This window comes from Crotalus tigris, unplaced genomic scaffold (assembly GCF_016545835.1).
Source record: "Crotalus tigris isolate CLP2741 ecotype Arizona unplaced genomic scaffold, ASM1654583v1 scf7180000017666.379230911805:20528666, whole genome shotgun sequence".
In the NCBI taxonomy this organism is placed as follows: Eukaryota; Metazoa; Chordata; class Lepidosauria; order Squamata; family Viperidae; genus Crotalus; species Crotalus tigris.
The window spans coordinates 11,546,691-11,618,779 of record NW_024096552.1 but is presented as its reverse complement, the minus strand read 5'-3'; the positions used below and the strand labels follow the sequence as shown (position 1 = coordinate 11,618,779).

At 40.2% G+C, this 72,089-nt stretch overlaps 1 protein-coding gene across 2 annotated transcripts; it reads right to left on the bottom strand.

The window, feature by feature from the left end:
• Window positions 1–13,941: 13,941 nt before the first annotated feature.
• Window positions 13,942–18,376, bottom strand: LOC120305238 (potassium voltage-gated channel subfamily KQT member 2-like). 2 transcript variants are annotated; one of them, XR_005555976.1, is made up of 3 exons: window positions 17,336–18,376; window positions 15,977–16,093; window positions 13,942–14,207 (listed from the first exon to the last, which is right to left on the bottom strand). XR_005555976.1 is itself a non-coding variant. In XM_039336709.1 (2 exons), the coding sequence occupies exons 1-2, from the start codon at window positions 16,192–16,194 to the stop codon at window positions 14,177–14,179; spliced, it is 249 nt and encodes an 82-aa protein (XP_039192643.1). In that variant the 5' UTR covers window positions 16,195–17,305; the 3' UTR covers window positions 13,942–14,176. The 2 variants fall into 2 exon arrangements, 1 of the variants encoding a protein (XP_039192643.1); XM_039336709.1 differs by lacking the exon at window positions 17,336–18,376 and having other exon boundaries at window positions 15,977–17,305.
• Window positions 18,377–72,089: the final 53,713 nt, after the last annotated feature.

Sequence of the window (72,089 nt, the reverse complement as noted above, 5' to 3'; positions counted from 1 at the left end):
TTTAAAATAAACAAGAAAGAAGAAACATTTCTTCAAAATTTATGGCCAAAGCATTCTTCAGAGGGTTGTCTATAACTTATGCTTTTAAAAAGAATAAACAAAAGAAACGATTACAGTTAAAGCTGAGAGGAGAACTTAAAAAATTGGAACTAGAGTTTCAAACAGATCCACAAAAGAAAGTCCTTAAGAAACAAATGGACATAATAAAGCATAAATTAAACCTGGCTGAGACAGAAGAAATGGCTCACACAGATTAAATGGACTAAACAGAATTTCTTTGAAAATGCTAACAAGCCAGGGAGATGGCTAGCATATAGACTAAAGAAAGAAAAAAAAAGAATGATAAATAAGCTACAAGATTCAAAAGGAGAATTACAGTTCCAAAATGATGCAATGAAAATAATTATTAAAGACCACTATGAGACACTTTACAAGGCAGAGGAAGTTCCTAAAGAAAAAATACAGTTGTACTTTAAAAAAGCAGACTTGCCAAAAATCCTGGAGGATATTCAAAATAAATGGAAAAATATCAATGATGGAGATTACAGAAGTGATAAAAAGACAAAAAAAAAAAAAGATAAGACTCCAGATGGACTTCCCGCAGAATTCTATATAGCATTACAAGATATATTAAGCCCGACTTTGAAAGAACTGTGTAATAAAATACTTTTGGAGACTAAAATACCAAAGTCGTGAACTGAAGCTAATATTACCTTAATACCTTACACAAATAAAAAACTATAGACCAATATCATTATTAAATGTGGATTATAAAATTTTTGCTTCAATAAAGCAAATAATTAAGAAATTCTTGACTGAATTTATACACACAGATCAAAATGGCTTTCTACTAAAAGACAGATTAAAAAAATAAACTTAAGAATGATTTTGGATGTTTTAGAATACTATGAAAACCACCCAGAGAAACATGGCATTAATATTTCTTGATGTGCAAAAAGCTTTTGACAATCTAAACTGGCAATTTATATGGTAGAAATGGACTTTGGGAAAAATTTTATAAATGCAATTCAAACAATTTATCATAAACAAACGGCTAGAATAATTTTAAATGGAGATTATATAGAAAACTTTGATATTGAAAAAGGTACAAGACAGGGTTGTCCGTTATCTCCATTGTTATTTATACTAACATTGGAAGTATTGATTAGAAATATTAGACAAGATATAGAAATTAAAGGATTGGAGATAAAAGATCAAAAATATAAATTACAAGCCTTTGCAGATGACCTGGTTTTTATCGTGGAGGAGCCACTTGAAACAACTACCGAATTGTTGGAAAAAATAGAAAAGTTTGGAGAAGTGGCAGGCTTGAAAATAGAGAAAAGACTAAAGAACTAACAAAGAACTTAACAGACAAACAGAAAAGTCAACTTATAAAAAAGACAAACTTGCAAATAGTTAAAAAAAGTTACCTAGGAATCTATTTAACAGCAAGAAGTATAACATTAAAAGAAGACAATTATGAAAGATTGTTAAAACAAATAAAATTGGAAAAGTGTCATTGTTAGGAGGAATAGCTACAGTGAAAGTGAATATTTTACCGAAAATACTCTTCTTATTCCAAACAATTCCTGTAAAATTGGGAAAGGCCTTTTTTAGTGACCTAAATACAACAATACTGAGATTTATTTGGCAAGGGAAGAAAGCATGAATTAAAGTGAAAATGCTACAAGAAGCTAAAGATAGTGGAGGATTTGGACTACTGGATTAGATAATGTATTATCAAGCAGCTATCCTACCATGGCTTAAACCAGTGGTTCTCAACCTGTGGGTTGGGACCCCATTTGGGGTCGAACGACCATTTCACAGGGTCGCCAAACAACACAGTCTGCCATTTTTTCCCCCTTTTCCTTAGCTGTGCTACTCCCTTTTATTCTATTGCAGTGGTTCTCAACCTGTGAGTTGGGACCCCATTTGGGGTCGAACGACCATTTCACGGGGGTCACCAAACAATGCAGTCCGCCATTTTTTCCCCCTTTTCCTTAGCTGTGCTACTCCCTTTTATTCTATTGGCTTTTGAAAGCCAATAGAATAGACTCTCTTGAATAGAGTCTAATTCTATTGGCTTTCAAAAGCCAATAGGAATTGTCCAGGCTGTCTCTGCCCTGCTGAGCCCACCAAAAGTCCCATTCTGCAAACGGTGCTGCACCAGTTGAGTAGTCCTCAACTTATGACCGGTTGGAGTCGCGGCATTAAAGAAGTTGAGAACCACTGCTTTAGAACATGGGATAATTTTTACCAATGCTTAGGAAAACAAACTAGTGAGAAATGAATGTGATATGTTACTTTGAATATATATTAGTAAGAAGAATGATATGTATTGACCAACTGATACTGTTTATGATTATAGTTGATCACATTTATCACAGCTATTTACCATTATATCAATTATTGTTAACTGAACAATAGTCTGTTTGCTAAAGATTGAAAATGTTATTGGGGGGGGGTAACCCCAATGTTGATCTAAACCCTGTCCTAATCCCAATCCTAATTCTAACCCTACCCTAAACCTTAATCCCCATCCTGATACTATTTTGTCCCCAACCCTATATAAAACAATAAAATCTTTATTAAAAAAAAAAGAATTTAGAAGCCCTGAAGAACCTAAGAAAACTGTCCCCCAAGCAGGACCAATGGGCTCAAAATTTCAATTGATTTAGCTTCACTCTTCAGTACCTGCCTGGGGGGGGGGGATTTCTCAGCAGATGCACTATCACACCTAACACAATACAAAAGCTCCAGGGAGGAAATAGTTAATGCGATCGTTCCCTTGGGGCAATTAGCAGCACAAGGCTTTAGAGGCCAGTTCTGCCAGCTTCTCCTCAGCTAACTGACAATGATGTCACCCAAAACCTGAAAGAAACCCTGGAGGGGGATGAATGTTTTAGAACCCATAAAGGTGACATGATGATGAAAGAGGGTCTGGCTTGGAAGGGTTTCAAACTGTACATGCCACTCAACCCAAGAACCCAAATTTTGCAAAGATGTCAAGACATGAAGCCAGTTATTTTGGGTTTTTGAAGACCCTCCATTTGCCAGGAGGCAATTCTGGGCTCCAAAATGAACAAAGACATAGAGAATTATGTTGCTGGGTGCCCAACATGCACTTCAATGAAGACTGCCAGGAAAACTTCTTGGATTGTTGCAGCTGGTGGCTAACCCCCGCAGTTCATTGGAGGAAGTAGCCATGGACATCCTTGCGGAACTGCCTGAGAATTCTGGGAAAACTATAATCTGGACTGTGATTGACTTGTTTTCAAAGCAAACACATTTTGTGGCATGCCCAAACATCACATCAGCTCGGACCTTAGCCAAACTGTTTGTGCAGCCTATATATAAGCTGCATGGAGTCCCAAAGCGCATCATCTCTGATAAGGAGGGATGCAGTTTACCACAAAGTTTTGGCAGGAATGTATCAAATTGATAGGTTCCTCACAAGACTTAGCTCTGGATTTTATCCAAGTACCAATGGGGGGGGGGCAGAGAAACTAACGCAATGATAGAGCAATACTTGCACTGCTATGTGAACTACCAGCAGTCCAAATGGGCAGAACTTCTGCCTTTTGCAGAAATGGCCTACAATAACTCTGTACATAGCAGCACTGGATTCACCCCATTTAAGGTAGTGACAGGAGTAGATTTTGTATGTATGCCAGAACTACCAGAGGGGACCCCTTCCTCATTGTCCTTAGTTGATTGGATGGATAGTTTGAAAAGTACATGGGGGGAGTGCAGAAGGCATTAAATAAGGCCAAGGAACTGTATAAGAAGCAGGCTTATCAGAAGAGGGCACCCCAAGAGAGTTTTAGGATTGGGGACTGGGTGTATCTGTCTACTAAGTATTTTAAGCTAAGAGAGCCTTGTAAGAAATTGAGTACTAAGTACCTAGAACCTTTCCCAATTGTGAAAGTCATAAATCCAATAACTGTGGAGTTACAGTTACCAAAAGAATTGAAGCAAGTGTTTCATTGCAGGTTATTGAAACCATTCAAAAACTCCAGCTTAAGACCAGAAGCAGAGGAACCCCCTCCTCCTATACTGATGGAGGGGGAGAAGCATTATGAAATTAAGAAAATACTAGACTCAAGGATTTCTAGGGGGAAGTTACAGTACTTAGTCTGGTCAAGAGGCAAATGCTGAATGGGTAAAAGCCCAGGATGTTAAAGCTGATCAATTGATATGGAAGTTTCATGAGAAATACCCGCAACATACAAGGTGATTATGTCTGAATGTTTGAATTCATGTACTTATTGTTTCCTTATTCTATTTTTTTTCAGAGGGTTGCCAAGTTGAATTACTGAGATGTTTGCTAACCTCTATAGCTGCACAACTTGCTGTAGAAACAGGGGGGAGGGGAGTATGGGAAAGAAAGGGGAGTTTCAGGAAGCCATCCATGGACTGTGAGAACCAAGGTCATCCAAAGCAGGTGATCTGGCTAGAGAAGTGGGCCATTCACATAACAAACAGAAAGAATGTGATTGGCAATGTGAACACATGGTGGGTGGGGGTTATGAAAAGCTATTGGTAACTAACCAGAACTTCACACAAGAAACTTAGAGTTAGTATTATTTCTTCAGTGCCAGGATGTGTATTCAATAAAAAATTAACTCTTATGGCACCTCAAGATGGTAGAGTTTCTTTAATGTTGAATTCGCCAGTTGGAGGATTGACGTTCAACTACTTGCATTTTTTACAAAAGTATTTATATTAAAATAAATAAATTTGGAGAGAAAGTATTTGCTATTTGATTGCAACAGATAACAGTTGCAATACTCAGATTTTTTTAGACAATTAATTTGATTTAGGAACAAGGAAATTATGGTATTTTTTTAATCTTGAAACCTGATGAACAAAATTATTCAGAAAAGATCTTTCCAATATTTATTTATATATTTTCATTTCATACATCTATTTATTTATAAATGTATAAAGCTTCCCAATTCTAAATAACTAATTTTATTTACCATTGTGTGACCCATGCCAGCTTAATGAAAATAGAGTATGTTGTGGATGATGCTATTTAGAAAAAAGAAAACTGAGGAAATGGAATAATATAGTTTAAAATATGAAGAAAAAGAATGGGTGCCCTAACACAGTCCTATGAAAAACAGAACAGTCTATAACAGTTATTCACAAATCTCATTTGTATATAGCACTGGATACACTGTACCTCCTATAGCCAATGTTCATACTTATAAACTGTGAACTATGGCTTAAAGACTGTAAATGCAAAAGTCATAAAAAGGTCACATCTAGTTTGCAGAAATTTTACAAGCTTTTAAAAATTGCAGATATTTTTATATTTCTTGCATAGGAGTGTGCTTTAAGAAATATAGAGGTGTGGGGCTGTTTTGACATTGATGAAAGGAAATATGGGGTTATCCAGTGCTTCCTACTCTCTTTTCTATCTGAATCCTATATGAACTTCATCAAAATAAACTTCCTGTTGTCTTTTCTCTGCTCAAGTCCTTTTTTGTTCAGGGCAGAGTAAGCATAGCCCAAATTGCCTGCTCTTTTATTAGAGCAATTCATTCCAGAACTCTTCAGGAATATTTGATTGGAGGCATAAACAATTGATTTTCATGTTATATTTTGTTGTACCTAATAGCTCTGCTTTTAGCTTTTCACAAATCTAGAGAGCACCAGATTGCCTTTGAGAAAACTGTTCTAAATCAAAATAGTTTTGCTTTGAATAATCTTGTTAGATATGTATGACATTTTAGAAGGGAACATTAACAATATGAGGGAAACCATATGATAGGTGTTTTATAGATATGCTATGTGAAAATTGTTTTGAGGTATTGACTCATTATAATCACTGCATTTGATTGGTTGAAGTTTTACTGTCTGTCTTTGATTAGTTGACGAATTTTCATTTGGATTTGGATTATGTGAGACTGCATAGTCATGCATGGTGTAATCTATCTTGGAAACATTCTCTTGATTTAAATAGCTTATAAGCATCCTTAAATAAAACAAAATAAATACGTATGGAAAGATATTAACTCCTGAACAAACAAAATCTCTGGATTCCCAATTTCCCAAGTGGAAAAAAGTCCACCACAAAGCTACCTTGTTAATAAATAATAATAATAATAATAATAATAATAATAATAATAATAATAATAATAATAATAAAGTTGGAAGGGACCTTGGAGGTCATCGAGTCCAACCCCCTGCTCAGGCAGGAAACCCTATACCATTTCAGACAAATGGCTGTCCAGTCTCTTCTTAAAAACTTCCAGTGTTGGAGCATTCACCACTTCTGGAGGCAAGTTGTTCCACTGGTTAATTGTTTTAACTGTCAGGAAGTTTCTCCTTAGTTCTAGGTTGCTTCTCTCCTTGATCAGTTTCCATCCATTGCTTCTTGTCCTGCCTTCAGGTGCCTTGGAGAATAGCTTGACTCCCTCTTCTTTGTGGCAGCGCCTGAGATATTGAAAGGCTGCTATCATGTCCCCCCCTCGTCCTTCTCTTCGTTAAACTAGACATACCCAATTCCAGCAACCATTCCTTATATATTTTAGCCTCCAGTCCCCTAATCATCTTTGTTGCTCTTCAAATAACTGGAAATAACTCTAAGCTCTTGAAATGAACAACTTTACAGCTGCTCTGTTGAAAATGGAGAACTGGCTCTAGTTGTCATGCTCTGAAAAAACAAAACACACAAACATTAAGTGACAGTGAGGTCCTTTTGTCAAAGCTCCTGGCTGCTTTGATTGTGCAAGAGGGTCAAACTAAGTATCAGTTCTTAGATTTCCAGTGCAAATTCCTGCAAAAAAAAAGCCTGTTCCACAGAGAATTCACAATCCACAATATTTAAGCCATCTGGTTCATCTGATAAAATAAAGGAAAAAATGTTATCCATAAGAGTTGTGGAGTGCAGCTGAAGCATTCACACGTTTACATTTTAAATACACATATGTGGAAAATTCTGTGCTGTTTTCATTGGAAAGGCTAATCTGACTCTTCCAATTTAGGCAATAAGCTTAAGACAAGCTGCAGAAAAGTAATAAATAAGCAAAGAGATTTACATATTCACATGTATAAATCAGACTGCTGTTACATTTTCCAGGAATTTGACTTTTGGAAAACATAAAACCCTCTGCTGTCAACAAGATTGCTTCAATTTGTCTTAAAACTTTGGAGTTCATAGGAGATAAAAATTTGGGATGGTTTCATTCCAAGAAAAAAAAAAACATAACTGAGAGAATTACTTCTATTTTAAGTATAAAGTTCACATTTACTTATTGCTGCAGGTAGCCATGACCTAATTGTCACTAAAATGATAAATCTTTATTGGCTATATACCACTTCGGAAAACTTCTCCCATATTAAAAAGAACTCTAATGCCTATCTAATCTATTACAGTGCTAGTATGAGGTTATGCTTCTCAGGAACATAACACATCCTCTTGTATAGTATGTAGCTAGGTAAGTGTTAAGATTTGCCTATCCTTGCAATGTATTTGTTATAAATAAATTTTCTTTCTTTTAAAACCTGTTTCACATCATTTCCACTTTCAGGATACTCCTACACAAAGAATAGTTCAACCTCCAAGAGTAGAGATTTTACAATTTAAAATTAGTCACATTTCCAGATTGTTGGCAGCCTTTCTGAATCTTGACCTTTTTCAGATCTTAGCCTTCATCTCATCACAACACTAAGTGGCTAATTGATCTCAGGCTCTAGTTTGAATATTTGACAGTCTGGTCTAATGGGCTTCTCTAAGTAAGATCAGGAAAGGAAGACCTAACAAAAAATACCAGTGCTTTTTAACCAAGTTAATAATACATTGAATTAAAAACTGAGCTGCAGTGGCAAAGAGAGCAGCTGAAAAAGAAAAAAAAATGATTTGGTGAAAACTTTGGGTTAAGTGTTTTTTCTAGCAATCTAAATTTAGAAGCAGAAGATCTGTACTATAATAGCAATGCAGACTTGCTTTCAACGTGCTTTGCATGTGTGTGTGTGGGTACATATGTGTGTGTGTGTGTGTGTGTGTGTGTGTGTGTGTGTATTTGTGTGCATGATGTGAATTAGTGTCAAGGTAGCAGTTGCAATTAAATGAATATGTACTCTTTTTGCATATATGTTGGCACTAATAATATCTGCAAGGATGGCCTGATCAAGTGATGGCGATGGTTTGATCAAAAACCTGACTTGTTTTATTCACTCTGAGCAGATACTACTGCCCAGACAGTTTTTTCATGATCCTTTCTAGACAATGTGATATTTTTTTCAATGCTTTGGGCTGTCTTGCTAGAGTTTCAGAGCAGTTGTATAGATGATGATAGTTACTTATAGATAGTCCTTGACTTACAATCAGTTGCTTAGCAACCATTCAAAATTATGATGGCCTGCTGGAGTACTTATAACCAGGATTTGACATTCTGACTGTAGCTCCCGCTGAAATCATGTAACTGCAATCAGGATACAGTTAAGGCCATTTGTAGTGTCTTGCACACACGATCCACATTTTACAATAGTTTTGCTGAAAAACAGCATTTATTTCTGGGTTTTGGCAAAACCACATCCATAGCAGTTCACTTTATGACTATGGCATTTGCTTAAAGACCTGGGATTCGCTTAACAATGCAAATAATGGTTGTACTTTTTTATGACTATCATGAGTTTCAGCCATGATGGATAGGCTCTATTATGGTCATAACTTTGCTTTGCTGAAAACAAAAACACTGAAACAACTCTTTTAATTTGCTCAAAGTTCATTGTTTATCACAAGACTTTTGTTTATTGATGCATTTATATAAACCTCCTTTTGTTTAAATAGCAATGTCTTAGGAGCTCTTGGCAGCCATCATTGCTCTTCCCCTTCCGTTCTCCTTCAAAGTTTTAATTATTATATTTCTTAATGAGTAAATGTGCTGGCAAAGATTTAATTTTATCTTTTTTTTTCAAAATTTTATTTATAATACAATTAAAAAAAACATTGGATGTAACATGACATTCCAGTATATACATTCTTATCAAGTTGTTCCACACTTTACAATCAATTCTTCATCTCTAATTATACATCTAAGTTTTATATACAGTACTTATTCTAAGATAACATATATTTGTATCTTAACATTAACCTTCGTCCTCCTCAAATCCCTCCAGCAGTAAAATTTATCCCAGGTTTTGAAATAAACTGATCCACATTTGTCTTTCAATACCATTGTGAGCCTGTCCATTTCCACACATGCTAATATTTTCTATAGTGACTCTTAATTATCTTAAAATAATTACCCAACATATTAGGCAATAGAACTAATCTCAGCCCAGATCACATTTGTGCCATATTGGACCTCTGCCTGACCTTTTTAAAATACAATAGAGGGGTTAAAAAAGTCCATCTATGTTAGAATTAAACACCCTCCCTCAACAGAGGGTGAGGAATATGATACCACCTATCCCCTGCCTACAACGCAGTCCTTTCAGCAGTTTCATGAAGATTCCATAACTATTTGCACTCTGATTCAAGTGACCCTGAGGGCACATATAAACCGCTCAGAGAGAGTGCTAATGACCAGATGAATGCAAAGAAATACACTCCTTCCATCTTCCCACCATCCTATCAGAACCTATCCTTCAATATGTCCACCATCCAGTCTCAACTGTCAGTATCTATCCTTCCATCCCCCATCACCATCCAGTAATATCTGATAAAGCATCTTAGATGAGAAGTGAAATGTCTTCTTCTTCTTCCTCCTCAAGGGAAAATAATCCAGCTGCCTTTTGAAAAAACACCTTTGAGACAACTATGACCTGGATGGCTGAGAATCTCTATAGAGCTCTACTATTGAATTTTTGAAAAGTATTTGAAGCCACAAGGAAGTAGTTGCAGGCTGAGGAAATCTGTTGTAAACAGGATGAAACAGATACAGAAACAAAATGAATGCTGTATCTCAGTCATTCCTTGAATACAGTAAACTATCTGAAATTTGGCATTAATTTCAAATTTCTATATGTCTGATTTAATAGTGTTTAGAAAACCACTCTGGACTTAATTAGCCTTTAAAACAATCACATTGACTGCCACATTAGATACAGTCTGTTTTAAATTGTTGGCTAAGGCAATATTAAAATTAAAATCTAAAATTAATCTTCAAACAAATTCTATACAAATAACATACAAACCACAAAAATCTAATATCTATCAGACTGAAATATTAAAATTGGTTCCTAATAAATTGTTGTTCTCTCTCCTGAATCCTGTACCATTCAAATTTGCATCTTTGTTGTTAAAAAGTCAGTTCTTTTATTTTCAATTTTAAAGGTTGATTTTTGTTGCAGAAGATATGTATACAGAGTGGCAAGTCCAGAGATTAATTGTGTTTTGTTACTACAAGTAATAATACTCTTTTTAAAACATGGACAGAAGCTAATGTTACTTTGATACCAAAAGGGGACTCAGATCTGACCCAGATCAAAAACTATAGACCAGCGGTTCTCAACCTGTGGATCGCGACCCCTTTGGGGGTCGAATGACCCTTTCACAGGAGTTGCCTAAGACCATTGGAAAACACATATTTCCGATGGTCTTAGGAACCTAGACACTGCTCTGCATCTGTCTCCACATGGCCTCCTCAGCCATTTGCAGAGAGAGAGAGAGAGAGACAGAGAAGCACTTTCGCTTCTCTCTCTTTCTCAGGTGGACTTACCTCCTGCAGGGCTCCTGATTGGCCCTGCATCAGGGTGCTCTACCCCCTGAGAGAAGCGCGGCCAGGACCTCGTGGTCTTGCAGCTGCCCGGGGAAGCCCCAGGATCTCTGCTGGGAGTGGCCTGCTGGAGGCTCTGCGGAGTCCCAGCTGGGGCTGCTGTGGCAGTTTCCTCACCCTCCTACTCTCCTTCTTCCTCCTGGTGCCCCCCAGGTGCCTCGGGCAAGTGCTGGAGCAAGAGAAGTACCTGGGGGGAGCAGCTGGGCTGGTGGAGGGCAGGCGGGCAATGTGGCACCAGCCCCCACGCGGCTCCATCGATGGAGGAGGATGAGGCCGGGCAGTGTGAAGTCCCAGCTGGGGTGACTGTTTCCTCACCCTCCTCCTCTTCTTCCTCCTGCTGCTCCCCAGGCGGCTCAGGTGGGCACTGCCTCCACTACAGCTCCATCGATGGGTGGAGGGTGAGGCCGGGCAGCGTGGAGTCCTGGCGGGGGCAGCGGCTGGGCCAAGGGTGGTGGGGACCTCCGGCGATGCTGCCAAGCCACTGCCTCTAGAGCCGCTGCCTCCCGTCCTGCTCCCCCTCCCCACCCATTTGCCTGAGGATGCAGCGGAGGCCGGGCCGGGGGCAGCGAGGACCCCTGACGATGCTGCCATAAGAGAGAAAGAGAGAGAGAAAAGAGAAAGAGAGAGGAAAGAGAGAGAAAGAGAAAGAGGGAGGAAACAGAGAAAGAGAGAGAGAGAAAGAGAGAGGAAAGAGAGAAAGAGAAAGAGAGAGAGAGGAAAGAGAGAAACAGGAAAAGTGAGAGGAAAGAGAGAGAGAAAGAGAAAGAGGAAAGAGAGAGAGAAGAAAGAGAAAGTGAAAGAGAGGAAAGAGAAAGAGAGAAGAAAGAGAGAGAGGGAGGAAAGAGAGAGAGAAAGAGGGAGAGGAATGGTGCTTCTCCAACCAGGCTGGGCAGAGCCGGCGAAGCGGCCTTCCTGCCCCCCTCCCTGGCCAGCTGGATGGGGGATTGGGGGTCACCAAAACATGAGGAACTGTATTAAAGGGTCGCAGCATTAGGAAGGTTGAGAACCACTGCTATAGACCAATATCACTACTGAATGTGGAGTATAAAATCTTCACTTCAATAATAACTAAGAGGCTGAAAAGATTTTTGACTGAATTTATATACCCAGATCAAAATGGATTTTTGCCAAAGAGACAAATAAAAAATATTTTGAGGGTAATACTAAATATATTGGAATATTATGAACTTCATCCAGGAAACAACTGGCACTAGTATTTTTAGATGCCCAAAAGGCATTTGATAATGTTTCTTGGCAATTTATGATTCAACAACTAAAAACAATGGACTTTGGTCAAAACTTTATAAATACGATTCAGACAATATATCAGAACAGCAAAAGTAATTGTAAATGGGGATTACACACAGAATTTTGATATATGAAAAGGCACAAACAAGGATGTCCATTATCCCCATTGCTATTTATCTTAACTTTGGAAGTTTTAAATAGAAACATTAGGCAAGATCCAGAAATTAAAGGATTGAAAATAAAAGGTGAAACATACAAACTGCAAGCATTTGCAGATGATTTGGTATTCATTCTAGAGGAACCTTTAGAGATGATTCCTAAACTGTTGGAAAAGATAGAACGATTTGGAGAGATAGCAGGATTAACTAGATAGAGAAAAAACTAAAGTGATAGTTAAATTTTTTACAGATAAACAAAAAAAGCAATTATCAGAAAAAATAGAATTGCAAATAGTCAAAAAGATCAAATATTTGGGAATATATTTGACAGCAAGATGGTTCAACAATAAAATAAGATAATTTTATTAAATTGTTAAACCAAATAAAGCTTGATTTGGAAAAATGGAAGAATCTTCAACTGTCGATGTTAGGAAGAATTGCTACGGTGAAAATGAATATATTACCAAAAATATTATTTTTATTTCAAAAGATACCTATAAAACTGGAGAAAAAAATTCTTTGAAGATTTAAACTCTATAATTCAAAAATTTATCTGGCAAGGAAAGAAACCTAAAATTAAACTGAAAATGTTACAAGAAGCCAAGGAAAATGGAGGCTTTGGCTTGCCAGATTGGGTTTTATATTATCAAGCATCAGTGTTAACATGGATAAAAGAATGGATAACTCTTAGAAATAAAAGATTGCTGTATCTGGAGGGACATGACTTGCAACTTGGTTGGCATGCTTTTCTATGGTATGGGAAAAATAAAATACATATATACTTCCAAAACCACTACATTAGAAATGCATTATTATTAACTTGGGGAAAAATAAAATGTAAAATTTATTTGAAAATTCCAAGATGGCTTCAACAATGGAAGCATTCATACAATTAAATCTAGTAAGTCTTGATAAAATATGGACATACAAAGATATTCTAAATTCTGGAGGGAACTTAAAATCTAGCCAAGAGATGGAAAGTCAGGGCATCGATTTAACATGGTGGTCACATTTACAAATGCAAGTCAGATATGATAAAGATATTAAACAGTATGGATTTTACAAAGAGCAGACTGTGTTTGATCAGACATTATTAACTTCTGATGAAAAGTTAATTTTAAAAATGTACAATTTCTTATTAAATTTCAAAATGGAAGATGATGTAAAAGAGACAATGATAGTATGGGCAAAGAATTTAATATAATATTGACTTAGAAAAATGGCAAAGTTTGTTGGGAAAAACTATAAATTGACAATCTCAGCTTTATACATAGAAAACTTATATAAAACATTTTATAGATGGCATTTGCCACCAACAAATTAGCAAAAATGTTTAAAAACATGTCAGAGAAATGTCGGAACTGTAAACCCAAACCAGGTACTTATTATCATATGTGGTGGACATGTGTTAAAGCAAGGAGATATTGGACAATAATCCACACTTGGTTAGAAAAAAATTTAGAGAAACACATAGACTGTAAACCTGAATTTTTTTTACTAGATATAATGCCAGAAAAACTTGATAAGCAAAGTACATATTTGATTCTATATGTGATAACAATGACAAGAATTATATTTGCACAATATTGGAAAAACAGAGAAATACCACCAGAAGACAAAATAATAATAATAAAAAATAGACTGTGTGGAAATGGACAGACTTACTTTAAGGCTGAAAGAAAAAGAAGAAACAGAATATTTTCAAACTTGGGACCTATTTTATCAATGGTTAGAGAAAAAAATTGGGGATTAGGAATTTAATTTGTATTAGTAAATAAGATGCTCAGACAACACGTTTTTGTTGAATAATTATTATTGAACTTTCTTAAAAAAATAAAACTAATAAAACTAAAAAATAAAAAACTTTTTTATTTGTTTAAAAACTTAAAATACAAATTAAAAAAATAACAAACAGCAACAGAAGGCATTCTTGCATTCTGGAGCTTCCTTCCCTCCTTAGGAATTTGGCCATCCTCGCCCCCCCTTGCTGTCTGGCAAACTGCAAGCAACAGCAGGTGCAACTATGGAGTCAAATCAGGTTTGACCTTCTAGAAGAATGATAGTCCTGAAAAATAAAACACAACAGGGCACACAACATTAGACATCACTGTCCACTTCCATGACCTCCCTTACTTGGGCCAACCAGGATGCTCAGCATGAAATCTGCACACTAATCTAGTTGCCTTTACATCCATTGCTGCCACCTGTTCTACATTGACCAAAGGGTAGCCTACTAGATATTGCATTTTCCTTCTGTGGTATCAGGATGTAAGACTCTCCTTAATTTCATAGTGCTCCTTTCCTTTGACCAAAATGGGAAGAGGAGGTGCTTCCACAATAAGTCTTAACCCCAAATTGTGGAAAGCTTTCCGCAAGTTGCAGTGAAATACTGGGTGGACACTCCTAAGGTTTTTTGGCAATTGTAATTCTACAGTAACTGGATTTATGATCCAGATAATTCAGAAAGGTCCTATATACTTGGGGCCCAACTTTTAACAAGGCTACCTCAAGTTGAGAAAGTTTGTAGACAAGTACACTTTATCTCCCCCTTTGAATTCTCCCTGCAGTGCTCTCTTCTTGTCTGCTTGCCTTTTTGTGTCTCTCTAGCCTTTTGTAATGCTCTGTGCATTACCCCCCCCACCACATTTTTTTAAAGTTTCCATCTATTCAGCCAATGATACTGAGGATGGTTGTCCCTGAGGGATTGTTGGCATCGCTGCAAACTCCACTCTGCTGGCTACTCTGAATGGGGTAAATCCCATGCTACTATGCATGGAGTTATTATATGCCACTTCTGCAAAAGGCAGGAGTTTGGCCCAATTATCTGTTGGTAATTTACATAACACCTCAGGTACTGCTCTAATACAGAATTTGTACATTCACAGGTTCTATTGGTACTGGGGTGGTATGTGAAGGCTCTGTGAAGAGCCAATCAGCTTAAGGAATTCCTGCCAAAATTTTGTGGTGAACTGCATGCCTCAATGCACTTTGGGACTCCATGCAATTGGTAGATATATTATATGAATAGCCTTGCTAGGGATAAAGTGGAGGGAATATTTAGGCACACCATAGAACAGTGATGGCGAACCTTTTAGAGACCCAAATCCCACTTATGTATCGCTGGGTACCAGGTGGGCATGGCCTTTGGTTGGGAATGGCCATTTTGGTGGGCATGGCTGAGGTGGTCATGGCAGACTGGGTGGGCATGATGGGATGGGCATGGTCACCTCAATGTTTCTCATGGGGAGGGATGCCTGTGGAGGCTGAACAGGGTTGGAGCAGATCCAGGGGTCTCTGGCAGATGGGATGGTGGACAGAAGCCTCATCCTGCCGGGTGAGGCAAGGCGAGGCAGAGGGCAGGGCAGGGCAGGGGTGCCATTGCCACAGGGCAATGCAAGGCGAGGCAGGGACCAGGCCGGCTCCTGCCTGACACCATCAGCCCTCGCACACAGTGTCCATCAGCAGCCAGAGCCTTCCGGCCCCTCGGTTTCAGCATGACATGGTTGTTTGCCACCACCTGCGACCATTTACTGCTTCATCTGTCGCGACCATTTACTGCTTCATCTTTCGCACCCAATGCCGCTGCCATGAGGCTGCAGAACAAGCCAGGCAGAGGTAAGGAACTAGTATAATGGTTTCTTACTGCTGCCTGGCTTGTTCCATGGCCTCATGGCCACAGCATTAGGCAGGAAGAGGCAAATGGCCAGTTTCAGCACAATGTGGCTGGGAGGCTGCGGATAGCCAGCTGGGGCTGGGCTGGGCAGGGGCTGGGTGCGCTGCAGCCTCCCCGTTCATCTGTTCATCCATCTGCCAACTGGGGCTGCCTTTACTCACACGTAAGCGTGGTAGATGAATGCCCAGCCATGGGGTCTTTCCAGCACATTGTAGAAGAGCTTGCAGTAGAAGGCATTCCTCTTGGGCAGCTTCCTGCTGATGGCCGAACAGGGCTTGCTGTGGATCAAGACGTGTTTGCTGCTACCGCTGCCTTCAGAGCCGGCAATCAGCAGGGCCCCATCATGGGAGGATTTGGGGGCACCATGGTCTAGCCTCATGAAGTCTACCTTCTTCTTGCTCAAAGCTGCCCAGTTGCACCCCCATTGTGCAACTTCTGCACCATCCTTCAGCTACGGCAGCATCAGTGGTGGTGGTGGTTCGGAGGATGATTGCAAGTTCAGAGCGGGCATGAGCGGGCAGCCACACAGGGCAGAGGCACTGCCCAGAGCCAGAGTGGGGCAGTGGCATGACAGCAGTAGAGCCAGGCAGGACTATGATGCTGGCGGCGATGGCTGGGTCACTTTGGCCAAACCAGCAGTGGCGACGGCAGCAGCATAGAGGAGGTGAGGAGCGGTGCCCGCAATCTGCCTGGTTTCCCCTCCGCCTGCTTTGTACAGCTCCTCCCGGGCCCCCCACACCCACCATTAAGCCTTCCCACGTCACTCACTGAAGATGTGGAGGGGACACGACATGTGATCGGAGGAGGAGGAGGATCACTCCTGGGACTGCAGGTGACTGCCCCACTCCCAGACATACACATGCATGCTACTCATTGGCAATGCCTTGGAATGGTGCTTTTTTTGGCTTGGAGCTGGCATCTCTGGGCATGTGCAGAGTGCCCGTCTTTTGCGGGAATAAAAAAAAGCAATCTGCCACCACCGTGTGCAAGGAAACAAAGGAAGTTTGTTTGGGGAAAAAAGGTCAGTCAATCAATTCCAACTTCGCAATCTTTCCCAAAAAAACTTCCTTTGTTTCCTTTCACGCGGTGACAGATTGCGAAGCAGTAACGGCACGGGGCTGGAAGTCAAGTAAGGAAAGAAAGGCAATTTCTTGGGGGAGCGAGGATTTCTTTCCTTACCTGCCCCACTTGTACCAAGGCCGCTTTCCACTCAGATGTGTTGCTCTTGCCAATGGCCCGACTGCCCACTTCAGCACCCTCACTCCCCAAGCTCTGGCACTCCACCTGCTGCTTTGGTCGGCCTGCCAGCCCCCACCTCAACACTCTGCCCACCACTATCTAGCATGGCTGCCCCGGGATTGCAGGGGCTGGCCTGGCATGGCACACAGAGTCCTGTCTGTTGGCTGGCCTGCAGGGACTGGCCTGGCATTGTCCTACCCTCCCACCACCATGCAGGGTAAGGTTGCTGTGCCTGCCCCCATCCAGATGCCCTCGCCTCCCTAAGCGTTTTTTTTACTAACCTGCCTTTCAGCTGCATTCTGTTTCTCCGTTCACTTCTCAGCCTTCACTGCATGTTTATGGGACTATTGGTAAAAAAAAAGTTCCATCAGACTTTCTAACTTTTTGAGATCTCACGACCTTACACTGCACAGGTATTGATGCAGGTTCCTCATGGATGGTACTGAAGGCCTAGGACTGGGGCAATAGCGCACGTGCCCACAGAGAGGACTCCGTGTGCCTCCTGTGGCACATGTGCCATAGATTCTCCACGACGGCCACAGAATGTACCTGTTTGATGAACAAGTCCATAATGGTCCATATACATGTTTCCAGCACTCTCTCACAAGTCCACAATAAAGATTATGGAGATTTCCTCCCAGAGGTTCATTAATTTGACTACCACCTGCAACAGCCTAGCAGCCATCCCGGGCATCCATTTCATTGAGGCACACATAGGCAGCTGGTATGCCCTTTTCATTTTGGGCCACCAGAATTGTCTCTTCACTATGTGCAGGGTCTTCACAAACCCAAAATGTTCCGCTGCTCTAATATTGTGACTCCTCTGTAAAATCCAGGTCCACTGGCTGGCTGGGACATATATTTTGGTGCCTTCCTATGCTAGCCCCTACTTCACAGTTAGGTCATCTTTATGCTGCTGGAACCATTCATCACTTATTAGGGCATTTTAAAGGGTTGCATTACATTCTGGGTTGGCTCCTGCCAAGGCATTGCTTGCTGTCAGATAAGAACCGGTGCTTCAAACTGCTCGGATGGGATGATGGATGTCACCAGTGCTTATTGTGTTGCAGCAAACAGGAGAGGGCATCTGCAAGGAAGTTTTTCTTTCCTGGCATATACCAGAGAGTGACATTGAACTGGTTAAAGTATTGGGCCCACTGGACCTGTTTAGGGCATAGTTTCTTGGAGTCTTTAGTGCTTCTAGGTTCTTGTGATCCATCCAGACCTCAAAGGGGATTTTACTACCCTCCAGGTACTGCCTTCAGGTTAAGAGAGCCCATCAGATTGCCTAAGTCTCCTTTTCCCAGATTGCCCAGCAACCTTCGGTGTCAGACAACTTGTGAGATATATAGGCAAAGGTTGTAACTCCCCTTTGGCATTCCAACTGCCCAAACTGCCCTTACTGCTACATTTCTGACATCAGCCTGTATCACGAACAGCTTCTCTGGGTCTGGGTGCTTCAAGACGGCTCCACAGAGAACAAGCACTTCAACTTTTCACTTCATTTTTCACACTTATGACCATTGCAGCATTTCCAGGGTCATATGATTTATATTTGGATGTTTGGCAACTGATTCATATTTTTGATGGTCACAGGGTTATGTGATCCTCTTTTGCAACCTTTTGACAAGTAAAGTCAATAGGGAGACCAGATTCACTTAAGAACTGTGTTACTAATTTAACAACTGCAGCAATTCATTTAACAAATGTGGCAAGAAAAGTCACAAAATGGGGGAAACTTATTTAACAAATTTCTCACCCCTCCTCCTTTTATATCCTCTCCCCCTCCTTTTATATCCTTCCTTTCCCCCCTCCTCCTTTTATATCAGGGGTGTCAAACTTGATTTCATTGAGGGCTGCATCAGCACTGTGATTACTGTTGGGGGAACGGGGTGTCTGTGGCCAGCTCAACATCACTCAGGTCAGGGGTGACTGTGGGGGGATCCTGGGGTCTCTGGTGGAGGGGGGTAGGACTGGGGTGGGTGCTGGAGCATGGTCCACAAGAGAAACCTTGTCATCCCTCTTGGGCCATGCAGGTGACTCCCAGATGGTGGTGCAGGCTGCCCAGAGCCCTGGGCAGTGGAGGACAAGCACCCAGCCCAGCCTTTGAGCTCCTAGGGCACTAGGACCCCACAGCCAAAACCAGTCCAGTCCCATTTCCCCAAGGGGGCATCCGGCTGTGCTTACATCCTCTTTAAGGCTGTTGCTGCTGTGCTCACTTTCCTTGGCCAGGTTGATCATAGTGGATGCAGGAGGGCAAAGTACATAGTCAGAGGGAGGCCCACTCCCTCTCCATGCGAGGAGACCCAATTCTGTAACCAAATCATCCTTAGTGATAGGATGGGAGACCACCAGGATATGCCAGGAGGAGGGGACAAGGGAATGGTGACAAGGCAGAAAGGCTGCCAAGTGCTAAGGGAGGACTTCCCTCAGACCCTTCATCCCTCTCATTCCAATCTCTTTCCTTCCTTCCTTCTTATCTTCCTCCCTCCCTCCCCTCCTTCCTTCCCTACCCCTCTTTCTCATTCTCATCTCCTTCCTTCTCTTTTCTTCTCCCTTTCTCTTTACTGCTTCTCTCACAAAAAGCCTTTTTTCTCTTTCTTACGCACATGTCCCTCCAAAACCCTTCGCATTCTCATGCACACATCTCTCCAAAAGCCTTCCCATTCTCTCTCTCTCTCTGTCTCTCTCTCTCTCTCTCTCTCTCACACACACACACACATCTCTCCAAATTCTTCCCATTGTCACACACATGTCTCTCCAAAAACCTTCTCATTCTCATGTACACACACCTCCCCAAAAGCCTTTCCTCTCCCTCCCTCCCTATCTTTCTCTCTCATGCTTCTCTGACAAACGCCTTTTCTCTTCTGACTCTTTCTCTAGCATCTTTTCTCTCCCTCTCCCATCAAATCTGCCTCCTTTTATAGCCTCTCCTGTCTCCGCCCTCCTCCTATCTCTTCTGGGTGTGCCAGAAGTGCTGATCCTGGGGCCTTTGTCTCACCCTACAGCTCCTGAGGACTCTGTCTCAGAGAAAGTCCTGCACTGCACCACTTTGGCTCACTCCGTCCTCGGCTACATTTGGCTAGGCTAGGCAGGGTCATGTACTACCTGCCAGGTGCCAATGTACCACTGGTGGTATGCGTATCACAGGTTGAAAAGCCCTGGTCTAAGGGATACATTCTTCTTTTCTTTGAACAGCATCAGGTCTGTCATTCTTGATTTGCTGGCTGGATGAACCTCACTAGGTTCTTATCTATCAACTCTCAGAGTTCATCCATTTCTCTGGAGGTCATAGCCACGTTCAGGGTTTTCCCTCACCTCTTGCTGTGGTGTGGACTCATTTTGGATTTTCCCTAAGAGGGAAATGCATGGTGAAGTACCCTTTACCATGCATTTTGTGTTCTTTTCCCAGAGGATTCTGGGAAACCATTTTAGATAGCCAAAACAACTCTAATATCATTGCCTCAGCCATTTTCAGAGCAACCACGAACCGAATAGTCTCTTTATGATCTCCTAGCCTCAGGTGCACCAGCTCAGTTAGGCAGGATCCACCCAGTGTGCATCTCTGTTGCTTCTTCTTTGGGTGGGCCCTGAACCTCCAATGCCCTTCAGGTCTAGTCACCAACTGGTACCAGTCTGGGCAGACATGTGTGGTATTGCTCCCAGTTTCAGCTATCTCTGAAATAGTGGATCAGGAATTGCTCTGGCCAGTGCCTCAATCTCCCCACAATTCTCCAGAACTCTCAGATGTACTCTGTCACTGACCAACTCCCCTGCCTTATGTGACAAACATCAGACTCCTCTCTTCAGGTCTGCATGTTGCACCAAATCAGGCTCTGTGCTTTCCCAGAAATGCATCAGGATCCCCCAGCTCAGGAGCTCCTTCTTTATGGAGGGTCATCACCCATTCCACCACTTCTCCCTCGAGATTTGCCATGATTATGACCATGTAGGCCTCATCATTGGCATATGCTGGTCCATGCTAATCAAGTTATGACCACACCCGGCTCAAGAAAAATGCCAGCTTCTCTGGATTTCTGTGAAAGATGTCTTGGATTGGTGGAGACTGCTGGGGACTTGGGATACCCAGTACTCTGGTGGCCATCCCAGCCCATAAGGGAACCTCCATGGCTGGGTGCTGAACATTGGAAATTGTGGGGGCTGGCCAGTTGCCCTGAATTGAACCAATTTGTGAAGAGGTAGTCGGTTGGGAGAGAAGCTGTTTCCCCAGCTGCAGCAGTTGCAGCTCTTTGTCTGGGTTGTGGCAACGGAGTCAGTGCAGCTGTTGCAAGTTGACCAGACCCCTCTTGGGGGGCTGGGTCCAGTCTCCAGACTGCTCTGCTCCTCATACCTCCAGATTGCCGAACTTCTCTCTCAGTTGTCTGACTGACTGACTGTTGCACATTGCCAAATATCTCTGTTCTACTGGCCCTTCCCATTCTAAAGCTGTCCTCTCCCTCCATCTCTTGTCCTGGGCAAACTTGGCTCCTGAGTAGACTAGTGGGAACTTGGCTTTGGCTGCATTCAATGCCACTTCTTGCCACCACTCCACTCCTGGGGGGGGGGGGGGGCAAATGATTCCCATTTCCCCAGTCTACTCCAGCATTGCTGGCATCTCCATCTTCTTTACCTTCACTTTCAGGTGAGTTGCTGCTGCTTGGTGTCCTGTTCGTCACTCCCACCTTGGCTTTAGCTGGTTGCTCTCCCTTCTGCTCCATTTCAGGCATCTTCTCTTGAGTCTTTACAACCCATTTGGATTTAGCTCGATAGGGTGTAGGAGCCCAGGACTCCTTGGTAGAATTTAATTTTAAACAAGAGCTGATTAAATGGTTAAACAAGAATTAAATTTTAAACAAGAGCTGATTAAATGGTTAAACAAGAATTAAATTTTAAACAAGAGCTGATTAAATGGTTCCAACTGACGAACCCAGTAAGCACCTCCAATCTCTAATGCAAAACTTTATTGAGTACATCATTTTGGCACAGATGAAAGGAAAACTAGCTCTAGTTAATTGGAGCCTAAATCAGTATATTAAAAGTTTCCCTTCCCCCTAATCATACAAACCACATTATCCAATTAAGTGTTAGACACTTGTTATGAGAGAATATCTTTAGTTCTCAGTAAACAACTTCAGAGAGACCTTAGTTCTCAGTGGCCGGCTGCTCGATATCTGAAGTCTGCATTCCATTTACTCCTACTTCTCCCTGAGTTTATAGGCAAGTTAAGAAGCAGCATAAGAATTCTTCAGAACCTGACACAGAATGAAAACTTCTTAATCTCACAACATATGGACAGACTCAAGTGTAGTTTCAATTGGAAAACTGTGGCCATACTATATCAAGTTAAATCCAAAAATGCTAAGGAATTCCTGGAAGTTTGCTACTCAGACAAATCAGCCATCAACTGATCTATAAACCACATTTAAATACCATTTAGAAGAGATAATAAAAAAAACTAAAAAGGAAACAAAAAGACTAGGTTAGTTACTCTCCAGCAGCCTACAGCCATATAAGCAGGGATTAATATCATACAAACATTGGAAACACAGAAAACAACGCCTTAATCAAGGAACTTCCAACCACACTGCACACACACACACACACACACACACACACACACACACCAGCATTGGCAGGACAAGCTATTGTATATAAACAGGAAGCAGACCCCGATCTTAGCATTGATGATATTACCTATTTGGGTAATGAAATGTCTGCAAGGAAACAAACAAACTCAGAAAGCACCAAGGACTCCATAGCTCAACCTTGAGCTATATTAATTATTATTTATTTATTTATTCATTTATTTATGAGACTTATATACTGCTTTAAGTGCAAGCACTCTCTAAGCGGTGTACACCAGTAAGCAATGTATATATATATATTTACATTGCCCCCAACAATCTGGGTCCTCATTTTACCTACCCCGGAAGGATGGAAGGCTGAGTCAACCTTGAGCCGGTGACATTTGAACCGCTGACATGCTGAACACAATCAGCTAAAGTGGCCTGCAGTACTGCACTGCAATTCTCTTCTGTTAATTACTGAGCTGTGCCTAATGTGGTCTTTGTTTCAAACAGTACAGGTTATTTGGCATGACATTAATTTCTGTTTCAGGATACTATACCAGCCAAAAGACAACCCAGAATTTCATAATAGGAAGTTCTGAAGTCCTGGAATATCAACCACATTTAGCTAGAACTTGCAACATATGCTTTTGTTTAAGTCTTTTCAAAATTGTCAGTGGTAGTCTCATTTCAAATTACAAAGTTTTGTTTAGCAAATTCCTTTGTCTAGCAGACAGCCACATGTGCTTAGGAATTGAATGGAGTATGGGGACTATACTATTGAAAAAAAAATAAGCCTAAAATTAAAAAAAAATAGCATGCATAGAAATAGTTCTTTGGGACTGAAATCTCAAGCTGTATTTGTAAGAACCATATGATACTTGATAACTATATATTAAAGAATATCTTTAAAGAAAAATTCTTAAACCACTTTAATTCATATTTTCAATTATAATGGACTTTCTTGGAAACACTTCACTTATGAGTATGTTAATTTCACAGAACAATAGTAATTTTTCATTGGCCCAATAATAATTTTTATACCATGGCCAAGCTATCAGTGTGAATTAATACCAAAATGAGGGCTTCAAATTAAGACATTATGTTTATTTATTTTTATTTATTTTGATTCATTTATATGGCTGCACATCTAATAATTTTACTGAGTGATAAGTTAAAACTTAAAAAAAAATAACCCTAACACATAATGGAATCAGCAACTATATACAGTATATGTAATGATACCTGAGGATAACAACATTCACAAAACCTTTCTCTCTCTATCTCTGTCTATCCCACATTCCCTCCCTCCCACCCTCCCTGGTTCATTCCCCAAATAATGATATGGGAGCAAAGCTGGTTATAATGAATATTCACATAGCTTAAGTGAGAAAATAAAATAAAATCATTTAAAAAACATTATTTTGGAAATGTCTCTCTGATTTCTGCACCTCAGACTCAGTCTGAACATTTTGATTACTTAGAAATAGTATATTCAAAAATTAAATTACTTAAGGAGGCTATTATTGACTTCCAGAAGCCCTGTGAAGGATCTGTCATTTGTAGATTTTTAATTAACTCAGTGTTCTCTTTGACATTCAGAACAATATTATCTCTCTGAGTTAACTTAAAACAATTAGGAAAAGCTGTCCAATATCTTCTAGACAATTCAAAAATCACAAACTTTTACTTCAGCATGATGATGGGACAATGAAGTCCCCACTACGTGAGAACACCAAAAGCATTTCTATACAATATCATTTCCAATTCCCAATTTCTCAGCAATCAATATGATAAAAGCTCTGAATTCCCCTCACTTCTGTTGACTTTATTCTGCAGAGAACATACTGAAAACACTATGAGTCGGTGAATGCTTCTTCCAGTTGATCAATCAGAGAATGGAAAGAATGTTATTCTGGTACAGCCTTGCCAAGAATCACAACCAGAATCACAAAAATTGGAAGAAACCATTAAGTCAAATGGCCTCCTCAGAGGGGAATCCAAATTTAAGTATCGTAAACAGGTTGCAATCTGGCTACCATGTGAGCACATCTACTGAAGGGGAATCCACCACTTCTATGGGTAAGGGTTCTACTGTCAAGTTATTCTTATTCTTACAAAGTTGTTGTTCCCATTCCATTAATTAAGGTACTTCCAGTTGAAAGCATTAGCCGGTAACATTGCCAGGGGATGCCTCTGGGGACTTCTTTCATGTGCCTGTCAAGGACCTGGAGTAAATGACATTACATTGTGATCATTAAACCAGATGCCTATTTTTTAAAAAAGAGTTGCATTAAAACATATATGGCAGATTGAGAATCCACTGTAATACCCATCAAGCTAAACAACCAAAGAGAAGGTACCTACATGAACAATTCAGGCAGAATGGGTACCCACAGGCATTTATTACAAGATGCCTGCACAATATGCAAGGGAGAGAAAAGAAAAAAGATGGTAAAAGACCAACTATATGGCACTCTCAGCCATACATTAAAAACATTTTGGAATCATAGAATGCAACTTCTACTGGATTCCCTACATGGATTGCCTCTGTGGCTATGTAGGATAGATGGAGAGGAACCACCAGACTGCAAGAACACAAGAGAGCAGTCAGTGAGTGGTCAGAAGAGGAGACCCAAACTCATTGATAGCTTCACACTGCAATGAACAAGGACATAATTCAATTTTGCAGCTACTAAGATTGCTGGCCATGCAGATACATATATTCAGGGACATGATTGAAGCCTGGGAAATGGACCCCTTGTCAGTCAACAAAAGTGCTGATTTACTACCAGCTTATGAGGAACTTAGGAGCCAAGAACTTGGCTCCTAAGGAAACAACAGCCAATCACCAGCCATCAACACATCAATCAACCAGTTGGAAGGCAGTATATAAATATGACACATAGAATAGTTCAAAGCACACATTCCGATAGAGAGCAGTTCCCAGAGGATGGACTCCAGCATGAGACTGAAAGGTCACAAGACTAAATCTCTGCTCCCAGTGATCAGATCAGATTGGATCTTGCAACATTTTCCTGGGACACATATATATGCCTTCATTCATGAGTAAAAATTAAGATGAAGGGGAAAGTGTAACGTTCCTCATTGAATTTTTTTTAATTCATAAAAAATATAAATGAGGGAGAATAAAACTCACCTGGGACATCTGGACTATAATACAGTATTAAATATCTTTAAACATTAAGTTAAGAATGAACTGCTTCATATATATTCTACCCAGAGGCAACTTGTTCATCTGAGATGGTAGTAAATAGGCAAACTCCACTCTGGAAACTTTTCTATTTTGCTTCTTCATCTCTGCGTTATCTACTATTTATATGCACATGTACATGTTGCCTTTTGCTTCTTTTCCTACACAGTAAATAGCAATAGCAGTAGCACTTAGATTTATATACCGCTTCACAGTGTTTTACAGACCTAAGTGGATTACAGAGTCAGCATATTGCTCCCAACAAACTGGGTCTTCATTTTACCGACCTTAGAAGGATGGAAGGCTGAGTCAACCTTGAGCTGCTCAGAATCGAACTCCTGGATTGAGCAGTGAGTTAACTTGCAATTCTGTTCTAACCACTAAACCAACACAGCTCCATATGAAAAGTCTTAGGAGACTGCCTGAAAATACCAGATTAAATCTCACTCATTAAGAAAAATATGAAGATACTGTTTCTTCATTGTTTCTTCATTGATAATCCACTAGGAAAAGATAACTTCCTAAAGACAGTTTGTCTTACCATGATCAATCTTCAATTGCAACTTACAATTTCAGGTGAACATTGAATAACATTATAGGCCACAGTCACATAGTAAGGCTCAATTGCATAGTTAATAGCTGACATGAAATGTCATAAACATTGTCCTATAACTATTCTATGTAAATTATCTCACACATGAGGCTTTCCATAGATAGTAAGCATGAAATTTTTTCTTGAAGATATTGAAAAGGGTACTATTTATTTAGACAATTAAATAATAATAGATGTAGGATAAAAACAATAGACATTTATGTATTCTTGCATAAAAACTTACTCCCCCCCGCCATAAAAATATGAGCCATAGCTTTCTGCAACTTTTGTAGGAATCGAGTTTTGTAGGATCTCAGTTTTGATCTCTGCCTTCTCTAGACTATATTCAGCAGCTTCCTATATCCCTGTTAATTTAAACAAGCAAAACCATAATTAAGTGCAGCTGTCTGAACATATTTTCCCTATTAGCAATATAAAATAATCCTTTGCTTATTATACTTTTTAAAAAATAGAAGCAGTTAACACAATTCCTTTATCAATGCTCATAATGTTTCTGACATGTACATATGTATGTGAGATGAATAGATGTACAACAATATTCCTAATGTGTAATATTGTAACACAGTACTAGGATTTGAATTTCACTGGGCCATTTCTGATGGCAGAGAACTGGATTAGAGTACTTCTATATATATATTTAAAAAAAAATTAAATTGGGTTTTAATGTGTTTCTCAGCAATTTCCATTGAATTCTATGGGGATATGCATTGCTTGTGTGAACTGCAAGTCAAGGAAAAGATTCAGATTTTTCATTTGTTTCTTGTTTATGTCTGTCCAACATATTAATAAATTGAAATGTAATTAATACAATTGTAATGAAGAAATATTATTAATTACAACACAATAACAGGATGTCCTCGAAAGATTTGGGAACAGAATAAAATAGGAATTCTAATAGATTTTACTCCTATAAATCAAACATTAGTTGAATAAGTTTCAATTATTTTAAAAATGAGTGTAACTGAAATGCAATTAAACATTTTCCCCTTCCTGCAGTAATATTGTTAAACCCTACTTATTGTTTTGTTTAGACTGATTCATATGTTTAGAACAATTTTTAAACCATCTTTTTCCTACCAGTTCCACATGAAGATTCCCAGCCAAATCCTGTTTTGAATTATGTTTTAATAAATACGCCTCAAATTGAAATCATCTTTGTGTTTTGTCCTCTTCAAGCTTTAGTTTCCCACATGCATCATTCCTTCCACCCATGATTAATACATAATTTATTCCTGAAATAAAAATAATCTCCATTTCTTGCTATAAAGTACCATCTCCACCTCTTCCCACCATCAATTTAAAGGCTACGTCCGAGTTACAATATACTGTGTTTCTCCAAAAATAAGACCCGGTATTATTATTATTATTATTATCGATCATCGCACAGTCAGCCAGATGTTCAGACTGGATTTGGCATTTTGTCTACCTATCGAGTTCTTACCCAGGACCTGGGATAGGCAGATGTGGATGTTTGATGGTATTACAGGTATCGTCGCAGGATGGAAGCAGTTCCTAGCAAGGCCGCCTTTTGCAATTGACTAATAGCGAATTTGTCAATGCCAGTGGTGTTCAAGTGGTGCTCCAGTTGTTTTGGGATTGCACCCAAGGCGCCTATTACTATTGGTACTACTCTTGCTTGCTTTTGCCACAATTTTTCTATTTCTATTTGTAGGTCTTTGTATTTTGTTATCTTCTCCAGTTCTTTCTCGTCTATTTTGCTGTCTCCAGGCACTGCCACGTCCACTATCCAGACTTTTTTGTCTTTCTTATCGACAATTGTTAAGTCTGGGGTGTTATGTTGCAGGTGCTTGTCTGTTTGAGTTCTGAAGTCCCAGAGCAGTTTAATTTTATCATTTTCTATGACTTTCTCTATTTTATGATCCCACCAGTTTTTGCTTACAGGCAAATGATATTTTTTTGCAGATCTTCCAATGCACCATTGTTGCTACTTTGTCATGCCGCTGCTTGTAGTCAGTCTGTGCAATCTTCTTGCAACAGCTTACCAGGTGGCCCACTGTTTCTTCAGCTTCTTTGCATAGGCGACACTTACTGTCTGTTGCTGTCTTCTCAATTTTGACTTTATATGCATTTGTCCTTAAGGCTTGGTCTTGTGCAGCCAGAATTAGTCCCTCGGTCTCTTTCTTCAATTTTCCTGCTCTTAGCCATTGCCAGGTTTTATTGTTATCTGCTTTCCCAGCTATTTTTTTCATGTATTGGCGATGTAGTGCTTTGTCTTCCCATGTCTCTATTCTGTTCTTCATTTGGTCTTTCTTGTAGGCCAGTTTGGTCTCTCCAGTAGTTAGTAAGCCTTCCTGATATACTAATTTCAGTGCATCTTCATCATTGTTCTTCAGATATTCTTCCAAAGCCATTTTTTCTTCTTCAACCATCTGATGTACTTGTAGCATTCCACGCCCACCTATTTGCCTTGGTACATAAAGTCTGTCAATGTCACTGCGTGGATGAAGGGCGTGATTCATTGTCATTATTTTTCTGGTCTTCCTATCCATTGCTTTTAGTTCTGCTTGAGTCCAGTCCACTATTCAGCTGTGTACCTAATGACTGGAATTGCCCAGGTGTTGATTGCCTTTATGGTATTTCCTCCATTGAGTTTGGACTTTAAGATCTTCTTCACTCTCTTGATGTATTCACCTCTAACCTTTTTCTTGACTTCAGTGTGCTTGATGTTGTCAGCTTGAAGGATACCCAAGTATTTGTAGTACTCTTCCTCATCCAGACTCTTAATGTTATTTTCGTGGGGCATCTTGATTCCTTCAGTTTTCATTATTTTTCCTTGTTTGATAGTAAGTGTGGCACATTTGTCCAAGCCAAACTCCATTACAATATCTTGGCTATATATACGGACAGTGTTGAGCATCGATTCTATTTCAGATGATGTTTTTCCATACAGTTTCAGATCATCCATGTAAAGGAGATGGGATAGTCTGGCAGATGTTTTTGATGTTTGATAGCCATGTCCCGAGTTATTCAGTATTGTTGACAGAGGAACAGTGCAATGACAAATAGTAATGGTGATAATGAATCTCCTTGAAATATTCCTCTCTTGATATTAACCTCTCCCAGTCTCTCACCATTGATCTGCAACTGTGTCTTCCATTGTGCCATCGATCTTTGCACAAATTTTCTGATGTTTCTACTGACTCCTGTTATTTCTAGGCACTTTGTTATCCAATCATGTGGCAGAGAGTCAAATGCCTTTTTGTAGTCAATCCATGCCACATTCAGGTTGGTCTTCCTTCTCTTGCAGTTTTCCAAGATCATTTTGTCTATTAGGAGTTGATCTTTTGTTCCTCTGCTATTGGGGCGGTTTCCTTTCTGCTCAGGTGGAAAGAGATTGTTTTCAACTATATGCTGTTGTACTGCATCAGCTACCACACCAGTTAGTAATTTGAAAGTTGTTGGTAAGCAGGTAATTGGCCTGTAGTTGCCTGGTGTTGCCCCTTTTGCTGGATTTTTCATTATTAGGTAGGTTTTTCCCAGTTGTTAGCCACTTTTCAATTTCTCCTCCTTGTAGTATATTGTTGAACTGTTTGGCAATGAGTGGGTGTATAACAGTTAGATGTTTCAACCAAAACCCATGCATTTCATCTTCACCTGGTGCTGACCAATTTTTGATTTTCCTTGCTCTTTTTTCTACCATTTTTGTTGTTATTACTAGTTCTTTCATTTCAACTTCTGTTTTATTTGCATCCACCTCTTTAACCAAGCCGCATCCTTGTTGTATTTCTTTGGGTTATCCCATATCTGCTTCCAGAACTGCACTGTTTCTTCCTTGTCAGGTACTGACTGATTCCTTGCAGTTTCTCCATTGATGGATTGGTAGAAACGTTTCTGATTGGATTGAAATTGGAGGTTCTGCCTATAGTTTGCAATTCGAGCTTCATATCTACTGATTTTCCTGGCTATAGCTGTTATTTGTTGCTTTATTATTTCCAGTGCTTCCTTGATCTTCCTTGTTTCTAAGTGGTATTTCTTGATTAGGTATTCTTTGGTCTTCTTGTTCTTCAGCTTCTTTTCTTTCATCTGTTCTAGCTTGCTTGCATGTGATCTTAACTTGCTGATCTTATTTTCTAGTCTAACCTTCCATTTTTCTGGTGCACTGTTTGTTTGTTTTTCTTCTTTGTTGATTTTGCATCCCAGGTATTCTGTTATAACTGCAGCTGTGCTGTACCTTAGTTGGTTTGTTTCTTGCAGTGAATTGGTGCTTATACTTGCTATTGCAGTATTTGCATCTTGTAATGCTTGTGCTAGCTGTTTCTTTGGAACAAGCTTCAATGCAGGCAGCCTTATTCTGTTGTTTTTGTGCTGTTCTAGATGCTCAATTATTCTTTGTTTCAATTCTTTTATTTCTTTAGTTAGAGTGTTTTGTTCTCCCTGAAGAAGAGGTGCCTGGTTTCCAAATGAAAACAGTTGTATATCTCTACTGGATTCTTTCACTGCCAACTCCCCCTGGTTTGTCTCTACATTCTGAATTACTTCTTGTAAGGCTTTGATTTCTTTGCCCTGGGTAAACCTTTGCAGTTCGTCCAATTCTGTTTCTGTGAATACTTTATTTCGTATTATAAATCGGCGTTGATCTGCTAGTCTCTGTTCTGTTATTTCTGATTCTGGATGTTGTTCTTTCCAGAACTGGTGCATTCGTTTTAGATATCCTCTTCTTGTTGGACTTGATCTGTAGTAACAGATCATTATTTCTTTGTTTTCAATCACTGTGTATCTGCAACGGGTAAACACCTTTTCTTCCAGTAGTTCTGCAGCTGCTGGCCCTGGTTGCTCAGCCAACAGTCCTGAGTCCTGTAACCCATTTTTCACCAGATATCCAGAACTCCAATATCTAGCACGGACCTTGTTAACCCGGGCGACGTCCGAGCTGGTATGGCATTCTGCAATTTACGTCTCACCATATTTTTTATGGGAGAGACACTCTTTGTCTGACTCCTCTGATGAGACTTGTCCAGTATGGTTGAACCTCTGGCATAGCTCTCATCTTCCTCAGAGTACACAAGCCCCACAACCACGTCAAGGTAGTGCCTCACTGGGGGATGATTATTATTATTATTATTATTATTATTATTATTATTATTATTATTATTATTGATCATCACACAGTCAGCCAGATGTTCAGACTGGATTTGGCATTTTGTCTACCTATCGAGTCCTTACCCAGGACCTGGGATAGGCAGATGTGGATGTGTGATGGTATATATTATTATTATTATTTTATTATTCTTATTATTATTATTATTATATTCTTATTATCGATCATCGCACAGTCAGCCAGATGTTCAGACTGGATTTGGCATTTTGTCTACCTATCGAGTCCTTACCCCGGACCTGGGAGAGGCAGATGTGGATGTTTGATGGTATTACAGATATCGTCGCAGGATGGAAGCAGTTCCTAATAAGGCTGCCTTTTGCAATTGACTAATAGCGAATTTGTCAATGCCCATGGTGTTCAAGTGGTGCTCCAGTTGTTTTGGGATTGCACCCAAGGAGCCTATGACTATTGGTTATACCCTTGCTTGGCTTTGCCACAGTCTTTCTATTTCTATTTGTAGGTCTTTGTATTTGTTATCTTCTCCAGTTCTTTCTCGTCTAGTCTGCTGTCTCCAGGCACTGCCACATCACTATCCAGACTTTTTTGTCTTTCTTATCGACAATTGTTAAGTCTGGGGTGTTATGTTGCAGGTGCTTGTCTGTTTGAATTCTGAAGTCCCAGAGCAGTTTAATTTTATCATTTTCTATGACTTTCTCTTATTTTATGATCCCACCAGTTTTTGCTTACAGGCAAATGATATTTTTTGCAGATCTTCCAATGCACCATTGTTGCTACTTTGTCATGCCGCTGCTTGTAATCAGTTTGTGCAATCTTCTTGCAACAGCTTACCAAGTGGTCCACTGTTTCTTCAGCTTCTTTGCATAGGCGGCACTTACTGTCTGTTGCTGTCTTCTCAATTTTGACTTTGTATGCATTTGTCCTTAAGGCTTGGTCTTGTGCAGCCAGAATTAGTCCCTCGGTCTCTTTCTTCAATTTTCCTGCTCTTAGCCATTGCCAGGTCTTGTTATTATCTGCTTTCCCAGCTATTTTTTTTAATGTATTGGCCATGTAGTGCTTTGTCTTCCCATGCCTCTATTCTGTTCTTCATTTGGTCTTTCTTGTAGGCCAGTTTGGTCTCTCCAGTAGTCAGTAAGCCTTCCTGATATACTAATTTCAGTGCATCTTCATCATTGTTCTTCAGATATTCTTCCAAAGCCATTTTTTCTTCTTCAACCATCTGATGTAGTTGTAGCATTCCACGCCCACCTATTTGCCTTGGTAGATAAAGTCTGTCAATGTCACTGCGTGGATGAAGGGCATGATTCATTGTCATTATTTTTCTGGTCTTCCTATCCATTGCTTTTAGTTCTGCTTGAGTCCAGTCCACTATTCCAGCTGTGTACCTAATGACTGGATTGCCCAGGTGTTGATTGCCTTTATGGTATTTCCTCCATTGAGTTTGGATTTTAAGATCTTCTTCACTCTCTTGATGTATTCACCTCTAATCTTTTTCTTGACTTCAGTGTGCTTGATGTTGTCAGCTTGAAGGATACCCAAGTATTTGTAGTACTCTTCCTCATCCAGACTCTTAATGTTATTTTCGTGGGGCATCTTGATTCCTTCAGTTTTCACTATTTTTCCTTGTTTGATAGTAAGTGTGGCACATTTGTCCAAGCCAAACTCCATTACAATATCTTGGCTATATATACGGACAGTGTTGAGCAGCGATTCTATTTCAGATGATGTTTTTCCATACAGCTTCAGATCATCCATATAAAGGAGGTGGGATAGTCTGGCAGATGTTTTTGATGTTTGATAGCCATGTCCTGAGTTATTCAGTATTGTTGACAGAGGAAACAGTGCAATAACAAATAGTAATGGTGATAATGAATCTCCTTGAAATATTCCTCTCTTGATATTAACCTCTCCCAGCCTCTCACCATTGATCTGCAACTGTGTCTTCCATTGTGCCATCGATCTTTGCACAAATTTTCTGATGTTTCTACTGACTCCTGTTATTTCTAGGCACTTATTATCCAATCATGTGGCAGAGAGTCAAATGCCTTTTTGTAGTCAATCCATGCCACATTCAGGTTGGTCTTCCTTCTCTTGCAGTTTTCCAAGATCATTTTGTCTATTAGGAGTGATCTTTTGTTCCTCTGCTGTTGGGGCGGTTTCCTTTCTGCTCAGGTGGAAAGAGATTGTTTTCAACTAGATGCTGTTGCACTGCATCAGCTACCACACCAGTTAGTAATTTGAAAGTCGTTGGTAAGCAGGTAATTGGCCTGTAGTTACCTGGTGTTGCCCCTTTTGCTGGATTTTTCATTATTAGGTAGGTTTTCCCAGTTGTTAGCCACTTTTCAATTTCTCCTCCTTGTAGTATATTGTTGAACTGTTTGGCAATGAGTGGGTGTATAACAGTTAGATGTTTCAACCAAAACCCATGCAGTTCATCTTCACCTGGTGCTGACCAATTTTTGATTTTCTTTGCTCTTTTTTCTACCATTTTTGTTGTTATTACTAGTTCTTTCATTTCAACTTCTGTTTTATTTGCATCCACCTCTTTTAACCAAGCCGCATCCTTGTTGTATTTCTTTGGGTTATCCCATATCTGCTTCCAGAACTGCACTGTTTCTTCTTGTCAGGTACTGACTGATTCCTTGCAGTTTCTCCATTGATGGATTGGTAGAAACGTTTCTGATTGGATTGAAATTGGAGGTTCTGCCTATAGTTTGCAATTCGAGCTTCATATCTACTGATTTTCCTGGCTATAGCTGTTATTTGTTGCTTTATTATTTCCAGTGCTTCCTTGATCTTCCTTGTTTCTAAGTGGTATTTCTTGATTAGGTATTCTTTGGTCTTCTTGTTCTTCAGCTTCTTTTCTTTCATCTGTTCTAGCTTGCTTGCATGTGATCTTAATTTGCTGATCTTATTTTCTAGTCTAACCTTCCATTTTTCTGGTGCACTGTTTGTTTGTTTTTCTTCTTTGTTGATTTTGCATCCCAGGTATTCTGTTATAACTGCAGCTGTGCTGTACATTAGTTGGTTTGTTTCTTGCAGTGAATTGGTGCTTATACTTGATATTGCAATATTTGCATCTTTTAATGCTTGTGCTAGCTGTTTCTTTGGAACAAGCTTCAATGCAGGGTAGCCTTATTCTGTTGTTTTTGTGCTGTTCTAGATGCTCAGTTATTCTTTGTTTCAATTCTTTTATTTCTTTAGTTAGAGGGTTTTGTTCTTCCTGAGGTAGAGGTGCCTGATTTCCTACTATTATTATTATTATTATTATTATTATTATTATTATTATTATTATTATTATTATTATTATTATGGATCATCACACAGTCAGCCAGATGTTCAGACTGGATTTGGCATTTTGTCTACTTATTGAGTCCTTACCCAGGACCTGGGATAGGCAGATGTGGATGTTTGATGGTATTACAGATATCGTCGCAGGATGAAAGCAGTTCCTAGTAAGGCCGCCTTTTGCAATTGACTAATAGCGAATTTGTCAATGCCAATGGTGTTCAAGTGGTGCTCCAGTTGTTTTGGGATTGCACCCAAGGAGCCTATTAATATTGGTACTACCCTTGCTTGCTTTTGCCACACTCTTTCTATTTCTATTTGTAGGTCTTTGTATTTTGTTATCTTCTCCAGTTCTTTCTCGTCTATTCTGCTGTCTCCAGGCATCATCATCATCATCATCATCATCATCATCATCATCATTATTCCTCTGAAAGAGGCACCAAGTCTTATTTTGGGGGGAGGGTGTTTTCCACTCACCTCGTGGTGGCAGCCCCAACAACCCCACCCAGCTGACCCACTTCTTTTGCAGATGAAGGAGCAGCTTCATTCTGAAGCTGAGAATGGAGCTCAGGCCTACATTTCACCATTAGAGGCCTTTCTGGAAGGCCTCTGCAGCCGAGTACCAAGTTACGGATTGAATCCATATCTTAGTTCTCGGCTGCAGAGGTCTTCTGGAAAGGCCTCTGATGGTGAAATGCAGACCTGAGCTCCATTGTCAGCTGCAGAATGAAACTGCTCCTTCGGCTGCAGAAGTGGGCTAGCGAGGCAAGTGACAATCCATGGCAGGTCTGGCTCCAATGGTAAGCTCCTGCCCTAGCTTGATTTTTAGGTGTGCACCTCACCCCAAAAGTAGGGCTTATTTTGGGGGTAGGACTTATATTAGGCCATCACCAAAAATCAAGCTAGGGCTTATTTTCGGGGTACGTCTTACTTCTGGGGAAACATGGTAGATGTTTTTTACCTTATATAATTTCTGCTGATCTATAGAATCTCAAGTCATAAACTCTTATTTCCAATGTTTTATTTTAAATTGCAAATATTGTTAATATTTCAGAAATCAGTATACATTGAATTTGTGAGCAGCAATCTATAATAAGTCTGGGAAGGAAATAGTTCTGAAAGAGCTGTTATTCTTGTTTCTCTGGGTAGAGAAAGTATTATGTAAGATCTTTATTTAAATCTTGCTTCCCAATTCTTAAGCTCCCTTAATTTTGAATTATGCATTATATCTGAAATGGGGCCGCTCTCCTCCATGCTGCTGTCACTTGACAGCTGTCTGTATTGTAGCAGGGATAGAAAGAGGACTAATCAAATTCTTCTCTCTTATCTTAAAGAGAACAAAAGAAAATGAGTATGTCCAGACTTTTATACCAAAAAGTGAGCTGATGACCCCAAGAGTTCAATATACAAAGCATAAGAAACTCAGTTCATAATGTAATGAGGAGTGCAGATGAGAATACAGTCAACGAGTTCCTGAAAACCCTCAAGGAGATCACTGAGGAAAATGGCTACTTTCCCCAGCAAATATTCAAAGTGAATGAACTGGGACTACATTGAAAGAAAATGCTGGCAGTATGCCCAGCTTTAAAGTTGCAAACGCTAGACTAACTGTCCTACAAGTTTGCAATGCTTCTGGTGGTTTGATCCTAAAATTCCTGTTAGTCTACCATTCTAAGTACCTCAAAGAACCTGTCAAAGAACTTGCTTCCTGCTGGGCAGAAGACTGAATTAAATATAATATACTATTACTTCTAATCATATGGGTATATTTCCAAAATGGATGTACAACAGCCTTTTAGAATGTAATTTGTTTGTAAGTTGAGAAAGGGGCATTGTCTTACCTGAACGCCTTTTCTCAGCATGATGATGGAGAATCCACGGATGGGTTGTCTTAATCTATCTGCTCCAATTAGACTAAGTCTGAAATTTAGTACCGCCCCCTCTGTGCCAACTGCACCCCAGTTTTAGGCTAAGGCGATACTCAGACTTTAGTCCGACGTGTCTGAACAATATGGGAACCAGGCCAACTGACCTAATGGGAGGGAGTGGATTCTCCATCATCATGCTGAGAAAAGGCGTTCAGGTAAGACAACGCCCCTTTCTCCAGCATGATTGGATGGAGAACCCACGGATGGGACATACCAAAGCCCTATGTCCCTAGGGTGGGGAATTAGATTGGGCCAGGGTCCCATCCGATGTTAATGCGTGTTCTAGAACCTTGCGGCCAAATGAAGCCGTAGAAGATGCATATATATCCATCTTGTAGTGACAGACAAAGGAAGAGGGCGATGCCCATGTTGCTGCTCTACAAATTTCCTCTACGGAGGCCTGAATAGACCAGGCAGCTGTAGTAGCTGTGCCCCGGTGGAATGGGCCGTGATATGCCTGTGATCTCGCAGTGACTAAGTCTGGTATGCCAGAGAAATACAAGCTCTAATCCACCTGTGTATTGTGGGTGAAGAAACCCTCTGACCTAGTGATGAAGGGTGATAGGACACAAACAAAGCCTCTGTTCTGTGGAAGGATGAGGTTCTCTGTATATAACAACATAAAGCCCTGGGCACATCCGATTTTTTCCACTGAACCTCTATGTCATTAGATGGGTTAGGACAGAAGTCTGGCAAAACTATTTCCTGAGATCTATGATACAAGGACTTAACCTTAGTCACGGAGGAGGGGTCTAGCCTAAGGGTTACCCTGTCCTTATGGAAAGTACACAGGTCCTTCCTCACTGAAGAGCAGCCAGTCCAGAGATCCTTCTGGTTGAAGTTACAGCAACAGGAAGTGCCACCTTCATCGATAACTGTTTGAATAAACAAGTGTCAATAGGTTCAAAGGGTGTGAAACAAGAGCCTATAAAACCAGATGAAGATCCCATGAGGGGTATCCATGTACAGTTGATGGGCTGGCGTTGTTAGCTCCTTTTAGGAAGGAGTGTCTCATAGGGTGATGTGTTAAGGATTCATTACCGCAGGAAATAACTGTGGCAAGTGTTCCTACCTGCCTGCGGATGGTGCTTGTAGAAAGCCCCTTGTCTAGACCATCCCTCAGGAACTCCAAGATAACTGGCGTTGAAACCACCAAAAGGTCAATTTTGAACCGAACACCAATTACGGGAGCCTCTCCACGTGGCATTGTATATTGTATTCATCAAGGGTCGCCTGGATTGCTGAATCATAGCTATGACTTTCAACGAATATGAGTCTCGGCCTAAGTCCTGCCTCTCAAGTGCCAGATGGTTAACTGGAGCATTTAAGGGACTGGTTGGCATAGTTCCCCCTGAATGAGGGAAATGCGATTTGCTGGGACCTTCCCTGGAGGGGATGTGGAGAGCTCCATTAGGTCGGCGAACCAAGAGCGTCTCGGCCAATGCGACGCAACCAGGAGGACCTCTGCTCTTTTGCGAAGGATCTTCCTGATTGTGGCAGGAAGAAGCGGCAGAGGAGGGAAGGCATAGAGCAGTTCCCTGGGCCAGGGACTGCGGAGCACATCTGTTCCCTCCGCTGATGGAGATGGGAACCCGGAAAGGAATCTGGGAAGTTGTGAGTTGGTGAGGGAGGCAAAAGGTCTAAGGTTGGGGAACCAAACCTGTCCACGATCTCTCTGAACACCTTCAGATCCAGCTGCCATTCGGAATGGTCCATGGTTGCTCTGCTCAGTGAGTCCGCCTGCTGGTTGGTCACTCCGGATATGTGCTCCGCCCTGATGGAGGCAAGATTCAGTTCTGCCCAGGACCCCAGCAATTTGGCCTCCTGCATGAGAGGCCTGGACCTTGTCCCCCCTTGTCTGTTGACATGGGCCTTGGCTGTAATGCTGTCGGTTAAAATCAGGACATGTTGGCCCTGTACTATATCGCTGAATCTCTTTAGGGCCATATGTATGGCTCTGAGTTCCAGCCAGTTTGACTTATTCTTTAGGTCCTGTTGGACCACCGACCTTGAGCCCAGTGCATGTGGAAGTGTGCCCCCCACCCAAGCAGGCTTGCGTCTGTGGTAATGGTAATCCTGTCTGGTTCTTTGAATTCTGCTCCCCGTGACAGCACCGGGGAGTCCCACCATCGAAGGGAGTTCAACACCGGTTGTGGAACTCGGACCTTCTGGTGGGATGTGCTGGTGTGAAGTCTCTGAAATGGAAGGAAAGGCCACTGTAATTCTCTGGCCTGGAGGTGTGCCCATGGCACAATTTGCACGCAGGACCGTCTTCCCCAGTAGCTGTGATAGGGAGGCCAATGTGCCTACTCTGTCCCTTCGGATCCGACATACAAGAGTCTGAATAGAGTTCCATCAGTCCTGAGATAGGTAGACCGTACAATTGTCCATGTCTATAACAGCGCCCAAATGGAGGAGCCGGGTTGTTGGTACAGTATGACTTTTCTAGAAATTAACAGAAAACCGTGCTCCTGAAAAACCTTGATGGCTATGGTGAGGTCTCACTGAGCGTTTCGGAATGATGATGACTGAATTAGTATGTCATCTAAATAGCATTGAATTTTGATTGGAACTTGTCTAAGGTGAGCTGTGAACACCGCCAATACCTTTGTGAATACCCTCAATGCCGATGAGAGGCCAAATGGTAGGGCTCTGTACTGGTAGTGGCGTTGGGCATAGCTGAATCTGAGGAATTTGCTGTGGTCAGATAAATGGGAATGTGCAAATATGCTGCATTTAGGTCTATTGAGGTACGAGAGTCACCTTGCCTGATGCTGGCCAGGATTGATTGAAGTGATTGCATCTTAAACTTCTTATACCTCAAGTAAGGTTTAGACCTTTCAAGTCTAAGATTACCCTCCAGCCCCCTGAAGGGATGATGAAGAGGTTTGAGTAAAACCTTTGTCCTTCATGATCTTGTGGTACTGGTTCAATTGCTTGTATTTGTAATAATGAGCTATGGCCTCTGACATAAGATCAGCCCTGGACCTGCTCGTTGGAATAGGGCAAGAGCGGAATTTGTCAGGTGGTTGAGAACAAATTCTAGTCTCAGACCTTGGGTGACGGTGTCTAACACCACGCATCTGCAATGGTGGCTGCCCAAGTGCTGGAATAAAGGGCCAGCCGGCCTCCTAAGGGAGGTGAGACTGTGAGATCACTTGCCTCGTTTAGAGGAACGGCCCCCTGAGCTTCGAAGGGGCCACTTGGCCTGGATCTGTGGTCTGCTTCTGTATGCTGAACGATCCTTGAAAGGAATAGAGAGATGCCCGGGCCCAGTCCCAGGATGGAAGTGGTTGAAAGGACTGTCTCCTGTAATTGTTCTGTGACATGAGTTAACCAGAGTTTTACGTTTGTCCTTACCTTCAGTTAAGTATGGTTCTAGTGCCTTACCAAAGAGATGTCTACCTGTGTAAGGTTTAGAGGCCAGATGTCACTTGGCCTTGGTGTCTGCTCACCAATTCCTAGGCCAAGGGAGCCTTCGCGCTGAGATGTCTGCAGCGATGGTCCGGACAGTGTATCTAGTCATGTGCCGAGAAGCGTCGGCTAGGAACTGGGATGTAGCCACTGACTTACCCAGATTTTGGTGAGCTCTGAGCTGGTCCGGAGGGATCATGTCCTGGAGCTCACATAACCCAAGGACTGAAGCCCTGGTGAAGAAGGCCATGGATGTTGCCGCCTTTGTTGCCCAGGCTGATGCCAGATGGGACCTACACAATACGGAGTCAATCATTTTATTCTCCGCCCTAAGTGCCTCATCTATATCCCCAGGATGTTAGCATTGGAAAACAATGAGTTCAATGGTTCATCAGTCTCAGGAATCTCCAATAGGGAGGTCAGGGAAGGGGCAACATTGAATAATGTCTTCTCTACGGTACCAGGACTTGAGAGGGGTCCTAAATTCTCCCATGTTTTTGAACCATATTGAGAAAAAAAGGGGATATGATTCTGAGAGGCTGAGGGCTCGGTATATATGGCATTGGGGCCTCCTGCTCTTGAGAGAGGTTTGCAGTTGTGCAGGCCCTGATTAGCAGGGAATTAAAGTGAATGGTCAAAGAGACCGACAGGAGGGGTGGGGTCAGATGAAGTGATACCTTCGTCCTCTGACATAATCAGGCCCGATGGTTCAGCCTCTGTTGATTCTAGATCTGATGAAGGTTCATCCATGATATCTGGACGTTGGGAATGATACATGGATTGTGGGGGTGTGTGTTGGGCATTGGAAGCCATGAATTGAGCCACAGCCTGGGCTATCGTGGACTGAAGGTAGTCCGGGTTTAGAGTCTGGTTCTCAGGAGGGCAAAGCCCTGCTGCAGTGGGGGTGAATGTGGCCTCAGGGCCCAAATTAAGGGTATCCTGGCTAGTCAAGCCTGTCCCTGGGGCCACCCTTGTGGCTGATTCTAGTTGGGAAATTCCCCTGGGGGGGAGACCAGGCCCTTGGGGCTGAGGCACAATGTGAGGAAAGGGGTTCAAAAATGGGCCTTTTCGTTGTGCCTTTCTGACCTGGGGAACCTCTGTGGATTAGTGGTTTCCCTGCGTGACTTGGCTCGTTTGGAGTTATTCTTTCCACTTGCCTCAGTAGGATGATTCCTCTTGGCTGGCGATGATAGATTTTTCTGCCATGATGAATCTGCTTTGGGCTCAACCTCAGCAAAACGACCCCCCCCTTGGTGTTATAGCTTACTAAGGGAGCCCAGCAGAGATGATCCGGCCTGGTGAGGGGGTTGGGCCATGGGGGGTTGGTAGGCACTGCGTCCTTCCAGAACGAGCTGGCCCTCCCCAATCCAATCACTCTTGTCCGGTGATAAAGTTGATCAATCTAGAGGCCTCTGTCTCAACTTGTCAGAAAACTGCCTTCTGGAATGATCCTGCAGGCAGTCTGGGCCTCTGTAAGTTCCAAAATGGCGGCCAGGAGGTAATTCAAAATGGAGGCTGCAAGCTCTGTGTGCCAAAAATGGCCATTAGAAAGGAGGCCTTGAGGCCTGAGGCCTAAACTGCGATGAGCCCTTGTTCCTGAGAATCGTCTGGGCTCCTAGCACAGCGGAGGCCTGAACTGCGGTGAGCCCTTGTTCCGAAGAATCGCCTGGGCTCCTAGCGCAGCGGAGGGTGTTAGGATGGTCAGCTGGGAGGCGCTGAGGCTGGCCGAGGCCTATAATGCCTCCAGGCCTCGGAATTAGGTGAGCTGAGAGAGGTTGAGGCAGGCCGAGGCCTAGTAAGGCCTCCAGGCTCCGAAAATTGGATCGGTGCCAAAAACTTTCTCCTGCTGCTGGGGCAGTCTGTTGAGGCCGAGGGACCTAGCAAAGGCTCCCTCCAGGCCTGACGAGCCTCATCGTTGCTTGCGGAGCCCCCCAGTCAATTGGCAAGCTTACCCCTGCCTCTAAGGCCTCCAGGCTCTGGTTAGAAGAACGGAGCCTCTGATGCAGAGGAACGGCCCCTGGTAGGAGATTTCTCTTGCTTCTGGGAATCCAATTTTCAAGCTGATTGTGAAGCTGAAAGGCTCTCAAAGGGAGAAAGGGAAAGTTTCCCCCCCCCCAAAGGGAGGTTTGTCAACCTGTCAGCCTGCTAGGCTACAGGTTGGGATGATCACTGGAAAAAAATTTTTTTTTCTTTTTTTTAAATTATCAAATCTATTAATAAAAATGGTTAGCACTAAGCGAAAGGGAATAAAATAAAATAGGAATACACAGTCTTCTGCTCCAGGAGTGAAGAAAAAACGCGTCTTAGAGCAAAGAGACTAAGTCTAAAACTGGGGTGCAGTTGGCACAGAGGGGGCGGTACTAAATTTCAGACTTAGTCTAATTGGAGCAGATAGATTAAGACAACCCATCCGTGGGTTCTCCATCCAATCAGGCTGGAGAACTATCTGTATATAGTATTTTCAACATTGTGAGTCCTTGAGGGGAATCAGGTTTAATTCCAAGAACTTACATACTGTATCAAATGTATCAGTCTAGAGGCATTGACTCTGAATAAATGTTTTGGTGAGGAATCTAAGAGCCAGAGAAAAATTGTTTGTTCACTGTTTATTTATGCCATGGTTGAAAAAAACAACAACTATACAACCTGAGTCATATCAACTGCAATTTAAGATTGGAACTGCAGTGGAAAATAAGTTAAAATAATGTAAATGTTTTGTTGCCTAGCACCATCCTTTGGCTAAAACAGGAATTAAATTCCAACACATTTACAGTATCACAAATTAGGAAGACTGCAAGAGAAATTGAATTAATAATGACAGCTAGTTTTCACTGTAATGTTTTGACTCAGGGTTTTATGCTATATTTTGATAGATTGAAGAAAAACAACTTTAATAGAAATATATACAGGAAATATCTGTTCACAATGACTTTGCATGGTGAGGTGACCTGAACTACCCATATTTTTGTAGAAGAGCACATATTGGTATGATTAATTTTTAAAGATACAAGATTATAACTAGGTGTACAAACAAACAGAAAAGTCTTTTTCCCTATTGTACTTGTAACAACAAGGAAATCAGTGCTCTGCCAAAATTTTCTTCTTCTTTTTAATAATTCTCTTTTATCATTTCTCTTGGAAAAGTAATATTGTTCAGTTGTTATTCAGAGAATAAAATTTGGACAACAATATTATAAATAAGGTTTAAAGTTCCTAGATCTTCTTTAATTATGATAAGCCTGGGGAGTGTGTACATAAGTCTCCTATCTTGCATTGAATACCATCCATGGAAAGAGAAACACATTTATCCACCTCAGTGCTGTAGAGGTGGTAAATGTGCAATGAAAAACAAGCACAATTGGTCTTTATGTTACTGGTAAAAATAATGTAATGTTAAAACATGCTGAGATTGAGAGAGAAAAATAAATACCTATTTTTCAAAAGAAGAACAATTTCCAGGAAATTGGAAAACAATTTTTGACACAAAGTTAGCTGGGACAAACTTTAGAGCAGAGGTCCCCAACCTTTTGGGAACCAGGTACTGGTTACATGGAGAGAGGTTTTTCCACAGACTGGAAAGTATGTGGTTTTGTGTGCTGCCTGCATCCCACATATGGGGCTTTGCTTCTTTGTGCGGCCTGGTTGCTGGCATGCTGCGGCCCAGTACTGGTCCATGGGCCAGGGGTTGGGGACCCCTGCTTTAGAGTATTGAGGCACAAGAAAAGAAGCATCTCGGTTTTCAGTTTAAGCCGATGCTTGATTCCCTCTTAACAGGAAATTGATACTGTGGTGAATTTTCTTCCTCAAAATCAATAACTCTATTTAAAATTTATTATTATGTTCATATATACGTGTTAAACTTAAAGTATATTACTATCACATTTTGCTACAATAAAAGTTGCAATAAAATACAATTAACCCAGCAAAATTCCAACATATGGGGGACATGTATAAACAATTAGTTCTTGAAGTTGCCCAAGCTTAGGTTTTCCTGTCTGGCTTCAGCTATAAAATATAGTAAAAACCAGTTTTGGCCATGAAAGAAATTAGAGAAGATACAGCAGGAAGAAATTAAAATGATAAAAAGCTACTAGCATAATATTTAAGAAAAAGCTGAGGAACAGGGCATATTTTTCCAAATTAAACAAAACAGGTACAAAAAGGAGCAGAAGATGAGCAACAACAAATATAAATTATCCTACAGATAATTTATGTGATCAGATTATGAAGATAAATGTAAATGTTAAATGTAGGAGTCTATGGACAAATTGTAGTGGAAAGTTGTTGTTGTCAAGAGAATTCAGTGACTAACAGATGGTCATGCACCATCTATCACCATCTAAATAAATATTTGACATATTAAAACCATAATATAAATGTAGATGCATTACTCTGGATTCACAGAGACACTTAGTAGGAGGCATGATTTTAATATGCATGTGCTAGAGATCTTTGTTAATGTCCAGGCTGAGTGGCTAATGTATAGTGTCTGTGGCCTGTACAAAAACCCACTCCAAAATAACTCTTGATTTCCTCAAATTAATGGCTCATGTTATAGAGTTACAGGCACTAATAATAGACAGCATGAAATCAACATGAAATCCACATACCTGAATCATTAGCCTTTCAGAATACAGCCACTATTATTTCACTGATAAGTGAAATTGTGAAATTCCCCATTTATAATATCTGTATGAACAATTTTTTTTGGCTAGCAGTTCTAGACAAACAGTTACAAAAATCAGAATTTACAAAGATCTCTGTTAAGAATTTCTTAAAAGTTGAAATGACATAATTGATCATGCTGTAACTTGCAATCCCAAGTTAAACATTCAAAAGACATTTAGGTATCCCCATTAAATGAACGAAATTCCTAGGTTGGAGAATAAGAAAATATTACTTCCCAGAAATATTTCATTAAAGCTTTACAGATGGATTATTATAATCTTGCCCCCCCCAAAAGTTAGTGTATATACAAAGTTAAAAACAACTTAGCTTTCGCTGGTCCTCTGCCAGCGTCCTCAGAGTGAGGCTCAGGGGGTGGGGAAGTTCTTTTTATCCCCTTGCCGATCTAACTGCTTGCTCATTGCTCGCGTGACAGGGCCACTCTTCCTGATTGCCTATGACTGCCTTAATTGCCCCGCCCTCTCTGTATTGCACTCCAATTTTGCATTTTTCTGCTGTGTCATCCTTGTCCAGCCTCCTCCTCCCTGTACTGCTGTTACTGATATACTCTCCAATCGCTCTTTCCTACTCATTACGGGGTACACCTTCCGATCCGGTATTACAAAAGTCCTGCCATGGGGTTTTCCCTTTTTATTCTCCTTGTTGGTCTGCTGGTCTGCTTGCCGTTTTTGCGTTCCATTATCCATTCCAATCCCATCTCCCTCCTCCGGTTGTTCTTCTCTCCTGACCTGCCATTCTATATACCCTTTCTGCCTTCTGTCATCCATTCTTATCAATCCTTCCTTCTCCAATTTTTCCCCTCCCCTAACCTGCCTACCTATATACCATTCCTGCCTGTCATCATCTATTCCTATCGATCCTCCCTTCTCCAGTTTTTCTCTCCTCCTGGTCTGCTGGTCTACCTGCTGTTCCTGTTTCTCAATATGCCTTCTTATCAATCCTCCTCTCTCCAGTTTCCCCCCCCCCTTGGTCTGCCGATCTCCCTGCTGTTCCTGTCTTCTGTCATCCGTTCCTGTCCCTCTTTCCTTCCCCAATTTTTCTCCCTCCCCAGCCTGCTGGTCTACCTGCTATTTCTGCCTTCCATCATCCATTCCCATCGATCTTTCTTCCTCCAGTTTTCCTCTATCCCTACCTTGCCAGTCCTGCCTTTCGTCCTCCATTCCTATTCCCCTGAGCCTCACTCTGAGGACGCTGGCAGAGGACCAGCGAAAGCTAAGTTGTTTTTAACTTTGTATATAACTGTTTTTATTGTTTTAAATATTGTTTTAACAATAAATAACTAGATTATACTCTTCCCGGAGATCAAAGATTGCATTATTGAACAAATATACTATTAAAACAATGATCACCAAGAGAATGCTTTAAGAGAATAAAATTTAATTAACCAACCTAGCTTTCGTCAAAATACATTTGACATCATCAGGGCTAAAAGGCAAGTATAGGGAATAGACTTATATATTGTTATCAAGCGTCTGCTTCCAGCTCTTAGAGCGTGTCATTGGCCCCAGCTGTTCAAAATGTAACCCAAGCATGCCTTCTTTAACACACATTCTTTTGTTCCTAGCTCGCATTCCCTCACACACCACTCGATCGGTAGCTTTGGGATTAAGTGGATTCAGGATTAAGGTCTTTCCCCCTCCCCCGTGTGTAACTCCTCCATCACCCCGTATACGGTCGCACCGAAGGGGTGAGGGTGAGGGGGTATCTGGATTGATTCCAGTATCCCCCTGAGTCACAAGTTCACCTCGGTCCTGTCCATTCATCCCTTGAGGATGCACAATGGATTCTTTTCCTCACCCCATGTTGTTCTCCTTTCCATCTTCCTTCCCATGCACTAGACTGAGGGGTCTGCTGTCCATTCTAATCACCCTCCTCCCGCACATGCTCAAAGCATTCTTCACTGCCATCTCATTGGGAGCGCTCTGTTGTTCAGTCCGTTGCCGGCAGGCGTCAACCTCCTTCACCCCCAACTCCTGGTCATCACCTTTCTCAGGGCTCCTTTGCCTTGATCGTAACTGTTGTTTAGTTGCCAGACCTTGTGCCAAATGCACTGGAGGGGGGGTGTCTTCTTTCATTTAGCCATGAAAGAGTCACCATTGCATGCCTCAGCATACCACCTTTCCATTCTGAGGAGGGCTTGCTTTCAACAGGTCGCAGCGAGTCCTGCGGGAATTGTATACTAGGGCCGATCTGTTGTTTGTCCAATGGCAGTTGCCTTCCTAAGTGGGGAGCACCATACAAGGGTCCAGTAGTGTAGTGTAACAGGGAGGGACTCCGAGGCGGTTGTACCATTCATGATGAAGCTCCCTTTGGGTGCTAGTATGGTTACCCGCGCTCTGCATTCTTAGGGCTTGATGTGCTGAACATAGATCCATGTACCGGTTGATGGAATCAACTCCCGAATACCACGCTTCCTTCAGCAGGCTGCCTCCCTTTGTGGCATCACTGGTCAAGACTTGGGTGTTCTCAAAATCAAAATGGTGGTCATACTCGGCCATGTGAGCCCAAATTTGAGAGTGTTGTTTGCCTCGTCTGATTGCCAATTTGTGTTCGTGTAGGCGTGTTTTTAGCCTCTTCAATAATTACTCTGGCAATCCAGAGATCAATTGTATATGTATATATGTTTTCTGAAGTTTTTGCGTGTGTTTGTATGTAGGTCTGTGGTATTCGGGTTTTCTCCTGCGTAAAATTGGGTGGGAGCTTGGCTGTGTTCTGATTGGGTGGAGGTGTGTTCTGATTGGTTAGGGGCTTGGCTGTGCTCTGATTGGCTGGGGGAGTGTTCTGTTATTTATTTATTTATTAAAAATGATAGACCGTCCCACTCCCACAGGACTCCAGGTGGCTATAAAAACACAATATAACTTAACAAGACAAACAATACAGTAACATTCATCCAGGGGTCAGATTTTATAAACCCCAGGCCTACCGGAAAAACCAGGTCTTAACCAGCTTGCGGGAAACCAACAGGGTGCAAGTGATCCTAATCTCTGGGGGGAGCTGGTTCCAAGATGTGGGCGCCATCACAGAGAAAGCCCTCCCCCATAGCCCCACCAAATGGCACTGCTTAGCCGACGGGACCTGAAGGAGGCCCAGCCTGTGGGATCTAACCGGATGAAGGGAACTATGAGGTAGTAGGCGGTCTCGCAAATAACCTGGCTTTAAAGGTAATAACCAACACCTTGAATTGGACCCGGAGACCAATAGGCAACCAGTGCAGCTTGCGGAGGATAGGTATAACATGGGTGTACCGAGGAACACCCGTTATCACTCGCGCGGCTGCATTCTGGACCAACTGTAGTCTCTGAATACTTTTCAAGGGTAGCCCCATGTAGAGCGTGTTGCAGTAGTCCAGACGTGAGGTGACAAGGGCATGAGTGACTGTAAGGAGAGCCTCCCGGTCCAGGTAGGGTCGCAACTGGTGCAACAGACAAACTTGTGCAAAGGTCCTCCCAGCCACTGCCGTCAAATGATGTTCCAATTTCAGCTGTGGATCAAGGAGGACACCCAAGTTGCGAACCCGCTCCAGAGGGGGTATATTTTCCCCCTTAGGAAAAATATGTTAGGGTGGGGGCTTTGTTGTGCTCAGGTTAGTCTGAGTTGCAGGGGGATGTGAGATGGTGAGCTGCATTGCTGTTGTTTGGCTTCACATTTGTGGTCGTGCCTCATCTTCATGGTGGGTGTCAGTTTGCTTCATGTATGGATTGGAGGAGCTTAAAGTGGCTAATGATGCAACTGTGGTCTGAAAAACGAATCACTAACACAAAGAATGACACCAGACCCACACTCACGAAAACCACACAGGATGTCACCACCACACATCCACGCAAAAAGCAAACCCAAACCCACACTGATGATAAGGCATGACCACAAACCAGAAGCCAGACCACAGCTGCATCATTAGTCAAGCTCCCACCCAATCAGTTCATACCCCCAGTTAAAAGGAAGAAACAGCTACAATCACACATTGCTCCTAGAAGCACGAAGCCGAAAACACCAGCCTGAAGATGAAGAATGGGAAACATCGAAAGATGTTTCGAAACATCGCCAAGACACTTCCAATTTGATGTGGGAGAAAACCCGAATAACCACAGATATATATATAGAAATATATATATATTTCTAAAATTTGGATTGCTAGCAAAGAATTAAGGGAGAACTGGAATAGCTATTTCGAACTCTTTAGAAATAGCTATTCCAGTTCTCCCTTAATTCTTTGCTAGCAATCCAAATTTTAGAAATGTATATGATGTCACAGTTGTGACTGCTGCCTGTGGATGGCTCCAGTTTGAGCTGATACAAGGCAAAAGATTTCTCTCTCCCATATTTGGGTCAACAGGGTATAACATACAGCATTATATATATATATATATATATATATATATATATATATATATATATATATATATATATATATATATAGGTCTTTGGTTGTTCGGGTTTTCTCCCGCGTAAAATTGGAAGTGTCTTGGCAACGTTTCGACGAAGTCACATTCGTCATCTTCAGGCTGGTGTTTTAGCTTCTTGCTTTGAGCAGCAATGTGTGGTTTTAGCTGTTTCTTCCTTTTAACTGCCAGTGAGGGTATGAACTGATTGGATGGGAGCTTGGCTGTGTTCTGATTGGGTGGAGGTGTGTTCTGAATGGTTAGGGGCTTGGCTGTGCTCTGATTGGCTGGGGGAGTGTTCTGTTTGGTTGTGCTCAGGTTAGTCTGAGTTGCAGAGGGGTTTAAGATTTTTGGGTTAGGGAGTCGTTTGTCAATAAGGGCAGGTTTCCAAATGGCTGGTAGGCGGGAGGTATCATCTCGCTTGTTCATGCTGTGTGGGCGTTTTTCTATCTCGATGGCTTCTCTGATTATTCTGTTATTAAAATGTTCACTTTTGGCAATGGTTCTGGTATTTTTAAAGTCAATTTCATGTCCTGTGGCTTTAAGGTGTTGGACCAGGGAAGATGTTGGTTCCTCTTTTTTGACTGAGTTCTTATGTTCTTCAATGCGTGCACTTATTCTTCTGTTGGTTTGTCCGATGTATGTGGTGGGACAAGTGGTGCATGGGATTTCGTATACTCCTTGATTTTCTAATTCAATTTTATCTTTGGGGTTTCTAAGGATGGTGGATATTTTTCTGTTTGTGCAGAATGCTGTTTTGATGTTGTGTTTATGAAGGATCTTACTGATTCTGTCTGTGGTGCCTTTTATGTATGGGAGGAAGGCTTTGCCGTTTTCTTGTTCTTTGTCTTGGATTTTGGTGGGGGTTTCTTTTTGGATTAGGTTTGTAATCTTATTTCTATGGAATCCATTGGATGTTAGTACATTGGTGAGAGTGTGTAGTTCGGGTTTTAGGTGTTGTTCGTCAGCTAAGCGTTTTGTTCTGGAGATGAGTGTCTTGGCTACAGAGTTGATCTGTGCTGGGTGGTGGTGTGAGAGAGCGTGCAGATAGCGGTTTGTGTGTGTTTTCTTCTGGTAGATGGTGTGTCCTAGGGAGCCATTGGATTTCTTGTAGACTAAGACATCCAGGAAGGGAAGTTGGTTGTTAGCTTCTGTTTCCATGGTGAACTGTATTTTGGGGTGTAGGCTGTTAGATAAAATTGAATTAGACAGTAGATGGATGTACCTGGGTCCCCCTGGCTTCCACCCGTTTTGTGCTGTTGGCACTGCTAGACATCTTCCAGTGTTGAAGGGAAATAATTATGATGTGTCCTTCATCTGCTGAATTTTCCTTGGCCAACCACAATATCTACAGTCCTCAGTATTGCCTGTATTTTTGTGCCTCTTCAAAAGAGCTTGAACAGCATATCTTAAAACCTCAGTCTGCTTTGAAAGGGAGAACTTACTGATGCAGTATAACTACCTTTTGACTTGTTCATGTATTCAAATTTGCCATGGTGTATGACTTGTGACATGCAACTGGCTTCCTCACCTTAGCAAAAGAGTATCTCACCCAGTTTTAAGCCTTTCATACAGTTGTTTCTCTTTCAGTTAATAACTATGTTTCAATCTACATATGAAATTGATGATCATTAGCACCTACTTGGTATAACTGATTTATCATATACTTGACTTTAATCCTATAAAATCATTTGTAAGAACTGATGCTGTTTTGAAGGCAAAGGATGATCATATTATATATTGATTTGATTTGGATTTCTCCTCTGTTCTTTTACTTCCCATTTTGTTAATTGATAAAAATAAACTATTAACATTTATTTTTGCACAACTGCCTAAAACTTTTGCACAGTACTGTAATTGTGTCTGCAGGGCCATTTCACTGCTTTCATGCTTTTATCACTCAGTCTATATTAGAAAAGACATTATGTCATAAAAAAATTGCTAATGGGATCTGAGAAATAAATATTTTAAATCATTCAAAGACCTCAAGTTTATTTATTTACCTGGATGGCCAGTCAACTCTGTTAGACTCTGGGCAGCATAAAAAAAGTAAACCTTTCCTCTGTCCCCACCCTAAAAACAATTAAGCATAAATAAATAAACCTGACCTAAAATGATCTGAAAGCAACACAAATAAAACAGCTCCCCCAACACAACGATTTTAGAGAGTTCACTACTAAAAATTCCCTTTTTGTCAACCTCCAGTTGATTTGTGTGATATTAAGCAAAGTGTCAAGAGATTTCAGTCAAGGCCGATAGTATCAGATGTTCTAAAAATATTTAGGAAGGAAAAGGTCTGAACAGGACCTTATATAAGTCTGAATAAGAACTCAATAGTGTGAAATGTTAATTGAGAAGTAAATAAAAGGGTGCAGACATTTTCACATTATCTGACTGATTAATTTTCTAATTCAAGAACTATTGTAAAATAGGCACTGAAAAAGAAATTAGAATTGCTCATAGACATCAACATAAACAAGTTAAAACATTTTAATGTATCTGCACCTAATAAATAAGCTTCACAATGGAGGCTTTCTCCTTAAATGTCACAGTGAGGATTGAATCACAGTAGTTATGGAATGATAAAGAAAGAAAACAATATTGGGAGACAGGTCACCTGGCATGGAAAAAAATGGAATGGAATGGTTCAGAACCTAATGGTTGGCAATTATTTTGCTCTTTTTGTTCCAAAATATTTTTACAGTAAATACTTAGAGATATAAAGTTGAAATGGGACTCCATTTTTTAAGTACAGTGAAAATATGTCTCACTCACAAGAACTTTGAACAGTTTTGTAATTAGCATAGGAGGAATAGAGCTGGAAGGAAGGAGAAAAGTTAGCAATTTCAGCCATATCAGATGATGCATCAATATTCAGTAAACAGATGACGTGCAACTCACTTCTGAGAAAAAGAGTTTTTCTGCACTATTAGATAGAATCTCTCAATTTGAGAAGCGGTTCCATTAAATAAGATGTTTGCATACAAAATCTCTCAGATTTCCAATGGAAATGTAAAACAAACGAGACTGTGTCCTCTAGGAGATGGCACCTATCTTGGATTAGATCATCTCTGATATTCTTGCATTATATTATCAATGGCTTCAGGGAAATTAAGCCGCAATTTTCTATCACAAGAACAAAGATACTAGAATTTTAAAAATGATAATATATTTAAAAAACTTTTGTCTCTGTTCCTTCTAAGGTTTTTAGCAAGAAAAGATACCATTGTATTATAATGTGATTCATTTAATTATGTGTATTCCTTAATTGGACTATTTATTCAAAAGTTAATCATCTATATTCAAATAATAAGAGAAACCTGAAGGACTAAGAAAAATCCCTTTACTTAATAGAAACCAATAAAGGACATGGATTGTCCACTCAGTTTTAATTTGCTGTTAGTTTTCTTTTACTTGGAATCAATCTTTGAACAAAACTGAACATCATCAACAGATCCCAACTTCTGATTATTTTTGCACGCCTTTAAAAGTTCTGCATTAAGGACTCAAGCACACAGTTTCTTCCCCAATACCTAGTGAAAAGGTAGGCTAAACATAAATGAGATAGCTATCACAGGTTGCAGATGGAGAAAAGTCCCAAAAAAGAATTTGATGCAAAAAGATGTGTGTAAATTTACATAATACTGTCTAAAGTAGCCTTCAGTATCTAGTTATTATAATTTATAATAACCCATTGAATTACATTTGAGTATGGGTAACTTCTTCCTTAGGACTACCACCATATTTGGGTTACAAAAATCCAGCCAACCATTAAATAGTTGCCCTGATGTTTGAAGTTTCTGCGCTGTATGCCTTCTATTTTATTTCATTTTTTGGAGGCCATATACAATAATTATAACTTTGTTCTTTGTCTTGGGAAGCAAAATGCCTTGAAGTAGCTATCTAAAATATTTAAGGATATGTAAATTGTCTTCTGGATCTTATCAATAATAGTACCTGCTTTGATAGGTTTGATAGGGATGAGAGGTGGGCAAGTGTAGAGAGGAAGTACGGTAGAGAGAGGAGAGGGGGAGGGGAAGAGAGTAGGATGGGAGGTGAGAAAGAGGAGGGAAGTAGGGAATGTTTTAAGAGAGGGGGGACGCGGCCTGGGGGGAGTGCGCAGGTCGTAATAATGTTTATTTTATCTTAAAATTGTATTGTATACTGTTTTTTTTATGTTTATATGGAAAAAATAAAAAACTTTCGTTGAAAAAAAAATAGTACCTGCTTTTCAAAATAGGTTAAACCAGCTGTATTTTCCCAGAATGTTTACAACAATAAGCAATTATAATAGCTAACTTGTTTTCCTAATATCTCATTGTCAGAGATTCTTTTCTTGAAAAATTGAACTTTTTTTGTAAATATTTTATTAATTTTCTATTTATACAATCAAGTACTTAATAGACAACATGTTGTCTGGGTCCATTAATAATTCAGTGGTATATATTAACTTCTTCAATCTAGATCCAATATGGCACCATCAAATGTTTCCTCTCTTCTTCCAGTAGTTGTTGTTGTTAATTGCGAAGTCGTGTCCGACCCGTCGCGACCCCATGGACAATGTTCCTCCAGGTCTTCCTGTCCTCTACCATCTTCTGGAGTCCATTTAAATTCACACCTACTGCTTCAGTGACTCCATCCAGCCATCTCATTCTCTGTCGTCCCCTTCTTCTATTGCCCTCAATCTTTCCCAGCATTAGGCTCTTCTCCAATGAATCCTTCCTTCTCATTAGGTGGCCAAAGTACTTGAGTTTCAACTTCAGGATCTGGCCTTCTAAAGAGCAGTCGGGGTTGATCTCTTCTAGGACTGACCGGTTTGAACGCCTTGCAGTCCAAGGGACTCGCAGGAGTCTTCTCCAGCACCATAGTTCAAAGGCCTCAATTCTTTTGCGCTCAGCCTTTCTTATGGTCCAACTTTCACAGCCATACATTGCAACTGGGAAAACCATGGCCTGGACTATACGCACTTTTGTTGGCAGGGTGATGTCTCTGCTTTTTAGAATGCTGTCTAGATTTGCCATAGCTTTCCTCCCCAGGAGCAAGCGTCTTTTAATTTCTTGGCTGCAGTCCCCATCTGAGGTGATCTTGGAGCCCAGAAAAATAAAATCTGTCACTACCTCCATTTCTTCCCCATCTATTTGCCAGGAATTGAGAGGGCCGGATGCCATGATTTTGGTTTTCTTAATGTTGAGTTTCAAGCCAACTTTTGCACTCTCCTTCTTCACCCGCATCAAGAGGCTCTTTAGTTCCTCTTCACTTTCTGCCATTAGAGTGGTATCATCTGCATATCTTAGGTTGTTGATATTTCTCCCGGCAATCTTAATTCCAACTTTTGATTCATCTAGCCCTGCCTTTCTCATGATGTGCTCTGCATATAAGTTAAATAGGCAGGGCGACAGTATACAGCCTTGCCGGACTCCTTTTCCAATTTTGAACCAATCAGTGGTTCCGTGTTCGGTTCTCACTGTTGCTTCTTGACCCGCATATAGGTTTCTCAGGAGACAAATGAGATGGTCTGGTACTCCCATCTCTTTAAGAACTTGCCACAATTTGTTGTGATCCACACAATCAAAGGCTTTTGCATAGTCAATGAAGCAGAAGTAGATGTTTTTCTGGAACTCCCTAGCTTTCTCCATGATCCAGCGTATGTTGGCAATTTGATCTCTAGTTCCTCTGCCTCTTCGAAATCCTGCCTGTACTTCTGGTAGTTCTCGATCCACATACTGCTGGAGTCTAGCTTGTAGGATTTTAAGCATAACTTTACTAGCATGTGAAATGAGTGCAATGGTGCGATAGTTTGAACATTCTTTGGCATTGCCTTTCTTTGGAATTGGAATGTAAACTGACCTTTTCCAATCCTGTGGCCACTGTTGAGTTTTCCAAATTTGCTGGCAAATTGAGTGTAGCACTTTTACTGCATCGTCTTTTAAGATTTTGAATAGCTCAGCTGGAATACTGTCACCTCCACTAGCTTTGTTGTTGCTCAGATTTTCTAAGGCCCATTTCACTTCACATTCTAGGATGTCTGGTTCGAGGTCAGTGACCATCTCATTGTGGTTATCTGGGATGTTAAGCTCATTCTTCTATAGTTCTTCTGTGTAGTTTTGCCATCTCTTCTTAATCTCTTCTGCCTCTGTTAGGTCCCTGCCATTTTGGTCCTTTATCATGCCCATCTTTGCATGAAACGTTCCCTTCATATCTCCAATTTTCTTGAAGAGATTTCTGGTCCTCCCTATTCTGTTGTTTTCTTCTATTTCTTTGCACTGTTCATTTAAGAAGGCATTCTTATCTCTTCTAGCTATTCTCTGGAATTCTGTATTCAATTGGGTGTATCTTTCTCTTTCTCCTTTGCCTTTCGCTTCCCTTCTTTCCTCAGCTATTTGCAAAGCTTCCTCAGACAGCCATTTTGCTTTCTTGCATTTCTTTTTCTTTGGGATGGTTTTAGTTGCTACCTCTTGTACAATGTTGCGAACTTCCATCCATAGTTCTTCAGGCACTCTGTCTATCAGATCCAGTTCCTTAAATCTATTTGTCACCTCTACTGTATATTCATCAGGAATATGATTTAGTTCATACCTGAGTGGCCTAGTGCTTTTCCCTACTTTTTTCAATTTAAGCCTAAATTTTGCAACGAGAAGCTCATGATCTGAGCCACAGTCAGCTCCTGGTCTTGTTTTTACTGACTGTATAGAGCTTCTCCATCTTTGGCTGCAGAGCACATAGTCAATCTGATTTCTATGTTGACCGTCTGGTGATGTCCATGTGTAGAGCCGTCTCTTAGGTTGTTGGAAAAGAGTGTTTGTTATGACCATCGTATTCTCTTGACAAAATTCTATTAGCCTGTGCCCTGCTTCATTTTGTACTCCAAGGCCAAACTTGCCTGTTATTCCGGTTATCTTTTGGCTTCCTACCTTAGCATTCCAATCCCCCATGATGATAAGGACATCATTTTTGGTGTTAATTCTATAAGGTGCTGTAGGGCTTCATAGAACCGGTCAATTTCATCCTCTTCAGCACCAGTGGTTGGGGCATAGATTTGGACTACTGTGATATTGAATGGTTTGCCTTGGATTCGAATTGAGATCATTCTGTCATTTTGGGGATTGTATCCCAGTATTGCTTTTCCTATTCTTTTATTGACTATGAAGGCTACTCCATTTCTTCTGAGGGATTCTTGCCCACAGTAGTATACCTGATGGTCATCTGAGTTAAATTCACCCATTCCTGTCCATTTTAGTTCGCTGATTCCTAAGATGTCGATGTTCAGTCTTGTCATCTCTTTTTTGACTACGTCTAGCTTGCCTTGATTCATGGATCTTACATTCCAGGTTCCTATGGAGAAAAAATCTTTACAGCATCGGACTTTCCTTTCACCACCAGATATATCCACAGCTGAGCGTCCTTTCGGCTTTGGCCCAGTCGCTTCATTCTTTCTGGCGCTACTAGTACTAGCCCTCTGCTCTTCCCCAGTAGCATATTGGACACCTTCCGACCTGAGGGGCTCATCTTCCAGCATCATATCTTTTTTCCTTTTAGTACTGTCCATGGGGTTTTCATGGCAAAGATACTGGAGTGGTTTGCCATTTCCTTCTCCAGTGGATCACATTTTGTCAGAACTCTCTGCTATAACCTGTCCGTCTTGGGTGGCCCTGCACGGCATAGCTTATAGCTTCATTGAGTTAGGCAAGCCCCTTCGCCACAACAAGGCAGTAATCCATAAAGGGGTCTTCCAGTAGTACCTGTTTTAAATACAGTTCTTATTGTTATTAGTAAATATACAATTGAATATCAACATCTTTGTTACATTTTTCTCATAATATCAATAATATCAATTTTAGATTACTTTTCTAACCAAAACATATAATAATAATAGTAATAGTAATAATAATAATAATAATAATAATAATAATAATAATTCTGGCTCTGGGACTTCAGAATTCAAACAGACAAGCACCTGCAACATAACACCCCAGACTTAACAATTGTCGATAAGAAAGACAAAAAAGTCTGGATAGTGGACGTGGCAGTGCCTGGAGACAGCAGAATAGAAGAGAAAGAACTGGAGAAGATAACAAAATACAAAGACCTACAAATAGAAATAGAAAGACTGTGGCAAAAGCAAGCAAGGGTAGTACCAATAGTCATAGGCTCCTTGGGTGCAATCCCAAAACAACTGGAGCACCACTTGAACACCATTGGCATTGACAAATTTGCTATTAGTCAATTGCAAAAGGCGGCCTTATTAGGAACTGCTTCCATCCTGCGACGATACCTGTAATACCATCAAACATCCACATCTGCCTATCCCAGGTCCTGGGTAAGGACTCGATAGGTAGACAAAATGCCAAATCCAGTCTGAACATCTGGCTGACTGTGCGATGATTGATAATAATAATAATAATAATAATAATAATAATAATAATAATACAAGAAAGACCAAATGAAGAACAGAATAGAGGCGTGGGAAGACAAAGCACTACATGGCCAATACATTAAAAAAATAACTGGGAAAGCAGATAATAACAAGACCTGGCAATGGCTAAGAGCAGGAAAATTGAAGAAAGAGACCGAGGGACTAATTCTGGCTGCACAAGACCAAGCCTTAAGGACAAATGCATATAAAGTCAAAATTGAGAAGACAGCAACAGACAGTAAGTGCCGCCTATGCAAAGAAGCTGAAGAAACAGTGGACCACCTGGTAAGCTGTTACAAGAAGATTGCACAGACTGACAACAAGCAGCGGCATGACAAAGTAGCAACAATGGTGCATTGGAAGATCTGCAAAAAATATCATTTGCCTGTAAGCAAAAACTGGTGGGATCATAAAATAGAGAAAGTCATAGAAAATGATAAAATTAAACTGCTCTGGGACTTCAGAATTCAAACAGACAAGCACCTGCAACATAACACCCCAGACTTAACAATTGTCGATAAGAAAGACAAAAATGTCTGGATAGTGGACGTGGCAGTGCCTGGAGACAGCAGAATAGAAGAGAAAGAACTGGAGAAGATAACAAAATACAAAGACCTACAAATAGAAATAGAAAGACTGTGGCAAAAGCAAGCAAGGGTAGTACCAATAGTCATAGGCTCCTTGGGTGCAATCCCAAAACAACTGGAGCACCACTTGAACACCATTGGCATTGACAAATTCGCTATTAGTCAATTGCAAAAGGCGGCCTTATTAGGAACTGCTTCCATCCTGCGACGATACCTGTAATACCATCAAACATCCACATCTGCCTATCCCAGGTCCTGGGTAAGGACTCGATAGGTAGACAAAATGCCAAATCCAGTCTGACCATCTGGCTGACTGTGCGATGATCCACAATAATAATAATAGTAATAGTAATAATAATGTTGGAAGGGACCTTGGAGGTCATCGAGTCCAACCCCCTGCTCAGGCAGGAAGCCCTATACCATTTCGAACAAATGACTCTCCAGTCTCTTCTTAAAAACTTCCAGTGTTGGAGCATTTACTGCTTCTGGAGGCAGGTTGTTCCACTGGTTTATTGTTCTAACTGTCAGGAAGTTTCTCCTTAGTTCTAGGTTGCTTCTCTCCTTGATCAGTTTCCATCCATTACTTCTTGTCCTACCTTCAGGCACCTTGGAGAATAGCTTGACTCCCTCTTCTTTGTGGCAGCCCCTGAGATATTGGAACACTGCTATCATGTCCCCCCTCATCCTTCTCTTCGTTAAACTAGACTAAACAATTCCAGCAACCATTCCTTATACTGTATGTTTTAGCCTCCAGTTCCCTAATCATCTTTGTTGCTCTTCTCTGTACTCTTTCTAGAGTCCCAGCATCTTTTTTACATCGTGGTGACCAAAACTGTATGCAATATTCCAAGTGTGGCCTTACCAAGGCATTGTAAAGTGGTATTAATACTTCACGTGATCTTGATTCTATCCCTCTATTAATGCAGCCCAGCACTGTGTTGGCTTTTTTGGCAGCTGTAGCACACTGCTGGCTCATATTTAAGTGATTGTCCACTAGGATTCCGAGATCCCTCTCACAGTTACTACTATTGAGCAAGGTACCCCCTATACTATACCTGTACTTTTGGTTTTTCTTGCCTAAATGTAGAACCTTACTTTTTTCACCATTGAATTTCAATGTGTTAGATAGTACCCAGTGTTCAAGTCTGTCCAGGTCCTCCTGTATCATAAGCCTGTCTTCTGGAGTGTTGGCTATTCCTACCAGCTTGGTGTCATCCACAAATTTGATGAGTTCCCCATCTATCCTCTCATCCAAATCATTGATGAAGATGTTGAAGACCACTGGGCCTAGAACAGAGCCCTGGGGCACCTCACTACACACTTCTCTCTATGTAGATGCAGTTCCATTGAGGACCACACGTTGAGTACGCTGGTCAGCCAGTTATGAATCCATCTGGTGGTGATGCTGTCTAACCCATATTTTTCTATCTTACTGAGTAATAGGTTGTGATCTATTTTATCATATGCCTTATTGAAGTCCAAGTAAATTATATCCACACCATTCCTCTGATCCACTAATTTTGTCACTTGGTCAAAGAATGCAATAAGGTTTGTCTGGCATGATCTGTTTTTGACAAACCCATATTGGCTTTTAGTAGTGATTTTGTTTGCCTCTAGGTGTTCGCTGATTCATTGCTTGATTATTTTTTCCCGAATCTTCCCAGGTATTGAAATCAGGCTGATAGGTCTGTAATTTTCTGGATCCATTTTTTTCCTTTTTTGAAGATGGGAACTACATCAGCTCTTTTCCAGTCCTGTGGTAGTTCCCAGTGCTCCAAGATCTTTGAAAAATATAGTTCAGTGGTTTGCATTTGCACTTAATATCCATATGTTCAATCAGTATCCTGTTTTCACTTTTTTAAATTTTAATTTCTCATCAGTGTTCAAAATGTCTTTATGGTTTATAATTTCAAAGTAAGTTATATTTGGGTAACCAAAAGCTTCCCTTATTCAAACTTCTTAGCATTTTCCTGTTTCCCTTCTTATACCAAAATCTAATATTCTAGTTACAAATCTTATCTTTCTAGTTATAATAGTACTTCTATTGCTAGCAATTATCTATTCTCCACCATATTCAAGCATCTAGTTAATAATATAATATCCCATCTAATGGGATATTATTTTCTTCAGTCTTACTCTAGCTTTCTTCCTTTGCCAACTAAGTTTCCAAGTCAATGCATTTGAATCATCAAGTAATTTTTCCTCTATTTTTGTGTATGTTGTTTGGAATAAGAAAGACCATTGGTTAAAGTATTTTTGGAAGAATGAACCCATTGATATTCATTGAACAGCCTCCTTCCTTTTCCAACTCCCCACAGTTCTCCTAAAGCTCTATCTTCCATTAAATCAGTTCTTCTTCCTTTTCCTCGAATATGTCCTGAATTCTTAATTGGAAAGATGTCTTTTCCATTTCCGATATTATCGCTCCATCTTCTAATTCTTTAGTTGTCTTTATCTATTGGTTGGTTTCTTCTTTTAGCTCCTTAATCTTTGGATCTGCTTACTCTAGTTTTCCTTCTATTTTCTGGGTTGCTAGTTCCTTTTTTGTAGTCATATTCTGAGTTTTTAAATTTAGATTAGAAAATTGTTCTTTTATCTCCTTTGTGTTATTTCTAGTTTTATCACAAGCAATAGTCTCTTGTGTTGATTTTAGCATGGAGAGAATTTCTTTCTGATCTTCATCCATATTTTCTTGGTAGTATGTCAAACTGAAGCCTTTGGGAACAGGTGTTAGGGATGGTTTTTTACCATTTCAAGATGAGTATGGGATATCTATTTCATTTTTTGTAGGTGGTCTTTATAATAAAAATTGTTCATCAACCAAGGATTTGTAATCCAAAATATTCCATCATCTCAAGCAATGAAGTGTATTTTTCCTGCAGGGAAATATTTCCACAACACAGCTCTGAAAGTCAGATAATATTTAAATTCTTAGTTCAGGCAAGCCAGTTTCAAAATAGTTCATTGTCTCTGCCAAATCGATAAGTTCTTGTATTTTTCCATTTTCCCAGCTGCAATCTTCAAAAGTGAAAGCTTCCAAGGTCAGCAAGAGTCTCATCTAAATCTGGGCTTCAAGTTAAGTTTCCTTTAGACATAACAAATTGTAGTGCTGTAATTCACCACTAGATGTTATTAGCACCATTTTCCAGCTTTTGAAATCTCAACTTATAATATAAGCTTTTCAATTTCTTTTTTTAAAAAAAAAACAAGTCTCAAAAGCACTTTTAGTCCCCAGATTTAGGGCCATAAATGTATATTAATTCCAAATTAATCTTATAATTTCTCCCAAGTAATTAATTTGCCGCTTTTCTTTTCCTGAGGGAATGGGGTAGAAATTCCCTTTCTCTCCTCATCGGGGAGGGTGCTTTGGGCAGATTTTTCAAAAAAGAGGTCTTAGAGTCTTAAAGAAAGGATAGAGTCTCACCCTGTTTCATCCACATTGCTGTAAGGTTGTTGTTGGTGCTTATTGTCTTCTGTTGTCAGCAGGTTCTGACTGGCTATACAAATGTAGCCAGCCTTTCCCCCACTGGTTTGGAGGGCTTCCTTGGATCAAACGGAAGGGCCACTGCCCTCCCATGATCAATGAGGGTCCCTCCTTGCTTGTTGCCTCTATGGGGTGACTTTTGACCCTTTCCAGGGTCCCCAGTGGGGCAAAATTGAACACGAAAGATGGAACCCCATCTTCCTGCATCGATTCCACCACGAAGTCAAAACTGGAAGCCAGAAAATGGAACTTCTGGTTTTAAAACATGGAAGGTTCCTAACCATTGACAAAAATATCTATGTAGTAGCAGAATAATGATGTGAAACTAATTTCCTAGTGCTACATTTCCCTCAGACAAAAAACAGTTTCCAAAGATTTTATGGAAACATATTAAATTTCTAGGCCTTTTAGAAATGGCATGTCTTAAATCTCCAGACGTTCCTGAAACTAGGATCAATTCCACAGATAAACATAATCTCTGAGCACTGCCATTACACTTTTCTATAGGTGGGGACCCTCAGCTGGCATTGTTTGTTTACTCAAACTGCAAAGGCAGAATGTTTTATAGGAATACACACAGCTAGGAATGTACCAACTGATGCACCAGTCCGCATTGGATGAAGGCTCTCCTGTCCACCATTTCCATCTATTTTTCCAGAAGAAGTATCTCTTATTTATTGATATTTATTTTTATCTCACCTTTATTATTTTTTATAAATAACTTTGGGCAGTGAACAAAGCTAATATTTTTTTTCCTCCTATTTCCCCACAACAATAACCCTGAGATTTGGTTGGGCTAAGACAGAGTGACTGGCTGAAAGTCACCTAGCTGGCTTTCATGCCTATGAGGAAGTAGAATTTATCATCTCCCAGTTTCTAGACTGATGCCTTATATAGTGGATCAAACTATCTTAGACACTTGACCAAACTATCTGTATGGAGAGGACAATCCTATCAAAAGCCAAAGCTGGAATCATCTCAGAATTGATAGGGTTCTGAATTAATAGCCATATCTTTTTGCTTGGGTTGAATCTGTCACAGGAAAGAGACTTGTATTGCATCTCCCATTAGACCCAGGAAAAAGATGATGCCACCTCATTCCAACTGATGGATTACCTCACCTATAGCTTAATGTAGATTCTAAAATGAAAGTTTCCCCATTGTAGCATATCCATGGCTCCAGGATCTTCACTGGAACAATTTAGAAAGGAGCAGAACCATCACAGCACATGCCCTTTATTCTCAACCCTTGCTAGAGGTCCAGCAAGATGTTAATGATTGAAAGGTCCAGGAACACAAGGCACTCACTCCATATGACTCTTACTGTAAGTCATCCAAGACAATATTCCATACCAGATAGCAACCAGTTATTCAATATCATGCCTAATCTGAATCCTAGATGACTAGAGCTATATAATTTGCTTTTTTCAGGATCTTTTACAATTTTGTCCTAGCTATTTATGTAGAAATTTACATTGTATGGGACAGGGATCTTAAGAAGAGAATAAAACATACAAAGAACAACTATGGAACTTGGGTTTGGCTAGTTCTTAGAAAAAAAGAAACAGGGGAGACATGATAGCAGTGTTCCAGTATCTGAGAGGCTGCCACAAGGCAGAGGGGGCCAGGTTGTTCACCAAAGCACCAGATGGAAGGATGAGAAACAATGGTTGGAAACTGATCAAAGAGAGAAGCAACCTGGAACTAAGGAGAACAGCTTACCCCCAGAACAGCTTACCCCCAGAAATTATGGATGCTCCATCACTGAAGATTTTTAAGAAGAGACTAGGCATTCACATTTCTGAGATGGTATAGGTCAGTGGTGGTGAACCTCTGGCATGTGTGCCAGAGGCGGCACTCAGAGCCCTCTCTGTGGGCACATGTGTTCTTGCCCCAGCTCCACCTCCCCGTGGCTTCCTCCTCACCAGCACCTCCCCCGGAGGAGAGTTGCCCTGGGTGCGGTCCACGCGGACATGGCAACCGGGCAGCAGGGACAATACTCTGCCCTCATACCGCATTGCGTGCAGATGATGCTGCGGGGCACGGGCAGAGGGCATGGCCACCATGGTGCTGCTGGGCTGCCTGGGCAATCTGCGGCGGGCCATGGAGGTGGTGGGTGGACCTGTGGCCGGACGGGGCAGAGTGGGGGGGCAAAGTAGGGGGTGGGCAGATGGGCGGGGCGGTTTTTGGGCACTCAGTCTCTAAAATGTTCACCATCACTGGTATAGGTTCTCCTGCTTGAGCAAGGGGCTGGACCAGAAGACCTCCAAGGTCCCTATTCTATTCTATTCTATTCTATTCTATTCTATTCTATTCTATTCTATTCTATTCTAATTCTTTCAAAGTAGTTGGCATTTTATTTTCCCATAATTAGAAAGCCCAGGTCATTGTTTTATATTTGGCCTCCTTTACCAGTCAGACAGGAAAAAAGTCAAGCCTATCATTAGCAAAATGTCTCAAAATCGAAAGGTTCAAAATCTTCAAGGTAAGAGCACAAGTTATTATCCTTGCTAAACCCATGTTCCAGCTTGGAGCAAATATTAGTATTTTTATCAATGAAATGAATAGCCAGATTATCACAGATCATATGATGGATCTTGCAGCTCATTTTCCTTAATAGTGTTTGGGTTACCTGAAATTTGACAAAATAAAACTCATTCTTCCCTCTTCATCAGCCAGGTCCTGGTGATTTCGAGACCTTTGTTTTGAAGAAATTATTTCCATTTTGCTTGCAAATGGCCTATTAAGAACATATCAAAGGCTTGTCCATGAAGGTATCCCTATAATATATTAAGCTGTTTGGCTCTTGCAGAGATCTATGTCATTAATTATGTTGGTTAAAACTCAAATTCTAAAAACTAAAATGTATGAAGAAGATCCATGAAAGTGCAGTAAAACATACAGTGTTGTGTCAGGTGGTGTGAGGACAAAATAGAATGGTTCTGTGTACTTCTCAGTCTGTAGTGCTTATAATATAATCTTGCCACTAAATAATTATATATGAAATTTACTTCAAATTATACTATGATGAAATAAGATTACTGTCCTACTGGAAGAAGTGAACCACAATAGATTGTTGCTGAAATTTTTAAGTGAAATATAGGGAGAGTGCTGAAGGAAAAGCTTTGTTCTCAGCTTCTCAGAGATCAAGCCCAAATGAAATGGCTTCCCTACTTTCACAAAATTAATGTCCAATACATTATCTAATGAGTCTTTTCTGAAGTTTAGAAAGAATGTTTTCAGGGCAATCAAAGAATAAATGGCTTGTTTTTCCTCCTGAAAGGTGATGGGATAATGAGGGGATGGGGTTAATAATAAAGCCGCCTTGTGTCTGAGCTTTATGCTGAAAGTTGGGACTAAAAGAAGTAAAAGTTTCTCAAATTTACATCTCATAGTCAAATTATAAAGGCCACAATTGTAATATTTATTCATGCATGTTTTAATATATTTTAATATTACTTTAAAAATTAATAATACAGTTTAAAATTTTGTTTTAAATTGTCTTTGAGTCATCCATTTCTGTTGGTTCAACTCTCTTTGTAAAAAAATAATAAATCAGCTGCATATTTGATGAAGTCAGCTACAGCTCAGAAAAACTTATGCCTTTTCATTAAATTTGTTAATCAGAAAAGGCACTACCACTCTCCATCTGATTTGGGCAACTAGAGATCAATGTTATTCTCCTCCCACAACTATCTTTGCTGTATATGATGGCCTCCATATATCACTTTTTGATTCAGTCTAAATGGCATGCCTATGATTAGGAAGCAATTGTGACTCAGTTTAAGAAAACAACACAGCCATTTATTTACATTCCCCCTTCAGTCAATTGGGGATATTTACAAAGAACTTCAGAAGTGAGACATCATTTAGCAGAGAGAATGATGTCCTCTTCCTTAAAGCAACTCCCCCCACTTTAAAAAAAGAAACAAAACAAACACAATTAAATGGTCAGCCATAAACAGGCACTCAAGGCAATTCTTGTGCTTCAATCTCAATAGAATGGAACATTCAGGATAGTCCTGGTTTAGCCTCTTTGACATACAAGAAAGATGTTCCTACAACTGACAATAAACCTGGGACAGCTGTGTTTTCCCACATCCACTTATTCCTGTGAACTCAAATATACCTTAGAGCAGCCTATACTAGAGAATGAGGCAGATCATAGTTGATGAACACTTTGGCTTCAATGCTAGAAAAGGGAATAACCAGTTCCTTACAGCTATTTCGGTTTTATTTTTCAGCTCTCTCTCCAGACAAAGAAAAAAGGAAAGCAGGGTATCCATATTGATATCAAAGAGTTTTACACAAGACTTGCAGATTTAAAGTGACAAATCCAGTAATTTCAGTCATTAAAAGATAATTGTGCAACTTTAAAAACAACAAATGAGGAAATTCTAAAAGAAGAGAGGGAGAGGTACAGTATAGCAAACAAATGAATAGTTGCCTTTTGTGTTTCCTACTGATTATAGTTCTGTCTTTACTGACAACTATTTAAGGTAAAGATTTTACCTTAAATTTTACCTTTTGATTTTAAAACAAATCAAAGAAAAAAAAATACACATCTAATTTGTTTTATGTTACAATGAAAGGAAAAGAATAACCCAAACACTGTGCTTAAGAAATTCCATAACAAATAAAGTATGTTCCCCCCATCCACACAAATATCTATTTTAAAATAATTTGTATGCAAGGAATCCAGAACTAAAGCCAGTATATTACTATACTATTGAGGTCCCTGAAATACATTCCAAACATTTTCTGACTTTATAACAATTTCCTAACTTGATCACATGCTGTCTGTGTTTATGCTTTGCAATTCCAATTGGGCATTGGAAAATTATCACTTTCAGATTATGCTAGCTAGAGGGATTTAATGAATCCAGAAGTCTATTTCTCCATTACAATGATGGGGAAACAGCTTACTATAGCAAATGTACCTGCTTCTTTTAATTTAGAACTTAATATTGGGTATATTTCTTCCTGATGACCATGAAACCTTAATGCAACTAAATAATCTGAACTGTTTTCCTTCTGATGTTTCAGAGAGCTCTTACTTAAAGAGTTTTCTCCATAATTCATCTCAATGGTCCCTATGCTGGCCTTTTCTCCTATCCATTGGATAATTTCTCTGAAGATATCATCCAGCAGCATTCAGACACTATAAGAAGATGATCTAGTGCTCATCCCTGAATATAAACTTTGGCAAATTACTCTTTGTACAGCTCTTATAACCCAAAATAATTTTCCTGTTTTGATTTTGTATCTGTACTTATTAAAATTCATGTTTTCCAGTTGCAGTAATTAATTGCACCACTTTATAATAGTATCTGTTCCCTCAAAAGCTAATGTCATGTATTATTTACTTATCATGGTGGCCCTTGGAAATAATATGTACATGTGTCCCTCCTGTTCATAGCCTCTTACTTAGAATTGTGGACTATAAGGAAATTAATGGTCAAATGTTTATTTTTTATGCATAAATTCCTATGAAACAAATGTCATTTGGTAGTAGCCAAACTATCCAAATTCATTCTTCATTCCTTCACATGGTTTCAAAAGCAGTTTTTCCCTGATTTCTCTGTTAGACTGATGTATCTGAAAGCTTGCATTATGTGAATTTTCAACTTGTATTTTATTTTTTATATAGCCATCCATTTCACAGATGTGATTCTAGCAGTGTATAATTAAAAGAAGACAATTGAAAACAGAATCTTAGAAATCATTTAAACAAGCTGTTGGAAATACTTTTTAATCACACCTTTATAAAAATATATAAAAATGCAGCCAATGTATCTAATATTCCTTCCTCCTCATATTTTTCCCACAACAAAAACCCTCTGAGATGAGTTGGGCTAAGACAAAGTGACTATCTCAAAGTCATCCACCTTGTTTTCATGGCTAGGGCAGAATTAGAACTCAGTTTCCTGGTTTTTAATTTGGGGCTTTAACCTTTGCACAAAAATGGCTCTTTCAGTTTTCCCAATAAATGTCCTATAATAAACTTTGGGTTATTTGGGAAGGACGGGGTTAATACAATTATTTTTAATATTGTATTATAAGATGCACAATTATTTGTTTATCCTATAAACATAAGCAGAACTTCATGTTGCATATGTAACATCACTTTATACTCAGTATTATCCACAGAGCTATTTTGTACTGTTGGTCCTGTGTAGGTTTGCAGGGTGTCCTCTGTCATAGCACTGCTCTTTGAAATAACATTTAAAAGATACACAGTACAGTACTGTATGCATACAGTTATAATCTAATTTTAAAACACACACAACTAAATCAATGTGGCAAAAAAAAAAGAATGAGATCATGTAAGATTTGATTAAGGAATGGCGGGATGATGTAAAGGAATGCTTTTCAAGCCTTTTTAAAGTTATGTTTTGCTTCTGCTCCCAACTCATTTTGTTGTAGATGTGACCTCATTTCAAGTGGTTGCAAGAATACTTTTCTGAAATCTAATTAGGCATGAAGAAATATACATGTTATAACAGAAGGAAGTGCAAGCCTGGTTTGAATTTATACAAAGGGGATGTGCTGGGAAAAGAAAGGGGGTGTGATTACATTAGTGGCACAGATGTAGCTATTTTCAAACACCCTGCTTTCCAAGGGGGTAATGAATAGCCATGGATTTTTAAAGGCAGTTCCCAAAGCACATCCTTTTCAAAACATAACCATTCCAAATATACAGCTTAGAGTTTTAAAACATTGGATGGCAAGAAACAATCTCTACAATTATTTCATTTTGGGGTTGGATGCAGTTGCATGTAGTTTTTTTCAATTATATGTATTATTTATTATTCATTCTTCTCTACAGAAATCAAAAGCAGTCTTTCAGACTCCTGAGCTAAATTACTCTTCTAGCACATCTGTATCTCATCTTTCCACCAAAAATACCCTTACAGTATTAAACAATAAAAGCTAACTAAAATAATGACTACATTGTTATTGAAAGTAAAAACAAGTATGTTAATAAAAAGGATCAAATATACATAAATAAGGAATTGTTACCACAAATATTACTTTTCCTATCATGGAAATATTGCATGTTAGTTTATTGTAGAACTGCTTAGAACTCCCTGAAAGTATATGAGTATTTTTTATTTCTCTTTAAATTCTTCCTGTTTTATTTGACTGAATAACTAGAAATTGTTGCTGATAATTTTGCTTCTAAGAGCTCGGGTTCATTGTGAACTTTTTTTTCTTTGACTGTATAATAATAATAACTTCTGAAATATTTGTCTCTGACTTTTTATCATTTTATAGACTGAATGTGGGAAAGTCTTATTTAACAGACTTTTGCAATGCCAGCAGACTGTCCTCTCCATAGAAAAATATAGCTTTCTTCCCTTAGAACCTGAAAGAATCTGTTGTGTGAAACCATGAATGATATAAAAACACAGGTAATGATACTATAGTTGAAATAATGTGGTGGTGCTTAATTTTCAATATTATAGGAGAAGGTACAAACATTTGCAGTCGCATACATTTCCCAAAACCCTGAATGATTCAGGGCCAATCAGTCCTGCTAAGAGTATTGTGATCTCCACAGTATAGACATGCATTGGACACACGTGAATTTTGGGTTGCATTGCCATGGGTAGCCTTGGTTAGCTGTTGTCTTTTTCACAGCTGCTTCCAATAATGGGAACACATCAGGAATTGAAGCTTTGAACGCATGCGCTATAGTTCTGTGCTACAATTGAAATGTCTAAGAAATGTATGATATGTGAATTCATACTATATTTGTCTTCATTCTTTACTTTTATACATAACAGTACTCACTATTCAAAACATGAATGGCCCCATTGTACAATCCCCAATATAAATTACAGCTGCTATATCATCAATCACATACACATACACTCAAACCAAAAAAAATTCAATTACTGATGGAAAGAGCTTTTGAGAATCCAGGAATGAATTTCACATGTTTGTTTAGTCCTTGGAGGTGCACTGCAAATCACACCAGGGAAATTGTACCAGGTGTTTAGAGTTTCATGCCTGCTGCTTAAGTAAAAGTAACCCATCATTTAAAAGCAACTTCACCCTAATGGAACACTTAATAATAAGTGGCTATTGGTTTTGTTCCTGTGATTGTATTTAAATCCAAGCTTATCTTTCTTTTCAGTATGGTTTTAATTAAAATTCAAGACTGAATGTTAGACTTGGAATTATCTTTGGACTGACTCAAAAATTTACTTGGCTATATTATTCATTCCTATATGCATAGTTGTTTGAGTTCTATATATGTTTTTAAACAGTGTTCCAGGAAGTCCTAGGGTATTTTGGAATTTTATCAGGAGTTCTGTAACAAAAAAACTGAATAATGATGGGCAGGTTTTGCTGAAAGGCAATTTGACCTCTGTTACTGAGCATACTGTTCAGGCAGAATTGTTTGTTGTGTTTGTTATGTTCTAATATGTTAATTTTCAACCAATTATATATTTAGCAAGAGCTATAGCAATAACACTTAGACAGATATACCACCTCATAATGCTTTACAGCAAGCTTAGGGTGGTTTACAATGTCAGCATATTGTCCCCAACAATCTGGGTCCTAATTTTATTGACCTCAGAAGGATGGAAGGCTGGCTCAACTTTGAGCTGGTCAGGATCAAACTCCTGGCAGTGGCAATGCATAGTTAGCTTGCAGTATTGCATGCTAACCACTGCGCCACTACAGCTCCTACAATTTACCACCAGTGATGCATATAAGAACATGGGATGTGGCTCCCCTTCCCTAAACTGTACAAAGAAATGAGAGATGATAGCACAGCAGTGCTAGCTACCAGTTTCCAGCTAAGTGCATTGAAACCAAGGATTTGTTTATCCCGGTCATAATCTGATGGAGTTTTCCCACAATAATTGCTTTGAAAAATGGTTCTTTTCTACTGCCTCACTTTGGTCTTTGAAGGTAAAGAACAAATTTTGGAGACAAAGTAGGATATGAGACTGAATGGTAAGTATATGGAGAGTATATGCTGATTACTGAAAAAGTCTGAGTAATTGTTAGGACTGGAGTGTATAGGAAGTGTATTTTGACTTTCTTGGCCATATTATTTGCTCCCATATGCATAGAGGTTTTAGTTACATATTAATTACAAAGAATAGAGTGAGCACTCTATTTTGAGGACAATCTTGACTGAAATGCTTGCAGTAAAGGGTCTTCTTCTTAATAAAAAAATTGAGGACTTCCGGTTGTGATGTCATCGTGGAGCGGGTGAAGGAACAGACCTCTATTCCTAAATCCCAAAAAATCTTCACTAAGCAAGGGCTTTACCGATCCTGGAGAGATTGGTAAATTAAAGAGGAAGCTTCAGAGAAGCCGGGTGGAAAGCAAACACCCAAGCAGACAGGAGCAGCACTTTTAAAATTGGCAGAGAAGAAGCTGGTCTCTTAGACTGGCCTGGAGCGATGGCGGCAGTCTGAGAGGAAAGCGAAAAGTAGAACTGACAGCTTCATATGGGAGACGAGGAAAACCCCTGAAGGAGGTGAAGAACATTTGGCTGAGAGAAGGCATGGCAAAAGCAAAGTGATAAGGAGAGAGACACAGCGGCAACTGAAATGGAACAGAGCAGAGAAGGGAGTGATAGAACAGAATGAGAGCAGCATGAAGAAGCAGAGAGCCCACAGTTTATAAAACTTTATAAAACTTGAGAGACTGGAATTTAAGAGCTACAAGAAGTAGAGACTGAAACTAGAGAAAGTACTGGAGAAAGGATGGCCGGAGGTAACAAAGGGTGATTAAGAAGGACTTTGAAAAATTAACATAAGGATTAAAAGGTGAAGTGAGACAACAGAGAAATTTAATACTACTTAATGGAACTTATTCTTGAAGAGTAAATAGCATTGAAATTTGGACTTTAATTGACATATATCTGGGTAAAGTGACGAGTGGACGTTTTGGAAATATTAGATTAGGGCAAAAACAAATCTTATTAACGGCAGTATATGCATCAAATAATAATCAACATGATTTTTTTTAAAAGGTACATAAGAAACTAGTGGATCTGGATTACGAAAGTATTTGTATGATTGGGGATTTAAATGCAATAGTTGATGTTAAAAAAGATTATAAGAGTATTAAAAAGAAGAAAAAGAAGAAAAATATATTACCAAAATCGTTCTTTGACATGGTAACAGAACTCATCCTTCAGGATATATGGAGAGAGACACACAGGTCAGACAAACAATATACGTTTTATTCATATCCGCATCAATCTTGGTCTAGGATCGATATGGCCTGGCCAACAACAGAAGTACAAAACAGGATAGAGGAAATTGAAATAGGACTTAATGATTGGGCAGATCACAACCCAATAATAATAAAATGGAAAGGCCAGAAACAGAGAAAAAGATGGTCAATGA

Coding starts and splice junctions, on each gene's coding strand:
- LOC120305238 (XM_039336709.1), bottom strand. CDS start 16,194: ATGAGGCTAGACCATGGTGCCCCCAAATCCTCCCATGATGGGGCCCTG. Junction 14,208..15,976: donor TTCATCTACCACGCTTACGT/GTGAGTAAAGGC, acceptor TTTATTTTTCAG/GACTATCATTCTTCTAGAAG.